At 43.7% G+C, this 72,089-nt stretch overlaps 1 protein-coding gene across 1 annotated transcript; it reads left to right on the top strand.

Annotated features, from left to right (window-relative positions):
* The first annotated feature begins 13,172 nt into the window (after positions 1-13,172).
* LOC148778206 (SLAM family member 5-like) lies at positions 13,173-35,167 on the top strand. The gene is made up of 6 exons (XM_088835903.1): positions 13,173-13,278; positions 25,962-26,342; positions 28,346-28,642; positions 30,427-30,549; positions 30,748-30,839; positions 31,083-35,167. Exons 1-6 carry the CDS (start codon positions 13,206-13,208, stop codon positions 31,161-31,163), a joined length of 1,047 nt encoding a protein of 348 aa, XP_088692029.1. The 5' UTR covers positions 13,173-13,205; the 3' UTR covers positions 31,164-35,167.
* Positions 35,168-72,089: the final 36,922 nt, after the last annotated feature.

The following is a 72,089-nucleotide window of genomic DNA, read 5'->3' on the forward strand; positions in this document are numbered from 1 at the left end:
TCGCACAGAGTCGGACACGACTGAAGTGACTTGGCAGCAGCACCCACCAGAGAGGTTTCTCTCAGGCTGTTCAGGTTCCCAAAATGGAGATATTTTCCAATTGTCTCATGCAGAACCATGCTGCTGTTTTTCTTTTCTTTTTTTTTAATTCTACGTACAGCAAATCACATTACAGAGTTTAAAAAAAGTTCTCAACGAGCAAGACATAAAAAATTTAAGTGCTATAGAACGGATTCTTCAGTGACTATCCTGAGTCATTTTATCTCTCCTCTATAAGTGTGTGTGGAGTTGAAGAGACAGAAGTCACCCTGAGAAGTGTCCCCAGCTTCCCAGCTGCTCTGCATCACCCTGACCCTTTTGGGGGCCTGTGAAGGGAAGCTCTGAGCCCAGGCCACAGAAGGAGGTCATGTTTCCTTGAGAATGAGATCTGTCCTGGGGTCTTTCTCTGGAAGGGCTGGAGTTGTCCTGGCTCTTCAGGTCAGCCTTGGGCCGTGGCCTTGCAAACGTGCTCTTAGCATCAGTGATGGAGCTGGAGAGTGGAGAGGGTGCAGAAAGAGGCTGCTTGGATGGCCTGAGTGTGACTCCGATAGCCGGTCCCACATCACATGCAGCTGTGGCTGTGCTCCTGACACAGGACACTCCTTGGTGTTTGTGAGTGATGGCTGTTCCTACCTTTGGGTCACTCCCTCACTGATTCCTGCCTCTCCTAACCCAGGTGGTCCATAGGCCCCTTACACTCGGGTCCCCAGACTGCGCTCCCCTTCCTGCCCTGAGTCTCCAAAGGCCCAGCACCCTCTCCCCGGATACCTGGGCACTTTCTTGCCGTCACCCCTCACACCCGGTCCTTTGCCGATGATTCTGCGGCAGTCTTGTCCCTCCACCCTGTCGTCCCTGCCCTCCATCACGCCCTGCCCTAGCCCCCCTCTCTTGCCTGGATTCTACAATGTCTCCTGTCTGGCCCTGTGCCCCCAGGGTCTTGCAATAGGTGATGCTGCCCTGGTCAGCCCTCCAACAGCATCCTCTGATCCTGTCTCATCTCTGTTCAAAGATCTTCCCTGATTTCCAGTTATCCACAGAATTTGTTTCAGATGCCTCAGCCTGGCTTTACATCATCTGCAGCCCTGCTACTCAGAGTGTGGTCCTCAGACCAGCAACTTTGGCATTGCCCAGGAGCTTGTAGGAAATGCAGAGTCTCAGGTCTCCCAGAGCTACTGAGTCAGAACCTGCTGTTGTGTGCATGCTCAAGTTGGACAAGTGCTGCTTTATGATTTCTTTAAAAAAACATATATACAGGGGCTTCCCAGCTGGCTTAGTGGTAAAGAATATGCCTTCCAGCAGGTGGTGCAAGAGACACAGATTCGATTCCTGGGTTGGGAAGATCCCGTGGCTAAGAAGTGGCAACCCACTCTGGTATTCTTGCCTGGAAAGTCCCATGGACAGAGGAGCCTGGTGGGCTATGGTATATACGGTTTTAAAAACTGTACTGAAACATCTCAGTCTCTTGCTGGCCCCGATTCTTCTCTCCAAAGGCAATCACTTCTATTATTTCTGGTTTTATGCAGAGCACATCATCCAAAATGCCAGGTTGGATAAATCACAAGCCTGAATCAAGATTGCCAGAAGAAATATCAAAAACCTCAGATAGACAGATGATGCCACTCTAATGGCAGAAAGTGAAGAAGAACTTAAAAGTCTTTTGATGGGGCTGAAAGAGGAGAGTGAGAAAGCTGGCTTAAAACTCAACATTCAAAAATATAAATAAATAAAATAAACTCAACATTCAAAAAACTAAGATCATAGCATCCAACCTCATTATTTCATGCAAATAGAAGGGGGAAAAGTGGAAGCAGCGGCAGATTTTCTTTTCTTGGGCTCCAAAATCACCTCAGACAGTAACTGCAGCCATGAAATGGAAAGACACTTGCTCCTTGGATGGAAAGCTATGACAAACCTAGACAGCATGTTAAAAAGCAGAGATGTCGCTTTGCCTGACAAAGGTCTGTACAGTCAAAGCTATGGTTTTTCCAGTAGTCATTCACAGATGCAAGAGTTATGTGGATTTATGCAGACCATAAGAAAAGCTGAGCTTCCACTTTTCCCCCTTCTATTTGCATGAAATAATGAGGTTGGATGCTATGATCTTAGTTTTTTGAATGTTGAGTTTATTTTATTTATTTATATTTTTGAATGTTGAGTTTTAAGCCAGCTTTCTCACTCTCCTCTTTCAGCCCCATCAAAAGACTCTTAAGTTCTTCTTCACTTTCTGCCATTAGAGTGGCATCAATTGTCTATCTGAGGTTTTTGATATTTCTTCTGGCAATCTTGATTCAGGCTTGTGATTTATCCAACCTGGCATTTTGGATGATGTGCTCTGCATAAAAGTTGAATAACCTGGGTGACAATATACAGCCCTGTCATACTTTTCCCAATTTGGAACCAGTCTGTTGTTTCATGTCTGGTTGTAACTCTTGCCTCTTGACCTGCATACAGGTTTCTCAGGAGGCAGGTCAGGTGATCTGATATCCCCATCTCTTGAAGAATTTTCCACAGTTTGTTGTGATCCACACAGTCAAAGCCTTTAGTATAGTCAATGAAGCATATGTTTCTCTGGAATTCCCTTGCTATCTCCATGATCCAACAAATATTGGCAGTTAGATCTCTGGTCCCTAAATCCAGTTTGTACATATGGAAGTTTTCAGTTCACATACTGCTGAAGTCTAGCTTGAAGGATTTTGAGCATAACCTTACTAGCTTGTGAAATGAGCATAGTCGTATGGTAGTCTGAACATTCTTTGACATTGCCCTTCTTTGGGGTTGAAATGAAAACTCAGCAGTCCATTGGCCACTGCTGAGTTTTCCAAATTTGCTGACATATTGAGCAGCACTTTCACAGCATCATCTCTTAGGATTTGAAATAGCTCAGCTGAAATTCCATCACCTCTACAAACTGTTCCTTGTAGTGCTTCCTAAGGCCCTCTGGACTTCATACTGCAGGATGTCTGGCTCTAGGAGATTGACCACACCTTTGTGGTTATCTGGGTCATTAAGACTTTTTTTTTTGTATAGTTTTTCACCTATTCCTAATCTCTTCTGTTTCTGTTGCTGCTGCTCCTGCTAGTCACTTCAGTCATGTCCGACTCTGTGCAACCCCATAGATGGCAGCCCACCAGGCTCCGCCGTCCCTGGGATTCTCCAGGCAAGAACACTGGAGTGGGTGGGTTGCCATTTCCTTCTCCAATGCATGAAAGTGAAGTCTCTCAGTCATGTCCGACTCTTAGTGACCCCATGGACTGCAGCCTACCAGGCTCCTCTGTCCATGGGATTTTCCAGACAAGAGTAGTGGATTGGGTTGCCATTGCCTTCTCCGCTGCTTCTGTTCAGTTCAGTTCAGTCGCTCAGTCGTGTCCGACTCTCTGCGACCCCATGAATCACAGCACGCCAGGTCTCTCTGTCCATCACTCAAACTCATGTCCACAGAGTCGGTGATATCATCCAGCCATCTCATTCTCTGTCGTCCCCTTCTCCTCCTGCCCCCAACCTTTCCCAGCGTCAGAGTCTTTTCCAGTGAGTCAACTCGTCGCATGAGGTGGCCAAAGTATTGCAGTTTCAGCTTTAGCATCAGTCCTTCCAATGAACACCCAGGATTGATCTCCTTTCGAATGGACTGGTTGGATCTCCTTGCAGTACAAGGGACTCTCAAGAGTCTTCTCCAACACGACAGTTCAAAAGCATCAATTCTATGGCAATCAGCTTTCTTCACAGTCCAACTCTCACATCCATACATGACCACGGGAAAAACCATAGCCTTGACTAGATGGACCTTTGTTGGCAAAGTAATGTCTCTGCTTTTTAATATACTATCAAGGTAGGTCATAACTTTCCTTCCAAGGAGTAAGCGTCTTTTAATTTCATGGCTGCAATCAGCATCTGCAGTGATTGTGGAGCCCCCCAAAATAAAGTCTGACACTGTTTCCACTGTTTTTCCATCTATTTCCCATGAAGTGATGGGACCAGATGCCATGATCTTTGTTTTCTGAATGTTGAGCTTCAAGCCAACCTTTTCACTCTCCTCTTTCACTTTCATCAAGAGGCTTTTTAGTTCCTCTTCACTTTCTGCCATAAGGGTAGTGTCATCTGCATATCTGAGGTTATTGATATTTCTCCCAGCAATCTTGATTCCAGCTTGTGCTTCTTCCAGCCCAGCGTTCCTCATGATATACTCTACATATAAGTTAAATAAGCAAAGTTAGGTCCTTACTATTTCTTTATCATATATGTATGGGTATACTATCTTATTAACATTTACAACTTTTCAATAGTGAGCTCAAGTGTATGCTAGTCACATGTTCAGAGTTTTGAAATAAAGATAGAATGGATAGACAGACAGCTTTAAGTGTGCAACATATTTAACACTGTATAATATAGTCAAGGCTATGGTTTTTCCCGTGGTCATGTATGGATGTGAGAGTTGGACTGTGAAGAAAGCTGATCGCCGAAGAATCGATGCTTTTGAACTGTGGTGTTGGAGAAGACTCTTGAGAGTCCCTTATTCTGCAAGGAGATCCAACCAGTCCATTCTGGAGGAGATCAATCCTGGATGTTCATTGGAGGGACTAATGCTAAAGCTGAAGCTGCAATACTTTGGCCACCTCATGCGACGAGTTGACTCACTGGAAAAGACTTTGATGCTGGGAAAGGTTGTGGGTGGGAGGAGAAGGGGACGATGGAGAATGAGATGGCTGGATGGCATCGCCGACTCTGTGGACATGAGTTTGAGTGAACTCCGGGAGTTGGTGATGGACAGGGAGGCCTGGCGTGCTGTGATTCATGGGGTCGTGGAGAGTCGGACACGACTGAGCGACTGAACTGAACTGAACTGAATATATTCAACAGTTAGACAATCTAGGGAGTGGTAGAAGTGTACACTTAGGAAGGAGCACAAGCATAGAGACAACCCCTGAGCTGGAGGAAAAACCCACTACTCAGGACTGAACAGAGGTCCTTAGTTGCTGACAGAATCTCTCCTTGACTTGGGACTTGAGATGAATCGAGGGAGTCTATCAGTACACAAAAAAACAGTTATCAAGATAGATTGGCTAGAGCCAATTTGTATTGCGCGGGCCCATTTGAAATGAGCAGAGTCAGATGGAGGCTGGAAATATTGCAACTGGAGTTCAGGATCTATAAACTGGGATCCTCCAGGCAAGAATACTGCAGTGAGTTGCCCTTTCCTTCTCCAGGCGATCTTCCCAACCCAGGGATCGAACTTGTGTCTCTCATGTCTTCTGCATTGGCAGGTGGGTTCTTTACCACTAGTGCCACCTGGGAAGTCCATGTTAACTAGCATGTTCACAAAAAGGTAGGAGTGAAGGAATTTCACAGAGACCAAAAATTTTATCAGGTGAGTTACAGGATGTTCACACAGTAGTGAAGCTACACATGTATATCTGTGTGGTCTGCAAGTTGTCTGATTCCTGTTCTCTCTCTCTCATATATAAATAAATTTATTCAGCTGTTTCTCATAGATTATGAAAAATACTCTTTATCAAGAACAGAGAGATGGATCCTTAAAAAATCCAGGTCCCTGTTTCAGTCCTTTCCCAACTGCACATCTGGAACCCATAAAGCATACAGGAAAAGGGCCAAATCCAATGATGGCTGAAAAGCTGGGGAAGAGCAGTGCTGGAACCGATGTTCTCATCTCATCTCTACAGACATGTCCTGTGCCTTGAGGAGGAATGCAGACATATGTCCATAAATTTCTCCACTGCAAACTTTTAAGGATAAGATGAAATATGATCACTCAATGCCATATGCTTTAAATGTTTTAAAAGATATTCTTTTAAATAAAGGACAATAGCTCACTAGTTTGGTCAATTTTGGCCTTTAATGCAAATGGGCTAATCAATAACCCAGCCCTGGCTGAATCTGCTTTAATCCAAGATGCATTTAGAGGAAAGAGTTTCATTTCATCACTGTTCAAGGAATGGAAAAGACCTCATGGTTAGAGCCACTGGGACCCACCCGGCTCCCTGCCCTCCCCTCTCCTGTGGGACTATACGCAGCCTTGTTAGTGTTGCTCTCAACCTGCTGCCTGTTTGGGCGAGGCAGAAATAGCTGCACTTTCATTGGGGGGACTTCCAGCCCTCAGTGGTTGTTTGGCAACTAAAAGTGCACAGACAGAGAGCAGATGGGCAGATGGCTTCCTGAGTGCCCCTCACCCTCTCACCTGCACAGCTCCCTGAGAACTTTGAAAAGTGCTGTGATGGCAGAACAGTGGAAGTGCTCTGGAAGCACAGAGGGGCCAGCCTAGATGTAACTACATCTCAAAAAAGAAAAAAAACCCATCAGGACAGCCTGCCTGAACTACTCACTAGCCCCACAAACTAGATGACCCCAATGAGGTAATTTAGCATTTGTTAGAAAAAGCAAAGAGAATTCAGATGGTGGAAGCCACTAAGGGAGCAGTTGTTTCCTTGCTGAGAAATGTAAATGGGATCATTTTCCTAGAGGCTGGGGAGGGAAGAAAGGGTCAGAAGTAGTGAGAGGAGAGAAATTTCTTTTAAACTGCAGAGGTTCCCCTATCCCTGAATTAAGAGGTCAGAGTTCTCTGGTCGGGGGGAGTGAGTGAGGGTTAGGACTGTGAGGGCGGTGCAGCCTGCGTCCACCTCTCTGCAGTCTGAGACAGAACATGGTCCTGGAGCTGCTAGATGCCTAGTGATGCTTCTTAGTTCTGAGGCCTCAGGCAAGTTAATTAGCCTCTCTGAGCCTTTGTTTCCACAAATGCACAATGAGGGTATTGTCATCTACTTAATAGGGTTCATGTGTAAAGCCAGATCCTGGACATATGTCACAGTGCCTGGCGCTTAGCAGGGGGTCTTCCATTGTATGACCCTTCCTGCCTCATTAGGAAACCCCACAGGAAGCATGTAGGGTGTGAGGCTGAAATGAGATAACCTATGTAATGCTCCTAGTATAGACCTTGCATATGGTAGAAGTGCAACATATACTTGTTCTTTTTTCCTTCCTTCTAAAACAAGTCCTTTTTATCTTCTCACTCACCCAGCTGACACTGTTTACCTACAGTGGTCATTGTCACACCTTCATGTTGTAACTTTTGATCTTAAGTAATTTACCCTCTTGTTGGGTTCCAAAGTTTTCATTATTATGGGTGGTGGTAGGGATGGTTTCTAAGAGCTGGACACGACTGAGTGCCTTCACTTTCACTTTTCAGTTTCATGTATTGGAGAAGGAAATGGCAACCCACTCCAGTGTTCTTGCCTGGAGAATCCCGGGGACGGGGGAGCCTGGTGGGCTGCCGTCTATGGGGTCGCACGGAGTCGGACACGACTGAAGTGACTTAGCAGAAGCAGCAGCAGCAGTGATGGTTTAGTTGCTAAGTTGTCTCTGACTCTTGCAACCCCATGGACTATAGCCTCCCAGGCTCCTCTGTCCATGGGATTTCCCAGGCAAGAATACCGGAGTGGGTTGCCACTTCCTTCTCCAGGGGATCTTCCCGACCCAGGGATTGAATCTGGTTTCCATAGTTGCATGCAGATTCTTTACCTCTGAATTGCCAGGGACGCCCTTTCATTATTATAAGTAAACCAAAAGGAATGCCTTTGTGCATACCTGCTTCTGCAGGATGGGGTCTTCTTTGGGGTTAAATCCCAGAAGTTGAGTTACCAAGGAAAAAGTATGAACATTTATTTGTTTAAATGTTTCTGACACATCAAATGAACTACCAAGAAGATTTTTACTCATTTAAAAACTGAATGTGATATATGAGAGCACCTGCCACACTGTCCCATCACCACCGGCGTGCTCTCATGAAAGAAAAATGCCTGTTACTTCGATGGGCAAAAACATGACATCCAGTTTTCTTACTCTGCTTTTGTTTGTTTACATGTGCTGATAACTATCTTTTATGCTTTTTGTATCTGTTTTTTCTTTATGTTTTATCTGTTCATATCCTTTGTTTACTTACCAACAATAACGGCAGTATTTCTCTGACTGATTTGTAAGAAGGAACTGAATTTTTTAAAGGTTTTTTCGAGGATGTTCACCGTGTGTAAGAGGTGGAGGGGAACAAGGGAGCATAGGAAAGCGTGTAGTCTGTATGTGACCACAACTACCTTGGATCCCAGGAAAACGTTGTCTCTAAATTGTTGGATCATGATAAAGCTGTCAATTATGAATCAAGGAAACAATACCGTCTTTTATCTTTCCCAGTGTCTATTTGCAAATTCTTCCTCAAGAGAGAAAAGTGTAATATGCATGAGTAACCTATGTCCCTGTGTCAGACACTGGTCAGAACGTGTTCGACTTCATTTAATCTCCCACATTAATGCCTCAAGGTCAGGTCTTTCCCATTTTACAGGGGAGGACATTGAAGCTCAGACAGGTAAAGCCACTTGTCCCAGGATATAAGTCTTTTGCTCAAGACTTCATGGCCATTATGTGGCAGAACCAGAATTTGGGAGCTGGTGGGTCTGACTATAGAGCTCAGCCTCTCTTTCCATCACAAGGAGGTTTTGGGGTCAAGGGCAGAGGCCAAGTTGTTAAATTGGAGCCTGGATCACTCAAGATTATGCAGCCTTTGCATCATAACCACCACTGGCTCCTCCATATACCCAGCCCTGAAGAGCTTGGAAACAGCTTGTGACCACAGTAAAGTTCACCAGCAGAAGAGAGGCCAGGGTTCTACTTTCCCCGCACCTCCCCCGTCTCTGCAGGTGATGTCACAGGTCAGCTGTCCCTGAATGATAGGGCAATGGGAGGCTGTCCTGGCCCCTCGCTCACCCCACATGCCCCCCTCAGCCTGGGAGGAGAGGAAGGAAACAGGCTGGTGTTTGGGTAGCGGATGGAGAGAGGGCTTGAGATTTTGAACATTATTCTCTCAAGACACAGGAACACAGGACTCTGGAAGATAAGACATAGCCCTTAATGTGGCAGAGGCAGCAGCCAAACAGAGCAAGGGAAACAATGCCTTTTGAAGTAGAGGTTTCATGGTGATTTTGCCGGGGCCCGTGTTCTCAGAAAGAAACACACCAGCCACATAGCAGAGGCTGTGGGGATTGTCATGCTCAGGAAGGTCCTCTTTGGGAAGTTTCAGGAGAAGGGTCAGGAGCTGAGTCAATGATGGAAGAAGAGCTCTCATCCTGCAGGGTGGGGATCCTGAGTGGGAGGGCAGCTTGGGGAGGTGTCAGAGGTCATGACAAGACCATGTGTGCATGGGGACGTGAGGGCAGGAGGGTCACGGTAATGTAGACTAGGGGCAGTTCAGTTCAGTTCAGTCGCTCAGTCGTGTCTGACTCTTTGTGACCCCATGGACTGCAGCACACCAGGCCTCCCTGTCCATCACCAACTCCCGGAGCTTGCTCAAATTCATATCCACCGAGTCAGTGATGCCATCCAACCATCTCATCCTCTGTTGTCCCCTTCTCCTCCTGCCTTCAACCTTTCCCAGCATCAGGATCTTTTCCTGATAAGTCGGTTCTTCGCATCAGGTGGCCAAAGTATTGGAGCTTCAGCTTCAGCATCAGTCCTTTCAATGAATATTCAGGACTGATTTCCTTTAGGATGGACTGGTTGAATCTCCTTGTAGTCCAAGGGACTCTCAAGAGTCTTCTCCAACACCACAGATCAACAGCATCAATTCTTCGGCGTTCAGCTTTCTTTATAGTCCAACTCTCACATCCATACATGACTACTTTTTCCCACATAGCTTTTATTGGATGGACCTTTGTTGGCAAAGTAATGTCTCTGCTTTTTAATATGTTGTCTAGGTTGGTCATAGCTTTTCTTCCAAGGAGCAAGTGTCTTTTAATTTCATGGCTGTAGTCACCATCTGCAGTGATTTTGGAGCCCAGAAAAATAAAGTCTCTCACTGTTTCCATTGTTTCCCCATCTATTTGCGATGAAGAGATGGGACCAGATGCCATGATCTTAGTTTTCTGAATGTTGAGTTTTAATCATTTCTTTTTTATGGTGACAATATGCAAGATCTAGTCTCTTAGCATTTTTGAAGTATATAATGCAGCATTACTGACTGTAATCACCATGCTGTGCATTGAAAGTGAAAGTGAAGGCGCTCAGTCGTGTCCGACTCTTTCGGACCCCATGGCCTGTAGCCTACCAGGCTCCTCCGTCCATGGGATTTTCCAGGCAAGAGGACTGGAGTGGGTTATTAGACCTCCAGAATTTATTCATCCTCCGGTTGCAATTTCATACCCATTAACAATATCCCCCCACCCCCACCCCAGCCTCTGAAAATCGCCATTCCACTATCTGTTTCTATGAGTTTGACTTTTTTCAGTTCAGTTCAGTTCAGTTGCTCAGTCATGTCCGACTCTTTGTGACCCCATGAATCACAGCACGCCAGGCCTCCCTGTCCATCACCAACTCCCAGAGTTCACTCAAACTCATGTCCATCGAGTCGGTGATGCCATCCAGCCATCTCATTCTTTGTCGTCCCCGTCTCCTCCCGCCCCCAATCCTTTCCAGCATCAGAGTCTTTTCCAGTGAGTCAACTCTTTGCATGAAGTGGCTAAAGTATTGGAGTTTCAGCTTTATCATCAGTCCTTTCAATGAACACCCAGGATTGATCTCCTTTAGAATGGACTGGTTGGATCTCCTTGCAGTCCAAGGGACTCTCAAGAGTCTTCTCCAGCACCACGGGTGACTTTTTTAGATTCCACATATAAGTGATATAAATGATATCATACAATATTTGTCTTTCTCTGTGGGCTTATTTTACTGAGTATCGTGTCCTCAAGGTCCATCCATGTCACAAAGGGCAGAAAAAATTTTCTTTTTCTCACGGCTGAGTAATATTTCACTGTGTATATACAAGTCACAGCTTCTTTACTTATTCATCTATTTGTGGATATTCAAGTAGTTTCCATATCTTGGCACTGTGAAAAATGCTGCAATACACAGAGGAGTACAGGTACCTTTTTGGTATCTGATTTTCATTTCCTTTGGATAGCAAATAGGATTGCTGGACCATATAGTAGTAGTAGTAGTATATAGTTGCTGAATTTTTAATTTAAAAAACTCTTTTGAGGTGCCTTCATACTGTTTTTTATTGTGACTGAACAAATTATACATGTTGAATTATTAATTATTTCCTAATTACAGCTAAAGTTTTAAAATATTTGTGTACTTCTTCTTGAACGACCCCCTGAACCCACCCTTCATTGTGTTGTTACTTTCTAAAACTTTAGCTGTATCTGCTTTAATAAGCTGGAGAAGACTCTTGAGAGTCCCTTGGACTGCAAGGACATCCAACCAGTCCATTCTAAAGGAGATCAATCCTGGATGTTCATTGGAGGGACTGATGCTAAAGCTGAAACTCCAATACTTTGGCCACCTCATGCAAAGAGCTGACTCACTGGAAAAGACTCTGATGCTGGGAGGGATTGGGGGAGGGAGGAGAAGGGGACGACAGAGAATGAGATGGCTGGATGGCATCACCGACTTGATGGACATGAGTTTGAGTGAACTTCGGGAGTTGGTGATGGACAGGGAAGCCTGGTGTGCTGTGATTCATGGGGTCGCAAAGAGTCGGACACGACTGAGCGACTGAACTGATCTGAAATATAACTTTAAAAAATTTTTAAAAAATTTGATTTTTAATTGAAGGATAATTGCTTTACAGAATTTTGTTGTTTTCTGTCAAACAAGCATAACTTAAAAAAAAGCGAATAGTTGTTTGGTTGTAGAGGAGGAGGGATGGAGGAAAGAATGGGTAGTGAGGGCCAGCAGACTGTCACTCTGCATGTGCTGCTGTCTGCTTTGAGGGAGCACAGACTGGAGTCCAGATACCTTGCTTGAAGCCACGCGGTGGGCTGGGAAAGGAGCCATGATGTTGGGAGGTTTTTTCAGAGCTCGTTGTCAGGAATTCAGACTCTGGAACTTGGTTGGCTGTGTGACCTTTATAGGTCACTTAATGACTCTAGATTCAGGCTTCACATCTGAAAAATGCATTTGATAGGCAGTGCCCTTGACTGCATTGAGTGTATGGTCTTAGAGGAAGTCCTGCAGAACCAGCGTTTGGGTCAAAATAGGTAAGGGGGAAGCCTCAATAGGGAGGAGAAGAAGACACTGTCTGAACGTTAGGTAGATGCCGCTGCTCCCCTAGGGCTTTCCTAGTGGCTCACATGGTAAAGAGTCTGTCTGCAATTTTGGGAGACTGGGGTCTGATCCCCGGGTCGGGATGATCCCCTGAGAAGGGAATGGCAACCCACTCCAGTATACTTCCCTGGAGCATTCCATGGACAGAGGAGCCTGGTGGGCTACAGTCCAGCTAGGGTGTGGGATGTGATAGTTCTCTGATGTTGTCGGGTATTCAGTCTGGGAAGAAGAAATTGGAGCCTGAGCCTCAGCGAGTGGGGGTGAGTCTGAGGCAGCTGAGGTTGTGCCCAGGAGGGGAATGACATCTCTCCCTGTCCCTCTGTGAAAGCAGAAGCAGGGCAGGCAGAGGCTTTAGGGAAAATGGTGGGTGTGATGCAGACAAGAGCCCATTGGATCCTGTGGGGTCTGGCTTTGTCCCGTGTGTAGGGAGCATGCCTAGCACCAGTGGCAGCAGGAAAGCCATCAGGGTGTGAGCAATACGTAAATGCCTACATTTGCACTGGGGATGTGGAGAGTTGGCACTTCTCCCAAAGAGCTTTGCCCTTTTGTTCACAGCTTCTTTCATATACCACTGAGAGTTGAAGTTTATGGAAAATCCAAAAGGAAACTGGACTCATTAAACTGTGTAGACAGAGGGGTGCCCAAAGCAGGAGAGGCCTAACCGACCCTGGCTGTCATTGGGTGACTTCTGTGTTTGACCATAGGCTGACACTGATGAGCAGGACTGTCTGGGCTGAATTGTTACTCCAGGAAAGCAAGGAAGGGTATTTGCGCCTCTATGCAGTGGGATCTGCACAGTTCCTTGTCAGGCACATGTTTATACATCCATCCTAAAATGATTTATCGACTGTGTAACTGTGCTGGGGATAAGGTAAAAGGGTTCTCTCTAGACCGACAGGCCTGTCTTCCCAGAACTAACCTGCTGAGCAGTGGTCAAGGAGGAAATACTTTGTAAACCCCACCCTGGGGTGAGAAGAGTTGTATAAAGAGCTCCTAGGGCTTTTTCTCTCTTTCTGCTCCTTCTAGATATTTACTCTGCAACTGCACAGGCTGGCAGGCAGCCTGTGATGGAGCTCTGCTCAGAAGAAATCCACCGATGCTGGGCCTCCAGGCTCCTGGGATTCGCCACCCTCCTCCTCAGTGAGTTGTTGGGGCTCTGGGAAGGGAAGGCCTCTGGGTGGAGCATGAGGCAGGGTCTCCTTTCCACACATCTTGTCTTAGGTGAACATAAAGACAAAAGAGCTCTGTAATTATTTAGCAAATGCAGTGCATTTGGTTTCGAGTCTCAGGAGAGACTGGTGAGCCTGGGACCCCTGAGCTCAAGCAGCCTTGACTGCATCAGGGAACCATTTCTAGGGAGGTGAGGCTGCTCCTGCTGCAGTAACCCAGAAGCCAGGAGAGCCTCCCTGGGGTCCTGGGGTGAGGGAGGGAGATAAAGAGCATGACTCCTCGGGGCAAAGGGCAAGGGAAAAAGCTCTCCCTGGTTTGGACTCAGGGGGACTGACAGCCTGTGCAGCTGTCCTTTGGAGGAGGGGGCTGACTAGAGCCCCCAGTCTGAGCTGGAGGAAGCAATTCTAGACAAGTTTCTTGGGACTTTTCCATTAAAAAGGAGGGTGACCACACACTTCCCACCCAGGTTAAGGGCTCTCTCTTAGCAGATCTTCACAAAGTAGAGGGTCCTTGAAGGTCTCTCTTTTATCTTAAAAGAGCTTATGAAAGTTGCCTTCCACCTCAGTGTCAGCTTTCATGAAAATTAAAAAAAAATATTACCTTTAGGAAAAACAAATACTCTAGGAAGACGCCCTCTATAGATGTTTTAGGACAAAACTCTGAAAATAAAGGACATGCCTATCATTCAGAAATGACTGAACCAGATGGACAGTATCTATACTGTGGAGCATTATAAAACCTTAAAAAATGCATGTACCAGTTGGTTGGAAGGTATTTCTAATTTCCTTATGGTCAGATGCACATATCTACATCAGTAAGATACAGAGAGTTGTATTTAGTAAAATCCTAAGCTTGTAAAGGAAACAGCAGTCCTCAATATTTAAGGGTGTCTGTATGGATGTGAGAGTGGGACTGTGAAGAAAGCTGAGTGCCGAAGAATTGATGCTTTTGAACTGTGGTGCTAGAGAAGACTCTTGAGAGTCCCTTGGACTGCAAGGAGATCCAACCAGTCCATTCTAAAGGAGATCAATCCTGGGTGTTCATTGGAAGGACTGATGCTAAAGCTGAAACTCCAATACTTTGGCCACCTCATGTGAAGAGATGACTCACTGGAAAAGACTCTGATGCTGGGAGGGATTGGGGGCAGGAGGAAAAGGGGATGACAGAGAATGAGATGGCTGGATGGCATCACCAACTCGATGGACATGAGTTTGAGTGAACTCCGGGAGTTGGTGATGGACAGGGAGGCCTGGCGTGCTGTGATTCATGGGGTCGCAAAGAGTCGGACACGGCTGAGCAACTGAACTGAACTGAACTGATACACCCACATGTTTATAAGAGTGTGAAGAAAATGCAGAAGGAAACATTGCAGATTGCTAATGGGGATTAAAATGGAGAAAAAGATGGGAGGTGGTGGATAGAAATTAGAGACGATGAGGAATTAAGCGAAAAGGGAACTGAAACAAAAACAATGTCCCCCAAAAGAATGTGTAAATGCCTGTGAATTTATGAAAAGTTATATGTTTGTAACAGATAAAGAAATTAAGCAAAAATTAACAAAGAAAGGAAGGAGGTATAGTAAATTAAAGGAGGTATAGTAAATTAAAGGGCTTCCCTATAGCTCAAATGGTAAAGAATCTGCCTGCAATGCAGGAAACCAAGGTTTGATCCCTGAGTTGGAAAGGTCCTCAGGAGAAGGTTATGGCAATCCACTCCAGTATTCTTGCCTGGAGCATCCCATGGACAGAGGAGCCTGGCGGGCTACAGTCTGTGGGGTCGCAAAGAGTCAGACATGACTGAGCGACTAACACACACACATAGTAAATTAAGAATTCTGACAAAAGTTTTGAAAGCTTTTATTGTTATAATTCTTTGTTTCATTAATTCTTGTCATTAAGTGAACTATCAGGAAATTAAATGAAATTTCATGAATTAGAGAGTATTTGTAACTATTTGATTCAACACTGAGACTTGTAGTAAAGACTAGATTCCTTTTAATGAATAAAGTGTAGCTTTCTTCTCCAGTGCTATTTAACTGGAAAAATATTTATATTCAATATTACAGTTTTCTCCATAGGCCCTGGAAAATTAACAAATTAGAAAGAGAGGGAAACAGAAATTGAGACAAAGGGAGAGAGAGAGAGAGAAACAGTTTTAATTTCTTATTTTAAAGATGAGACTATTTGCACTCAGAGAAGGAAAGTGACTTTCTCAAGGTCACACAGGATCTGGGGAGGAGTGGAATTTGTTGCCACCTTAGCCTCAGCCTTCTTGGTACCTAGTGAGATGGACACCTCCCACTGGAGGTTGGGCAGCCTGGGTGGACTGGAAGAGGCATCCCTGGAAGGAACGTCCTTGCTGAATTGCTTTACACATTATTACCAAAAGGCACGTGGGGATTGGCGGCTCACTTGCTGCCCCAAAGCCAACAAAACAGGCCAGGTTGGTGGAAAGGAAAGTTTGCTTTACTTCAGATACTGGCAACTGGGGTGGGGGTGGACATTTGTCCAAAGGCTGACTCCCCACCCTGCCTGGCAACCAGTGGGGCAAGAGCTTTTATAGAGAGAAGGAGGGGGCTACATGTAGAAACAGCACAGTGAGGTCTGACAGTTGTCTTCAAATCAGTCATCGGTGGTCTGACCAGCCATCATCTTGATGGTTTTAGGTACGATTACTCTTCAGTTGCAGGGTCGGTTTGTTTCCATTTCTTTGAGGCCAGTTCTCAGAACTGTGGCGGCTCATGTCCTGGGTACAGTCTGGTCATCATGTAGTTAACTTCCCCATCTGGGGTTTCAGTGTCTATAAGACAGCTCGCAGGATATGGCTTAAAATATGATCTATAGTCCTTGAGAAGGAACTAAAGGTCCTTGACTATGCTTGATGACTACATTATTATTACTTGGTCTCCTTTGACTATTTCCCTTTGTTTCTGCATTTCTCATTTCTCTGATTAAACATTCTTTGTCTACAGTTTCCCACAGGCAGGCAGAGGACATGGTGGGGGCGGGGGTCAAGGACCATAGGGTTCTGTTCCATTTCAACATCAGTTGGGGCGGGTGGGGAGGGAGTGATTCTGTGGGTGAAGGGTTTGTCTTTATCATTCTTAAAATCTTTAACCGTTTCCTGGGCAGAGGTTTGGAAGGAGAAATGGGAAAGGAAGCTTGAATGTGGGTTCAATTCACTCTGTCATTTCCCAGAGATACCGAAGCTGCTGGGTAGGACAGTCCTTGTACTAGGGGATCCACTCATCATAGCATTTGGAGCATTTACTCAACGTGTTCCTGTGTCTGCTGACAGGACCTGGAGATCACATGGCCCGTGCCATCATGTGCTCTAGACAGACACACAGTAGACAGTACAGAAATGCAGTTGGATTTGATCACTAGTTGAGAGGGAACCATTGTTTCTTAGTGTGATGATGTGGGAAGAGTCAGAAAATGTACACAGTTTTATGTTGATTGTTGAATTTTTAATTTTACATTATTGAAATATATTTTTAAACTCACCTTACTTACAACCACACCCTCTCTGGCTTTATTTTCTTCTGCAGGATTAGATCTTTTGTAAATGACAGAGCTCTTGCTGCCTTCCTTCTCTTTCTAAGTCTTCTTCCATCTTTACCACAACTGGTGCTCAGAATCAGCTTCTGGGTGGCTCCTTCCTGTAGCCTGAGGGCTGAGCCTCCTCTCTCCCTGGTTCCCTTCTTTTCTGGCTGGACTGCTGTTTAACTCTCTGCTGGCCAGAGTCCCTGCTCTGCTAACCACTTCTAAGTTCTTGCTTCCCCTTTCTCAGGAGAGGAATGTTGGAGGATGAGCCTCCACGAGCTGCTTAGATCCTGGTGATGAGACAGTGGTGCTGGGAGGGGAGCCCCTGGGGAGGTCAGAAACAGGGTGGGGAGCTGGTGGGAGCTCCTGCAGGGGAGAAACACTGGGCTGGGAGAGGGGAACCCTGGTGCCAGGTGTGGCTCTGCCCTGTGTGACCCAGGACAAGTTCACCCCCTGGGGAGTCTCCTGCTCTGTGACAGGAGGGGCCTGGGCAAATCCTTTCTAAGGTCCCTCTAACGGTGATGTTCTGGGATTCAGTGTCTCCCCCTGACAGGCCTCTCCTGTGGGGACTTCAAGGCCTCTGCTCTGACTCTTCATCCTGTCCTGTCCTATTCTTGTGTCCTGACAGGGACTGAGAACAGGTGAGCCTGTTTAGGGCACCTTCAAAGAGTAGACCCCCAGCGGTCCTGTGGTCACTTCTCAGCCTTTCAAGGAGTGAGGGGTGCTCCTCTTCAAGCCCCCCTTGGGAATCCGGCCCAGCCCTCTGTTTCCTCTGCCTCTGCTCCTGGGAGGCGCCTCAGGACCCAGTGTGCTCAGACCACCTGCTGAAGGGCATCACCTCCTTCACAGTGTGCGAAAACTTGATCTACAAACCGCCCTCAGGAAAGCAAGCTATAGCTGTGCTTTTAGAAACCGCCAATTAATGGCCTTGGCCAGACTCTTTCCGTTCCTGTCTGTTCAGCAGAAAATACCAGCTTCTTTTTCCTTGTTTCCCTGGTGCTGACTCCCACTTAAAGCTTGAGGGGAAGTAAGACAAACACTGCTTGGTTACAGTTCCTGGTGAAAATCCCTCAGGAGTGAGGCACACTGGAGACTGAAATGCTATGTCCAAGCCCTATTGCACATACGTATGCTTATGGAACAAGGACTGTTTCTTTGAGCTCCGGATTAAACGGATACTTTTGGGGAGAGCCCAAGGTGGTACCAAAATTGTGTATTTTAAATGGGAGATTAATTCTAAATGTCTGACCGACTGTGTTAATAAAGAATACTTCTATTTCTCTTATTAAAGAAGAGTAGAATAAAAAATCACATCAGGAATGCTGAAATGAATTTAAAGACAGATATCCTGTGTTCACGCGGGTTTACAGAATTCATGGCAAGATAAAGGTCTGGAAGGATACATATCATTAACAGTGCTTACTTTTGGGAAGAGGCACACTTAGAACTTTTACTCAACTCCATATTCCATGTAATAGGTTTTTATGAACACATGAAGTTTTTATAAGTACAAAGGAAAGGAAGGGATAATGCCCAAACCAAATAGAGTCAATAATATAAAAATTTTCAGCCCAAGCTTGGAGTAACATGTAGCCTGTCCTTCCCTCTGTCTTTCCCACTGTCCCTGGCAGCAGATATACTGAGGTACTTGGTGACGTGGGAGTCGACAGCGGCTGTGGATTCCAGCTGCTGTGGACACAGAATGAATTTCCTTTCAGTCTCTCGGCTTTGGTAAAGAAGGAGGCCCTCGCTGGACTCTGTCTCCCTATGGCTTCCAGTGGGACTCACCCATGGGTGTCTGACTCTATGGAGCCCATCCCTGTACCCAGGAGGAGACCCCTGAGAGGGTCAGCTGGTGCAGAGGGAAGGGCTTCATCTGGTTCTGACCCCAGGTGTGCTTGCTCAGGATTCATCATCATAAAAATGGGAGCAGCTCACATGTATGGAGCAATTATCAAACACTATGGTGTAAGCTCTCCTCTTGTTTTGTTTTTTCTTTTTTTTTAAATTGAAGTACAGTTGATTTACATTGTATTAATTTCTGCTGTACAGCAAAGTGATTAAGTTTTATAAATACATATTCCTTGTGGTTCAGCTGGTAAAGAATCCACCTGCAATGCGGGAGACCTGGTTTCAATCCCCGGGTTGGGAAGATCCCCTGGAGAAGGAAAAGGCTACCCACTCCACTATTCTGGCCTGGAGAATTCCATGGGGTCTCAAAGAGTAGGACACGACTGAGTGACTTTCACTTCACATACATATATATATATACACATATACATTCTTTTTTGTATTTTTTTTCATTATGGTTTATCACAGGATATTGAATATGGTTCCTGTGTTACACAATAGGACCTTGCTGTTTATCCATTCTATAGACATCAGTTCTATATATATATCCGTTCAGTATAATAGTTTGCATCTGCAAATGCCAAACACCCATTTCGTCTCTCCTCATTCTCCCTCTTAGCAACCACAGATCTGTTCTCGGTGTGTCTGCTTCTGTTTGTAGATAAGTTCATTTGTGTCATATTTTAGATTTCACTTATAAGTGATATCATGGTATTTGTCTTTCTCTTTCTAACTTAATTAGTAATTAAGTAATTAGTAACATAATCTCTGTGTCCATCCATGTAGCTGCAAATGGCATTATTTCATTCTTTTTATGGCTGAGTAGTATTCCATTGTATATATGTACCACAGATTCTTTACCCATTCCTCTATGGATGGACGTTTAGGTTGTTTCCATGTTTTGGCTATTGTGAATAGTGCTGTTATGAATATAGGGGTGCATGTATCTTGGACAAAACCATAATTAAAAAACTTTCCTCTTCTTAAATTCTAGTAATAATTCTATGACGGAAGTGCTGTTACTATTCCCATTTCACAGATGAGAAAGCTGAAGGCAAATAGGTTATATTTCTGTTCAATTCCACACAGGATGGTCTTGACTCAAGCCTTGATGACTTTAATGTTAAAGCTTTGGATGCTCTGATATCCTAGTCACCTAGTCTCACACCCAAATAAATTTCCAGTGGATCAAAGATGTAAACATAAATATTAAATCATAAAAGTACTAGAAGAAAAGAAGAGAGAATTAAGAACAATTTTTTGCAATATTTTTATGCAAGATAGTAAAACAATAAGCCATAAAAGATTGATATATTTGATTTCATGAAAATAGCAATTCACATGACAAATAGCCATAGAAAAAGCTGAAAAACAAACTGGAAAAAAAATTGTACCATTTATATTGGCAATGAATTAATTTTCTTAAAATATATCTGACTTCTACAAACTAATAGAAGAAAAGTAAGTGTGGTTAAAGGACATTAGCAGACTGTTTACAGTTCACAGAAAAGGGCATAAAATGACTTAAACATCTGAAATAATGAACTATACCATATATGTATAAAATGCTCATTAAAACTGTAATGACATATAACTTTCCCTATTAATGGCAAATGGCAACATGTTTCATCATTATACGTTGTCTGTTGGTGGGAAACCTAAGTGTTATTGGTAGAAGTGTAGATAGGAACACTCTTTGGAGGGTGATTTAACAGTATCCATCAAAAGATGCACATGATTCAACCTATTCAGTTCAGTTCAGTTGCTCAGTCGTGTCCGACTCTTTGCGACCCCATGAATCACAGCACGCCAGGCCTCCCCTGTCCATCACCAACTCCCGGAGTTCACTCAAACTCATGTCCATCGAGTCGGTGATGCCATCCAGCCATCTCATTCTCTATCGTCCCCTTCTCCTCCCGCCCCCAATCCTTCCCTGCATCAGAGTCTTTTCCAGTGAGTCAACTCGTCACATGAGGTGGCCAAAGTATTGGAGTTTCAGCTTTATCATCAGTCCTTCCAATGAACACCCAGGATCGATCTCCTTTAGGATGGACTGGTTGGATCTCCTTGCAGTCCAAGGGACTCTCAAGAGTCTTCTCTAGCACCACAGTTCAAAAGCATCAATTCTTTGGTGATCAGCTTTCTTCACAGTCCAACTCTCACATCCATACATGACCACGGGAAAAACCATAGCCTTGACTAGACGGACCTTGGTTGGCAAAGTAATGTCCCTGCTTTTTAATATGCTATCTAGGTTGGTCATAACTTTCCTTCCAAGGAGTAAGCGTCTTTTAATTTCATGGCTGCAATCAACATCTGCAGTGATTTTGGAGCCCCCAAAAATAAAGTCTGACACTGTTTACACTCTTTCCCCATCTATTTCCCATGAAGTGATGGGACCAGATGCCATGATCTTCGTTTTCTGAATGTTGAGCTTCAAGCCAACCTTTTTACTCTCCTCTTTCACTTTCATCAAGAGGCCTTTGAGTTCCTCTTCACTTTCTGCCATAAGGGTGGTGTCATCTGCATATCTGAGGTTATTGATATTTCTCCCGGCAATCTTGATTCCAGCTTGTGCTTCTTCCAGCCCAGCGTTCCTCATGATGTACTCTGCATATAAGTTAAATAAGCAGGGTGACAATATACAACCTTGATGTACTCCTTTTCCTATTTGGAACCAGTCTGTTGTTCCATGTCCAGTTCTAACTGTTGCTTCCTGACCTGCATACAGGTTTCTCAAGAGGCAGGTCAGGTGGTCTGGTATTCCCACCTCTTTCAGAATGTTCCACAGTTTATTGTGATCCACATAGTCAAAGGCTTTGGCATAGTCAATGAAGCAGAAATAGATATTTTTCTGGAACTCTCTTGCTTTCTCCATGATCCAGCGGATGTTGGCAATTTGATCTCTGGTGCCTCTGCCTTTTCTAAAACCTGCTTGAACATCTGGAAATTCACGGTTCACATATTGCTGAAGCCTGGATTGGAGAATTTTGAGCATGACTTTACTAGCGTGTGAGATGAGTGCAATTGTGCGGTAGTTTGAGCATTCTTTGGCATTCCCTTTCTTTGGGATTGGAATGAAGACTGACCTTTTCCAGTCCTGTGGCCACTGCTGAGTTTTCCAAATCTGCTGGCATATTGAGTGCAGCACTTTCACAGCATCATCTTTCAGGATTTGAAACAGCTCAACTGGAATTCCATCACCTCCACTAGCTTTGTTCGTAGTGATGCTCTCTAAGGCCCACTTGACTTCACATTCCAAGATGTCTGGTTCCAGGTGAGTGATCACGCCATTGTGATTATCTTCGTCGTGAGGATCTTTTTTGTACAGTTCTTCTGTGTATTCTTGCCACCTCTTCTTAATATCTTCTGCTTCTGTCAGGTCCATACCATTTCTATCCTTTATCGAGCCCATCTTTGCATGAAATGTTCCCTTGATATCTCTAATTTTCTTGAAAAGATCTCTTGTTTTTCCTACTCTGTTGTTTTCCTCTATTTCTTTGCATTGATCACTGAGGAAGGCTTTCTTATCTCTCCTTGCTATTCTTTGGAACTCTGCATTCAGATGCTTATATCTTTCCTTTTCTCCTTTGCTTTTCACTTCTCTTCTTTTCTTAGCTATTTGTAAGGCCTCCTCAGACAACCATTTTGCTTTTTTGCATTTCTTTTCCATGAGGATGGTCTTGGTCCCTGTCTCCTGTACAATGTTACGAACCTCCGTCCAGAGTTCATCAGGCACTCTATCTATCAGATCTAGATCCTTAAATCTATTTCTCACTTCCACTGTATAATCATAAGGGATTTGATTTAGGTCATATGCTGAAGAAGCCGAAGTTGAATGGTTCTATGAAGACCTACAAGACCTTTTAGAACTAACACACAAAAAAGATTTCCATTTCATTACAGGGGACTGGAATGCAAAAGTAGGAAGTCAAGAAACACCTGGAGTAACAGGCAAATTTGGCCTTGGAGCATGAAATGAAGCAGGGCAAAGGCTAATAGAGTTTTGCCAAGAGAACGCACTGGTCATAGCAAACACCCTCTTCCAACAACACAAGAGAAGACTCTACACATGGACATCACCAGATGGTCAACACCGAAATCAGATTGATTATATTCTTTGCAGCCAAAGATGGAGAAGCTCTATACAGTTAGCAAAAACAAGACCAGGAGCTGACTGTGGCTCAGATCATGAACTCCTTATTGCCAAATTCAACCTATTAGTAACACCAAAATCTTTTTAACAACTAAAAGATTAGTAACACCAAAATAACTCACACCATGTGGGCAGAGACCCAAAGCCAAGGATGTTCACTGAAGCACTGTTTGCAGTGGAAAGAAACGACTTTCTCCATGAGAAGCAGTCCAGAACATCTGCAGCCGTTAAATGACTTGCTTCTAAGTGTAGAGGCCCAGAGTGGGCTCTTGCATGTGCTATTATGAGAAAAAGTGAGGAGCAGAACAGCATGTGCTGAGTGTGTTCATGTATGCGCAGATACACACATGTGTTTGTAAATGCATAGACTGTCTTTGGATGGTACACAAAGAATAGGCAATAGTGCCAAACTGTGGGAAAGACAACTGGGCAGTAAGAATCAGAGATGGGGGAGAAACTTCATTTTCAGTCTCTCCATCTTCTCCTTTTCTAACCATACTAAGTTATAATCTGCTTAAAATAAAAGAAAATTAAAAAACCACTCAGTGTATCTGAAATGAAATTTCCTTATCCTTCAAATGGCGATAATCATCTGTAACTGCCAGTTTTGATGGTTGTCTTGTGGATAACTAGATACTTAGTACCTGATGGGGCTCCTGAAATGTGGTGACTGGAATCATGTTCATGGAGGAATGGGCTACCTCTTGTTCCAAGCAGTGAAAGCATCAAAATCCATCTAACTGTAATCCTGATGTAATGAAAACAACAACTAAATACTTACTCCTGGGTGTTTTTTATGTATAATCTTATTTAACCTCCCGGGAACTCCAAGAATACCTTTTATTCTCACCCCACCATTCAGATGTAGGAACTCAAGGCTTAAATAGTTTAGGAAATTGCCAAAATCACTCAGCAGTAATGGGTGGGTCTGGGATTTGAACCCAGGTCTGTTTCACTCCTGATTTGCTGGTCAAGAGCCCAGCCCTGGCTCCCAGGAAGCCCTCATAGTGTCAACATGTAGTTCCTGGGTGCCACCTTTCCAGGGGGGCTGCAATAACAAAATATCAAACACTGGGTGACAAACAACAGAAACATATTTTCTCACATTTCTGGAGGCTACGATGTCCTTGAGCAAGTTTTTGGCCAGTCTGATATATGATGAGAACTATCTTTTCAGCTTGTAGATAGGTGCCTTCTTGCTGTGCTGACGTGACTTTGCTTAGTGTGGAGACACACACACACACACACAGCGAGAGAGAGGGAGAGAGAGGGAGACGGCTTTTTGGTGTTTCTTCTGATAAATGCACTTTCCCTATCAGATCAGGGCCCCACTCTTATGACTAAATTTAACCTTAATTACTTCCTTAGAGGTTCCAGCTCCAAAGACAGTTACACTGGTGGTTAGGGCTTCAATATGTGAATTCGGGGGGCATGCAAACATTTAGTTCATAACAAAGGGAACTGTTTTTTTTTGGCTGCCTCTAGCTTCTAGTGTTTGCTGGCAATCTTTGGCATTCTTTGGTTTGTAGACACATCACAGCAATTGTCCATCTTCACGTGCCATTTTCCCCAAGTCTCTTCACATTGGCTTCCTTCTAAAACTGTTTGTATCTGTGTCCAGATTTCCTTTTTTCCTTTTTTAAAATAAGGAAGCCAATTATATTAGATAAGGGTCCATGGTAATGACTTCATCTAAACTTGATTACATGTACAGGTTGTTGTTGCTGTTTAATTGGTAAATCGTGTCTGACCCTATGGACTGTAGCCTACCAGGCTCCTCTGTCCATGGGATTTCCCAGGCAAGAATGCTGGAGTGGGTTGCCATTTCCTTCCAGGGGATCTTCCTGACCCTAGAGTTGAACCCACATCTGCATAGCAGATGGATTCTTTATCACTGAGCCACCTGGGAAGCCCTTATGTACAAGTACCCTATTTCTAAATAAGAGCACATTCTGAGGACCTGGAGGTTAGGACCTAAATATATCATTTCTGGGGGACAGAATTCAATGCATAAAAGCTTCCCCCATTTGTCCCATGAAAAGTTGCCCTCCTGACTGAGGGACACTGGATTCTAGTTAATTTGTCTGTAAACTCACCCCCATATAGCTAGGGTGTCCTGCTAGAGACAACATTTGTGTTTTCTTCTTCTTTTTAAATTAATACAGCATTTGTGTTTTCTTCTTTTTAAATTAATACATGTTTTCAGATACATCTTTAAATAACCTAGCACAAATCACTGTGAATCACCTGTGAAAGAGGGCATCAAAAAAAGATTTCCTTGTGAGTTCTCACTTAGTTACAAAGATGTTGTGTGAGTAGTTTCCATTTTTTAGGAGAAGAAAGAGAAACAGATCTTTAGTGTTTTGAGACACAGAAGTGTGCCTTCTTGGTGAGTAAAATTGTGGATGGTGCCTGTGCTGAACCTTGGGGAGCAGTTTGGGAGTTTGTTGTTGAGGAAGATGGGCTGGTCCAAGGTTCAGGGTGTGATCTGATGCCCAAGGGAGAGACCAGGTGTGAAGAGAAAGGAGGGTTTCTTCTATAGTCACTTCGGTTTTGCTAAGGATGACCTTTTCTCTACAACTTCGACTGCCACCCTCAAGACCAACTCTTCACAGATACTATCACTCTTGCGATGGAAGTCACAGTTTTATACAACCTAGTATCACTGAGTAACATCATCACGTCTGCTGCGTTCTGTTCCTTAGAAGCCAGTCACTAGGTGTGGCCCACAGTCCAGGGGGTGAGGTTAAACAGGGATGTACACACAAGGAAGGAGGGACTTCAGAAGCTGCCTCTCATGGTGATACACTGTATGTGCTTGGAAATGTGCTGAGTGACATTTGATCTGTTATTTAATTCACACCATCATGATGAGGCAGATAAGGAAACAGACGGTTAGTAAGTTTAAGTAACATGTTCAATGTTACAATTCTCTAGAATCAGGACTTGATTCCAGAATTGCTTTAAAATCATTTTATTAATTGATTTCCAAGAATCAAGAGAGGATATTGGGTAGATTTCATTAGAAAGATGGCTTTCTATGGCTTTCTCATTTGTTCTTGCTTTGAAAATACTCATGTTTCCTGTTCTAAATGCCCTAGGTGTCTTCAGCACTGTGGCAAAGAGTTCCGGAGCACATGGCTCTGGAGTTACAGATTCTGGAGCCCACGTTCCTCTGCAGGGGATCCGAGGAGGTTCTGTGTTGATTCATGTGATCAAGAAGCAAGAAGCTGAACCAGAGGAGGTCTCATGGGGCTTTGGCTATAAGTCAAGCTACAGAGTCCTGCTGCAAATACGTCGTGGGGCAGATACTCTTACCTGGGTCAACCTCCAGGACAAGTACCAGCGGAGGGTCCATGTGCTCAATGTAACGTCCCTGAGGATTGAGAACCTGACCTCTGAGGACAGTGGGCAGTACCAGGCTCGAGTCAGCTTCCCTGGAGGATTCGAACTTACCCAGGTTTTCCTCCTCACTGTCTATGGTGAGTGACACCTCCTAACCATGGCTTCCCTCCTGCTTTTGTCCTAGGAGGGTCACATTGGCCCCATTTTTCAGAATCCCTTCCAGACACCAGCTTTCATATCCTATTTTCTCTTCAGAATTAGGGTAAGTAGGTTCTCCACAAGTGGAGAGCATAGCTGAGATTCATACCAAGGATAAAATCACTTCAGTGTCTTGGGAAAGGAGAATGAAAATTTGGAGGAAATGTATTTTTCATAATAATTATTGTTCTTTGTTAGGACTTAGTTTACTTGATTTGTATATTAATTTTCTATTGCTGCTATCATAAATTACTATAAACTAGTGGCATAAAATAACACAAATGTAGGGCTTCCCTGGTGGCTCAGACGGTAAAGAATCTGTCTGCAATGCAGGAGACCCCGTTCAATCCCTGGGTTGGGAAGATTCCCTGGAGAAGGAAATGGCAACCCACTCCAGTATTCTTGCCTGGGAAATCCCATGGAGAGAGGAGCCTGGAAGGCTACAGCTCATGGGGTCACAAAGAGTTGGACATGACTGAGACCAACAGAGGCGTAAAACGAAAATGTTTTATCTTTCCCGGCTGTAGGTCAGAAGTCGGACACAGTCTCACAGAGCTTCTAAAGACAGGGTGTTAGTACATCTGTGTTCCTTCCTGGAGGCTTCAGGGCAGAAATGTTTCCTTGTTTTTCCACTTTCTAGTGGTTGCCTACATTCCTTGGCTCGAGACAACCTTCCTCCACCTTCGAGTGGCAATAGTGGGCCCAGTTCTTTTCACATTGTACCGCTCTGAACTACTCTTTCCATCTTCCATTTTTAAGGATTTTTGTGTTACATTGGGCCCATCCAGATAATTCAGAATAATCTCTATTTGAAGGTCAGCTGATTAACAACCTAAATTCTGTTATCTCATTCCCTTTCTGCCATCCTTACAGATTTTGAGATGGATGATGGAAGGGCGAGGACACTATTTTGCTGACCACAGATTGGAAATTCATGTGTACCTAGACCTTCCTGCTCTCTCTCTTACTGAGCACCAGCCTGAGGCCAGCTTCACCCACAAAGACGCCACAAGCCCAGCTCGAAAAGCCTTGATAGAGGAGAAAGCTTATTTAAGTTTACTTAAATTCAGTTGATCAAGACTTTCTTTCCATAAAGTTCTTATTGCACAGGGAAATATCTGTTATGAAAGTGCTTTTGCAGCTTTAGGTCATCATGTAATTTCTTTTTTTTTTGTTTTAATATTTATTTATTTGGCTGTGGCGGGTCTTACTTGTATGGGATCTTTGATCTTCATTGCAGCGAGATCTTTAGTTGTAGTGTGTGAACTCTTAGTTGCTGCATGTGGGATCTATTTCCTGACCAGGGATGGAAACCCGGCCCCTTGCACTGAGAACGTAGAGACTTAGCCACTGGGCCCCCAGGGAGGTCCCCTCATTTGATTTCTAAGGCTGACTTGTCAACCAGTGACTTCTCTGCCTGTGTGGACCTCAAATTTAATGGCATGTTCTGACCACATTTGCAGCTGTCATTTGTGGTCACTGCCACTTCATCTCTCAGAAATGCCTCTACTTCTGGCATCCCAGCACAAATGTCAGTACTCCACAAGGGCTGTGCAGTCCCAGGCATCATCTGAGCAAGAGAAGCAGGGCAATGGTCCTGGACTAGGACAAACCCTTTGTTCCCAAACCTTTCCTTTCTAGGAAACATCCCAGTTTCTATAAACAATGGGTTCTAGAAGGTAAGGTCCAACATTTAGTTTTCTTATGGAAGAATTTTAAGGTTTTAGTCCAATGAGGTCACATAGGGCATACTTCAGTGGTTCCCTTCCTATGGTCATTGCTATATATTTGGGGTGTGAACAAACTGTGTTTTATCTGGAAAATGCAATCATCATTTTGACAGGGAAGATTGCAACGCTTCAAGGAGATAATGGATGAGAAAGAGAGAACTGGAATATTTTCCACTCATGTGAGCTCCATTCTTTTGTCCCTCCTGTCCCAGAACCTGCGCCCCTTCCCCACATCCTGCTGGAGTCACCATCCATCACACCGGGCTGGTGCAATGTCACCCTGGAGTGCAGGGCCCCAGGGAACAGAGAGGACCTGACTGTGGCCTGGGAGAGTGAGGGTCTTCCCAGGGAGCTGGAGTGGAGTGGAACACCAGGAGCAGCCCGCAACTCCTGGAGCCTGCATGTGAACCTGTCCCTGAGCCAGCCCAGTGCCATCCTCACCTGTGTGGTCAGCAACCAGGTGGACCAGAAAACTGCCACCTTAGACCTGGGGGAAGTCTGTTTCCCTGGTGAGTGCACCTCCCAGAGGGGACGGGCACCTGGGAGCTCAGGTGCACTGGGGTGAGGGCTCTGGGCTTTTGTTCCCACTGTATTATTAGCACTACATCCACTGGGTCACCCCATACAGGAGCCTGGGAAGCACAACCAATCTGCTTCTGCATTTAAATGTTCCTCACACCCGTGTTGTCCACCCGTTACCCCTGTTGGTCCAGGCAGCAGCCTTCCAGTACTTTTCCTCACCCCTGTGCATCGTCTCCTGTGTGCCTGGAGGGGTCTTTGGAAGAGAAATCAGACTGTGTCATTGTTCTGTGTTGCCTGTGTGATCTGACCCGGTGCCTGCCTGTAGGAGTCAGGGCTCAGAAGCTCCTCTGCCCAGGTTTCTGGCCTCACTTACACACTTCACACTGAGCTGCCTGCTTGGAGTTCTGGAGCGTGTCCTGCTGTTGCCGGCTTCTGAGCTCTGGAAATGCTGTTTCCTCTTCCATTAGCTCTTCTACCCTTGTCCTTCACTCCTAACTTTTTCCTATTGAAGGATCCTCCTCAGGCACTGCTACTTCCTGGGCATGTGACCTGTGTTGTCACAGGATCTTGGACTTAGAAGGGTCCCTCTTTGGTTTAAAGCTATGCGGTTGTCATCATAAAATTTTAAGTAATTTTTAAGCCAGAGGTCCCGCATTTTCATTTTCACAGGAGCCTGCAGGTGGTATGACCATGAAAGTGTTAGTCACTCAGTCCTGTCCGACTCTTTTCGACCCCATGGACTGTAGCCCTCTAGGCTCCTCTGTCCATAGAATTCTCCAGGCAAGAATACTGGAGTGGGTTGCCATTCCCTTCTCCTGGTGATCTTCCCGAACCAGGGATTGTACTTGGGTCTCCTGCATTGCGGGCAGATTCTTTACTGTCTGAGCCACCAGGGAAGCCCCTCAGCTCTCAGGCATTCCCTTTTTAAAAAAGAATGTTCCATGGCCACCCCACACAGAGTAACAGTGCTCTGCGCTCTGTTTATAGATTTGTCTCCTCCGTAGCCTGGAACTTCGCATGGGCCATGCATAGTTTTATTTTGAATCCCTTTGCCAAGAAGAGCATGTGACAAATTGGTTCACAGTATCTCACTGAAAGAATGAATGGCCTGGGATCCTGTGTGCAGTCTCGCCCCTCTAACCTATTCTCCATGAGCTGCTGGGAGGGGGAGGTGACGTGTCAGCCTCACTTAAAACCCCCTGTTAGCCTACACTCAGCCCCATCCTGGAGTCAGATAAAATTCAGCTCAGCATGACCCACAAGACCCTCTGGAAAGAGACTCTTTCTCCCTCTGACCCTCCTTGCTTGCCTCCTCCCTGCCCTGTTCCTCTCTTGCCTGCAGCAGTGGGGTGATGGCAACCCCCCAGGGCCGATGATCTGACAGACATTCCAAGAACATGATGCTCCTCCTTCCTGGAATGCTGTTCCCACCCTGAATAACTAACAAACTCCTACTCCTCCCTCAAGACTCAGTTTATGCATCACCTCCTCTGGGATGCCCTTCATGAAGACCTGTGTCCAAGGTGTAAACCTCCATTGCACGGTAGCCCCTCTGGCTGGCAGACTTTGGTGATTTTTGGTCTTCCCCCATCTTGTTCATCTCAGTAGCCCTTGCATGAGGCAGGAGTTGAATGAATGATACTGCCAGGCTTCTTCCTCTTTCGTTTCTGGACCAGGACCCTGCAGACCTCTCCGCCTGCTCTCTGGCAGTGGGTGTCTCGTGTTTCCTCTTACCTTAACGTTCTTCACTCCCTCTCTGTGATGGAAACAGGTTCGTCCATCACTCCAGTGGGAGGCATCCTAGGTGCTGTCATGGTTATGCTGCTGATCCTCCCAGGTGGACTGTATGCTTGGAAGACACGTGAGAAGAAGGAGAGGATGGAGACTGGAAGAGGCAGGTTGCACTTCTCGCTCGTGGCCCAGATCCCTCCCCTCCCCCCTGAGCCCTTCCCTTCCTTCTGCATCTTGCTGCTCAATGAATTTCTCTGCAGAGGGGGTGATGGGTGCTGTCATATCATTGGAGTTCCTAGCAGTGTGGGAGGGTGTAGGTTTTCCAGGCTGGGATTCAGGCTCCACTCTCTGAATGACTTAGGAACAGGACTGCAGGACGACGCCAGGAACCACGGCTGTGGGGTCCGCTGTGCAGGGCCGAGCCAGCCCGAGTCTCGAGTGGACGCGCCCAAGGTGAGAGCTGGGAGCTGTGTCTGGCCTGTGCTTTCCTGGGTCCCTCACTGTCTGGGCTTGGGTTTGCAAACTCCGGCCCCACTGCTTCTCTTTCTGGACAATACAGTGTTAACTAGGAAAGGTTAAAACTGGGATCAGTGTGGTGCTGGGCGCATTGTATTCAGCAGCACTGGGTCTATGCTGGCTCCTCTGGGCCCTTCTGTCGCTCAGCTGTTCCGGGAACCCTTTGTCTTGCATTTCCAGGGTATCAGTGAGCAACATCTGAAAGAAACGGGGCTTCTGACTACTATCTACAGTGAGGTCCGTAAGCCACGCAGGCCATGAAGATAACATCACTGGGAGACGCAGAAGAATCAGCACTCCTAGGTGCTGCAATCTGCGCCCGATGCCTGCAGCTCTGGGCCAGCTCTTCTGGCTCTGCCCCTCCCAGCTCTAGTCCAGCTCCAGCTGCCCCTGGTCTGTGTTCCTCTGACCTTCATGCCCCCAACTCTCTGGACACATGTGACTGAGTCAGAGGAAGTTTCCCTATGCTGCCGTCCTGCTCAGGATCTTCACACTTGAGCGATGAGCACTCTTCTTCTGCCATTGACTCAGCTCCTGACCCTTCTTTTCCTGAAGCTTCCCAAGGGGGACCTTCCTGACTGTGTTAATCCCCACAGCATCTGCTGTGTGACTGATGTGTGCCTTTCTGTGAACACGAGCCCAGGTATGGGGACCGTGTAGAGGTGTTGACTACACCCCAGCAGAGGGAGGTAGGGCCTGGATGCAGAGTTGGGAGTCCACGGAGGAAGCATGGGTAGGTGGGAGCCCATAAAGGACTGGGCTGAGGCTTCCACTGTGCCTTGTGTAGGGCTTCCTTGCAGGTGCTGGACAGTGTGTGTGAGTGTGTGTGAGTGTCTGTGTGAGTGTGTGTGAGTGTGTGTGTGTGAGTGTGTGTGTGAGTGTGTGTGTGTGAGTGTGTGTGTGTGAGTGTGTGTGTGTGAGTGTGTGTTTGTGTGTTTCTGTGTGGGTGCCCGTGTGTGAGTTTATTGCACATTGTACACTGGGTAGGGGCCTTTATTCCAGGCCACCTGTGATAACCTGGACCCCAGCTTTAGCCTCAGCCTATGGGCCCCCAAACCACCTTCCTGCAGAACGGTGGAGGAATTGGTATTACTTCAGGCCAGAGAATGACCTTGGTTGGACAAAGTTGTGAATTTTCTTAGAAAAGAATCCTCAGCCTTCCTGTCTGGGACTGGGGCACTGGAGGTTAGAATGAAGTGTATGTCCTCTCACCCTCCTATCGTGGGGTGTGAGGGGTGTGAGAGGTGGGGCTTATGGCATGGTCTGAACCTGCCTCTTTCATTGGCCCGTCAGTCCTGCCGGCACAGTTCCTAGGTCAGCCTCTCCTTACTCACTCACACCCCTCTGCCTGGAATGATGGCTTCCTCTCCCTTTCACTTGCCTCCAACCCTGCTTGTTGAAATTCTACTACTTGTTCACAAAGTATGTCTGGATCCCAAATGTTTGGAAATGGTCTCTCCCACATCTGACTCTATCAAACACCTTGGACCTAACTAAATCCCCTGACACAGTCTGCCCTGGGTTGGTCATGAGTCTTTCCTGCTGGACTCATCTGGGGCTCCCTTAGGAGGCTCATGGGCTGTGGGAGCCAGAGACAAGGAGATAAGCACCCAGCACTCTTCCTCCTACTCCTTTGGGGGTTCAGCAGACTGAAGACGCAGAGCACTGAGGCTGCTGAAGGTTCCTGGTGGTGAGTCCACATGGAAGGAAGGCTGGATGAGATGACCTCCCATGACCTTGCCTGGTTCAGAGGTCTGAGGTGGGGGCTTCCCACCCCACCTTCAGCCTCACTGTGTCTGAGGTCCTGAGGCAGGCTACACTGTGGTGTATGGGAGCTTTTCCCTTCCTTGCGGGTCCTTACCTTCTGGAAGCCCCTGCTTCCTGCCTTAGGTCTCAGATTTTGTGTCAGAGGTGGACTCACTCTGGTGCCATGAGGTGCCGTGGCTTGTTTCCTGGGTCTTGGTTCCCTTCACAGCTCAGTTAAGCCACCTTACCTCTGACCTCAGATAGTAAAGGGCTGGACAGAGTCCCTGTGAGCACTGAGTATTATGAATCAGTGCCAAGAGACTGTTGGGCGGGTGGCTGGGTGAGAGAGGAACAGGAGGGATGACATCTTCCCCCACTGGCTGAGCATAACGCAGAGGGCATGAGAGACGTCATCCTCACACTGGCTTCCCTGGTAACTGGTCATGGCTGGACATCAGTGCCCAAAAGCCCAGGGGCAGGGTAAGATTCTACCACTCAGTGTCTCTTCTCGCTTCACCTGAAGCAGGAAACAAAAAACAATAACAACAACAACAACAACAACAAAAAAAAACAAGGGAAGGAAACTGGGCTTCCAAGCCTGTATTGGACCAGGTTTTGTCCTGGGCACTTTAGAGATATTTTCTTCTAATTCTTACATGAATCCTCTAGGGTAGGTATTGTTATCCCATTTTTGCAGGACAGGTAATTGGCACCCCAAACTAATTGGTGACAGAGCAAAGCCTTAAATCCAACACTGGATAATTCCATATTCTTATTTATCCCTTCACCATAGTCATTAAAGGGGTTTCCAGGTGGCTCAGTGGTAAAGAATCCATCTGCCAATGCAAGAGATGAAAGGGACGCGGGTTCGATCCCTGGGTTGGAAAGATCCCTGAGACAGAATGTGGCAATCCACTCCAGTGTTCTTGCCTGGAAAATTCCATGGACAGAGAAGTCTGGTGTTCTACAGTCCATGGGGTTGCCAAGAGTCAGACATGACTGAGCACAGCACAGCACATGGTCACTGAAGACCTTGGATTTCTGGAATATTTAGAAACCTTCCATTAGTTTCTCTGCCAAGGATCCTGGTTTTCTGACTCAGGTGCTCCGACTCAAAATGAGCTCATCCTAATGATAGCTTGAGCAGCAGCTGGTTGAAAGAGGAATTTTCTCTTAAATGGACAATGGGGGCTTGGTGGTCAGGAGAGGGGGAATGAGAAACCTTGTGTTCTGGTGCAGACAAGACATTCAGAGATGAGATACTTCTCCCTCTTGGGTCTTATCTGAGTTCATTACTCTTATGAAAGGAATGTGTAAGTACCAGCATCCTGCCATCAAATTAGTTCCCTCTTTGTATTACTATTCATAAATTTATTTAATAGGTTTTACAGAAGCCTTTCATTTAGACTTTTAAGAATACTCTGAGGTAGAAATCCACATTGTACAGATGAAGAAATAAAGTTCAGAGATGTTAAATATGTCATGCAATTTCTCCCAAATATAAGCGGTGGAAGCATGATTGGATCTACAGGGATCATAATTTCACTCCTTTTGACTCCTTCTTCTTCCTCATGCAAGACACCCAATTAGCTACCATGGTCCACTGGGTTATCCTTCATAAAGCTTCTTGTATTCCATCCTTTTCTCATCTATTTTTATTCCTGTTTTCCAGCTCCACCTGAGCTGCTGTTACATCCCCCCTAGCGATGTATATACCTCCACACCCTCCCACTCTTGTGCTGTTCACTTTCTCATCAGAGCCACCCTAGTACTGTACTTGTAGAGTGGTATCTTATTGTGGTTTTGAGTTGCATTTCCCTAATGAGTAATGAAGCTGAACATTATTTCGTGGGCATACTGAATATTTATATATCTTATATGGATTAATGGATTTCTCTAATTCTCTGTCATCATGAATTGTTCTCACCATTCACTGAAACTGCTCATGTCCACGTCACCAGCGAACTCCATGCTGTTAAATCCAATGACAAATTCTTAGTTGTCATTGTCCTTGAATCTCAGCAGGAATTGGCCTATCCTTGATGCTAAAGCTGAAACTGCAATACTTTGGCCACCTCATGCAACGAGTTGACTCACTGGAAAAGACTCTGATGCTGGGAAAGGTTGGGGGCGGGAGGAGAAGGGGACGACCGAGAATGAGATGGCTGGATGGCATCACCGACTCTGTGGACATGAGTTTGAGTGTACTCCGGGAGTTGGTGATGGACAAGGAGGCCTGGCGTGCTGTGGTTCATGGGGTCGCAGAGAGTCGAACACGACTGAGAGACTGAACTGAACTGAACTGAACTGTTTAAACCACTATTTTCACTTTGCATTGACCATTAATCAATTTTTAGTATTATGAAAATATATTTTTTCTTTTAATTTTTAAATTGAAATGTAGTTGACATACAGTTTATATTAATTTCAAGTGTGCAACATAGAGATTTTGTGTTTTTACATTATGAAATTGATCACCCCAATAAGTCTAGTAACCATCTGACATCATATAAAGTTATTGCAAGATTATTGCAATGTTCTGATTTTATTCAATAGAACTTTCTATTCTTAGTGAGTCAGCTAACAGTTTGCAAATTTTGTTTGTCTTTTCAAAGAACCAACTTTTAGTTTCACTGATCTTTTTTTATTGTCTTTTTGGTCTTTATTTCATTTATCCTCTCTGATCCTCCTTCTATTAACTTTGTTCTTTTCTAATTTTTTTAGGTGTAAGTCTAAATTGTTTGAGATTTTTCTGTTTCTTGAGGTAGGTCTGTATTGCTATAAACTTCTCTCTTAGTACTATTTTTTGCTGAATCACACAGATTTTGGTGAATCAGAAATCAAAAATCAGACTGTGGTGAATCAATCAAGAAATCAAAAAGGAAATTAAAAATGAAAATACATTATTTCATGTGCATATTATATTTTCATTTTTATTTCCTTTTTGATTCAATAGTTATTCAGTAGCACTTTGTTTTTCTCCACATATTTGTGATTTTCCATCTTTCTTCTTAGAGTTGACCTCTAGTTTCTTACTATTGTGATCAGAAAAGAAGTTTGATGTGAATTCAATTTTCTTAAATTTATTGAGAATTTTTTTATGTTCCAAAATATGGTCTATCCTTGAGAATGTTTCATGTGCACTTGCAAAGAATGTGTATCCTGCTGTGTTTGAATGGAACGTTCTGTACAAACCCATGAAGTCCATCTGATCCAATGTTTCGGTTAGGGCTGCGGTTCCTGCTGACTCTCTGAAGACCCACCCACTGGTGCGAGTGGACTGTTACAGTCCCCTGCTGCTGTCGTGTTGCTGCCAGTCTCTCCCTTTGTTGCTGCTGTTTGGTCACTGAGTCGTGTCCGACTCGTTGCGACCCCATGGGCTGCAGCATGCCGGGCTTCCCTGTCTTTCACTGTCTTCCAGAGTGTGCTCAAACTCAAGTCCACTGAGTTGGTGATGCCATCCAACCGTCTCATCCTCTGTTGCCCTCTTCTCTTCCTGCCCTTAATCTTTCCCAGCATCAGGATCTTTTCCAGTGAGTTGGCTGTTTGCATCAGGTGGCCAAAATGCTTCAATATCAGCCCTTCTAATGAATATTCAGGGTTGATTTCCTTTAGGATTGACTGGTTTGATTTCCTTGCATTCCAAGTGACTCTCAAGACTCTTCTCCAAGACCACAGTTTGAAAGCATCAGTTCTTTGGCTCTCAGTCTTCTTTATGGCCCAACTCTCACATCCACACATGACCAATGGAAAAACCATAGCTTTGACTGTACAGACTTTTGTCAGCAAAATTAATGTCTCTGCTTTTTAATATGCTGTCTATGTTAGTCACAGCTTTCCTTCCAAAGAGCAAGTGTCTTATAATTTCACGGCTACAGTCGTTGTCCACTTGGATTTTGGAGCCCAAGAAAATAAAGTCTGTCACTGTTTCCATTTTTACCCCATCTATTTCCTATGAAGTGATGGGACCAGATGCCAAGAGCTTTATTTTTGAATGTTGAGTTTTAAGCCAGCTTTTTCTCTCTCCTCTTTCACTTTCATCAAGAGGCTCTTTAGTTTCTTTTCACTTTCTGCCATTAGGGTGGTATTGTCTGCATATCGGAGGTTGTTGATATTCCTCCTGGCGATCTTGATTCCAGCTTGTGATTTATCCAGCCTGGCATTTCACATGATGTACTCTGCATGTAAGTTAAATAAGCTGTCTGATGACTTATCCATTGATGTGAATGGTCGTTACAGTCCCCTACTTCTATTGTGTTGCTGTCTATTGTTTAGGTCTGTAAATAATTGCTTTATATATTTTGTCTTCCTTTGTTAAGTGTATATATAATAATAGCTGTATGTTTTCTTGATAAGTTGTTCCCTTTATCATTATAGAATGTCCACCTTTGTGACCTTTCATGGCCTGAATTTTCTTTTGTGTGGTATGAATATGGCCACGGCCACACCTGCTTTCTTTTGGTTGCTGTTTGTTTGGAGTATCATTTTTTGTATCTTCACTTTGAGCGTACATTTGTCTTTTGAGTTGAGATGAGTCTCCTGGCAGCAGCATATAGTTGAGTCTTTTTTTAAAAATCATTCCAGCCACTCTGGGTCTTTGATTGGTCAGTTCAACACATTTACATTTAGGGTTATTCCTGATATCTGAGAACTTAGTGCTGCCGTTTTGTCTTTTGTTTTCTGGTTGTTCTATATCTCTGTTGTTTCTTTTTTACTGGTGTTTCTGCCTACCATTTTAGTTTGGTGCTTTATTATTAGGCTTTATTCAGTTTCCTCTTTTTTAGTGTTTCATGTCTCTGCTCTCAATTTATACTTTATGGGTACCATGAGGTTTGTATGAAATGTCTCGTAGATAAATTGGTCCTTTCTCTGATGATATCATCTTAGCTTCATTTCCTTGTGTAGATTTCATTCTTTTCCTCTTCCCCTTTTATTTTTTGCTGTTTCAAATTATCTTTTTTTTATGTTGTGAGTTTGTTACCAAATTTAAGTAGCTATAATTATTCCTACTGCTTATCCTCATTTAACCTTTATGCTATAATTGTTTAACAACAATCCATTCTGACATGGAATGGCAATTTCCTGATTCTGTCTTTCTATTTATAACTTTCTTAAAGTTTTGTGTATTTTTGTTTTTTCATTTAAGGTAGAAAAGTACCTTTCAATATTTGTTATAAGACAGATCTAGAATTGGTGAGCACCATCAGCTTTTGCTTGTCTGGGAAAGTCTTTTATATCTTCTTCATGTCTGAAGGATAAATAGCGGATGGATTATTCTTGGCTGAGAGTTTTTAGTTTTCAATATTTTGAGTATGTTATTTCATTCTCTCCTGGCCTATAGAATGTCTGCTGAGAAATCTGCTGATAGTCTAATTGAGGTTTCTTTGTAGGTTACAATCCTTTTTTCCTGGTTGACTTTAAAATTGTTTCTTTGTCATCGACTTTTGACAGTTTAGTATAATGTGTCTTGGAGAAGGTCTTTTTGCATTGAGGTGATAAGTTCTCTAAGCCACATGGACTTGAAAATTCTGTTGTTCTCCAGGTTGGGAAGCTTTCAGCGGTTATTTCCTCAAGTAAGTTCTTTGCTCCTTTCTTTCTCTCTTTTCTTTTTGGGACACTCTTTATCCCAATGCTGCCCTTCCTAATAGAGTCCGATAGTTCTTGCAGAATTTCTCCCCATTCTTAGGTCTTAATTCTCTCTCCTCTTCTACCTGAAAGATTTATATCTTTGAGCTTGTTAATTCTCCCTTCCATATGGTTTGCTCTGTTTCCAGTGAGCTTTCTAATGAATTCTTTATCTTGTCTATTGAGTTATTCAGCTCTGGAATTTGATTCCTTTTTAGAATATCAGTCTCTTTGATAAAGTATGCCTTCTATTTTTCATTTATTTTTTTCCTCAGCTTAATCAATTGCCTTTCTCAATTTTCTTGTAGCTTGTTGAGTATCTTCATGAGAGAGGTTAATATTCTGTAACTTTAAGTTTGGTTTCTGGAGAACGCTCATTTTATTTTTGTGATGCTGTGTTCCTGTAGTTCTGTATGGTGCCTCATCTGTTGTTCCTCTGCTGGTGCATTTAACCAGCCGAGGGGAGCACTCTCCTCCTTAGGTAACGCTTTTCTTTTATCCCCTTCTGTTGGTCTCTTGCTCTTCTCCTGTGCTTGTGTGTTGCCATTTTTCTTCCCAACTTTTGTGTTCTATCTTGTTTTATTTTCCCCCCTCCTGTTTCTATTTCAATTCACCGTTAGTAACTAGAGGCCTTTCTCTTTTTTCCCAGTAGGTGGTGCTATTGCACGCTTTTGGTTTCTCCTTGTTCAGTCACTCAGTCCTGTCCCACTCTTAGCGACCCCATGGACTGAGGCATGCCAGGCTTCCCTGTCCTTCACTATCTCCCAGAGTTTGCTCAGTCTCATGTCCATTGAGTCAGTGATGCCATCCAGCCTTTCGTCCTCTGTCGTCCCTTTCTCCTCCTGCCTTCAATCTTTCCTAGCATCAGGGTCTTTTCTAAGGAGTCGGCTGCTGGCATCAGGTGGCCAAAGTACTGGAGCTTCAGCTTCAGCATCAGTCCTTCCAATGGATATTCAGGATTGAATTCCTTTAGGATTGACTGGTTTGATTTCCTTGAGTTCCAAGGGACTCTCAAGAGTCTTCTCCAACACCACAGTTTAAAAGCATCAATTCTTTGGTGTTCAACCTTCTTTACGGTTCAACTCTCATAACCATACATGACTACTGGAAAGACTATAGCTTTGACTGTATTGACCTTTGTTGACAGAGTAATGTCTCTGATTTTTAATATGCTGTTGAGGTTGGCCATAGCTTTTTTCTAAGGAGCAAGCGTTTTTAAATTTCATGGCTGCAGTCACCATCTGAAGTGATTTTGGAGCCTCCCAAAATAAAGTTTCTCACTGTTTCCATTGCTTCCCATATATTTGCCATGAAGTGATGACACCAGATGCCATGATCTTCGTTTTCTGAATGTTGAGCTTCAAGTCAACCTTTTCACTCTCCTCTTTCACTTTCATCAAGAAACTCTTTAGTTCCTTTTCACTTTCTGCCACAAGGGTGGTGTCATCTGCATATCTGAGGTTACTGATATTTCTCCTGGCAATCTTGATTCTAGCTTGTGCTTCACCCAGCCCAGCATTTCTCATGATTTACTCTCCATATAGTTAAATAAGCAGGGTGACAATATACATCCTTGACATACTCCTTTCCCAATTTGAAACCAGTCTGTTGTTCCATGTCTGGTTCTAACTGTTGCTGTTTGACCTGCATACAGGAGGCAGGTAAGGTGTTGTGGTGTTCCCATCTCTTGAGGAACTTTTCACAGTTTGTTGTGATCCACACAGTCAGAGGCTTTGGTGTAGTCAATGAAGCAGATGTTTTTCTGGAACTCTTTTGCTTTTTTATGATCCAATGGATTTTGGCAATTTGATCCCTGGCTCCTCTGCTTTTTCTAAATCCAGCTTGAACATCTGGAGGTTCTCAGTTCACATAGCATTGAAGCCTAGCTTGGAGAATTTTGAGCATTACTGTGGTTTCTCCTATTCTGGTTATATTTGAGATTTGGCACTTTCTACCCTCTACTGCCTCCCTTAGAGGTGCTGCCTGCTGCCCTTGTGGTCACTGCTTGTGCCTCTGGAGTCCTTGGTGCTTCACTGCTGAGGGTGTCCTTGGCATTGCTGCCTGCATAACTGGGATGGTGTGAGCCTTCACCCCATCCAAGGTCTCTTGGATGGCAGGCTCTGGGTCTTTGCAGAATGGGAAACAATGAGGTGGGAATTGGGGTCTGGTGTCTCTGCTGTTGCTGGTTTGTCAGGTTCATAGGTGCTGCAGTTGGGGGCCTGAATTTTGGGTGTCTTCATGGCAGGAGGGACAAGGCCATAGGTCATGCTGCAGGTGTTCAGTTTCTGTGGCCAAGGACACCACTGAAGCTGGGAGGCTTGTGTTGTGTGAGCTGCCTCCTCTGAAGCTACTGGAATTCTTGGGGCTGTGGGTAAATCTGCTGCAACTGAAGGTCTGGGATTGCAGGCACCTCCTCTTCTGTTCCCCCCATCTGCCTCCTCTGAGTGTCTCAGTCCACCCACCTTCAAGTGTGCAGACTTGTGGAATTCTCCAGCATCCTGGAGTGCTGGGCAGAATCATCTTTGTCGAGTTGTGGATATTTTACTGGTTGCAGATGGAAGAGGAGAGCCGTCATTATTCTGACGTCAGTCTCCAGTTTTCAAGTCTGCTTTCATGGGCTGCCAGGGTTTAATTTGAGAACAAGTGTTCCTCTGTATGTAGTGGAAGAGAGCCGCACACAGATCTTGTTGGCCTTTGTGGAAATGGTGATATTCATTCCTGAATATCTTTCATGAGCTGTTGTAACTAGAAAGGATATGAGTTCAGGGAGGTTAGCACTTTTTGTTTTAATAAAATTTATTTTTTGCAACAGTTTTAGATTTATAGAAAATTGGGAAAATAGAAGAGTTTCCAAATACTTTTCTCATAGCTTCCCCTATTAGCAACATTTGCACCAATTAACATTTGTCACCATTAATGAACTAATATTGACACATTTATAGTTCATAGTTACTCAGATGTCCTTAGTTTGTCTTGATCTGCTCTTTCTGTTCCAGGATCCTACCCAGGACATAACCTTATGTGTAGTCATTCTGTCTTTTTTGACTGTTCTAGGCTGGGACAGGGTCTCAGATTTCTTTTTTTTTTTTGATGATTGTTTTAAACAGTGGCCAGATATTTGGAAAATGTCCTTCAATTGAGATTTGGCTGATATTTCTTTCATGATTAGACTGGGTTTTTGGGAAGAAGACCACAGAGATAAAGTGCCATTTTTACCACATATCAAAGGTATGTATTGTCAACATGACTTTCCACTGTTGAGCTTGAGTTTCATCACCTGAACAAAGGCAGTGTTTGTCAGGCTCATCCACTGTGAAGTTACATTTCCCTCTGCTTTCCGTACCATCCTCATTGGAAGGAGGTCATTATGTGCAGTTCACACTTAAGTGCGGGATCATACTTCACTCCTTTAGGGTGGAGCATTTACATACATTGTTAGAATTCTTCTGCAGGGGAGACTGTCTCATTACCATTTATTTATTTACATAATCGTTAATTTGTATCAGTCAGCAATCACTGACATTTACTTTATACTTTGGGTTATAATCCAAATTTCCTTTTATAAATTTTGTTGCTCAGATTATTCTTTATTTTGGCCATTGGATGCTCTTTTGCTGCTCCTGTGACCATCGGACATGCCTCTGTCATTTCTTTTTCAAGAATTTCCTTTCTTTGTGGCACTATAAGAACTTCAGACTCATCTTGTGTATTTATTGCTTCAGTCCGAGGACCAGCCTTTTCTCCAAGGATCTCTAGTTCCCTTGGGGAATGATACTGCATCTAGATACTAGGTATGCTTCTTGTGATGGGAGGCGATAGAACTTTTTTAAGCACTGGGGATTCAGAGGGGCATTTCTTCTCTACAGGTATAGATTCTACCTAAGTCTGTAAGACCTTATTATTTTCCTCTTTTGTTAGACGAGGATGTAGATGTGACAGAAATGAATCACTGGCATCTTTGGAAGGGAATCGGATTGGCTAAAATAATGGTCACTGAAGGAGTATCACTGGGCCCCCCTCAAATATGAAACATGAAATATGAAGCATCAGGCAGGGAAAGCATAAACGGGGCTGTTGCTCTGTTACTGGCTGGCTCACTAACAGTTATCATAGCACAGATGTTATTGTAAAGGTCTGCGGATCAAAGAAATCAGGCTTTTACTGGAAACACAGGACAAGAACGATGCTTTGGGGTTGGACTGATGTGGATTTAAACCTTTTGTTACAGATCAGCCTTCGATCTTGGATCTGCTCCTCTAAGCCTCATTTTTCTCACCTGCAAAAGGAATGTAATGATCATACCTGTTTCAAGGAGCTGTTTGAGGATTAATGAGATATTGCATATCAAGTGCTTAGTCTCAGTGTCTGTATAGCAAGCACTCAATAGATGCAGTTCTTCCTGAAATATGCCAGGGAGCACCTGGATCAGGGGAAAATATGTAAAGCAGACGTCAGGGTATAAAAGACCTACTCAGACACCTGAAGACAAGTTTTATTATAACAGCAGATTTTCACCTTTGGTGTGGCCAGCTTTAGGAATGGGTCAAAACTATTTCAAGGCCCAAAGTATAGCAACACCCAGGCACAGCCGTTAGTGGTAGATATTTTTTCCATGTAAGGGTGGAGGCACTGCTCTATTGCTCAGATTCTGACTAGTTTTCCTTGATCTGCCAACCCTACAGAGACTGGGGAGTGGACTTGCCTTCTCTCCTCCACAAATTCCCCAGGCAGATGGCCCAGGGGAAAGAAAAGGTGAACAGAGCAGTGGAATAGTTGCATTATTCTGATGGCCAGAGGCCAGCTCTCACTCCAGACCTTGATTTGGGTCAGAAGCAGATCTAAATAGATGGATAGGATTAGCCCCTGGGAGAGCCATCTCTGGGAGGGAGAGCTTGTTCTACCACCCTTGCTGGGAAGTTATGAAGAGTTTGGCAACAGCTATCAGAATCACTTGTGGGGTCCCAAGGACTGTGATGCCTGTGGGCATCTTGATGGAGATGGTATCTCAAATAAAGGTCATGGTAAGAACAGAGCTGCTCTCTCTCAATGAATCTCCCAATGGGATAGAGTGGCCTCCGTCTCATTATTACACTGGTCTTATCTCTGATTGCTGTTTGGGTTGGTGAGGTCACTAGTGAGGATATCATACATTCAAAATTCTACCCCAGGGACAGCAACCCCAGGGGCAAACATTTCTTGATTGCCTCATGTTATGGGCTGAACGGTCTTCCCCAAATTCATATATTGAAGCCTTGATCCCCAATGTAAATGCATGTACAGCAAAGACCTTTGGGGAGATAATTCAGGTTTTCTGAAATCAAAAGAGCCAAATGAAACAGACTCATAGATATTGAGGACAAGCTAGTGGTTACCAGTGCCAGCCAGTATTTTATAATAGCTATAGATAGAATATAACTTTTAAGAATTGTGAGTATTTTGTATACCTGAAACTTATATAATATTACACATCAATTATACCTCCATAAAGTACTTCCCAGGTGATGCAGTGGTAAAGAATCTGCCTACAAATGCTGGAGACAGGAGACATGGGTTTGATCCCTGGGTCAGAAAGATTCCCTGAAGTAGGAAATGGCAACCCACTCCAGTATTCTTGCATGTGGAATCCCATGGACAGAGGAGCCTGGCGGGCTATAGTCCAAGGGGTCGCAGAGAGTTGGACTGAGCGACTGAGCATGTGTATGTCCATAAAAAGTCAAATAACATTATTATGAAAGAAACTACTGAATTTTCATGTAGAAACAGAGTCCCCAAGGGACAAAAAGTAGAGCTTGCTGTTTCTGTCCGTCTGTCTCTCTGTCCCTGTCTCCCTCTCGCTCTGCGCATGAATGGGGAAGAAGTTATGTCAGGACGCATTGGGAAGGTGTCCATCTAGAAACTAGGAAGAGAGGACTTACAGAAACCAACCCGGACGGTACCTTTATTTTGAAATTCTGGCCTCCTCAGTGTGAGAAAATAGATTTCTGTTGTTTTAACCACCCTGTCTGTGGTTATTTTTTAATGGCAGTCTGAGTTGACTAATAAACCTCATGTTTTTTCCTATTGCATGTGTGAAATAATTTCTTTTCTTGTTTTGTGATGTTTTTTCCTGTACTCTAGCCACATAATAAAATGTACTCCATTTATGCATTTGCTTACGTTTAATGGCATTTCTTTCTGGTGAGTGAAGAATCCAGCATTTGTTCAGGCAGGTGCACTATTGAAGAATGTTCACATTTTTGTTTCACTGTAAACAAGTTTCCGTGCGTGCGTGATAAGTTGCTTCCGTTGTGTCCGACTCTGTGCGACCCTGTGGATTGTAGCCTGTCAGACTCCTCTGTCCAAAGTGGCTCAAGTTTAAAATCCAGAAATGAATTGGTAAAGTAATTAGTGAGTATCTATCCGTAACTGCTTCATATCCCTGAGGACGGTCTTACTTTTTAAAAGGAAATTAGGAAAACACGGTGCCACAAGGGGGCACTGCTGTAAACCTGCTCTAGTGGTTCCGTTCCGCTCCGCTCCGCCGCTCAGTCGTGTCCGACTCTTTGCGACCCCGTGGACTGCCTACCAGGCTTCTCCGTCCATGGGATTCTCCAGGCAAGAATACTGGAGTGGGTTACCGTTTTCTTCTCCAGGGGATCTTCCCGACCCAGGGATCAAACCCGGGTCTCCCGCATTGGAGGCAGACGCTTTAACCTCTGAGCCACCAGGGAAGCCCACTCTAGTGGAAGAGCCAACCATTCATAAAAGAAGCATCTCCTGGAGAATCGGTTCAGGAGAACAGGTGTGTTTGTGGAGAATTTGTGGCCTCACTGGACACATGCACAGGCCCCCACTTACTAAACCCAGAGACTCCTGAAGTGGGGACACATCCCCAGAGCTGTGACAGCTCACAGGCTCAGATAAGTTCAGATGTTTGTCCAGAGTCACTCAGGTAAACAAGATGAGATTCAGACCTAATGAGTAAATAAGATGTGGCACTGGCCTATAGGGAGGATTTATAATCTCAAGGACCCCGGTCAGCACTGAAACAATGCTGCTCACTGTGTGTCCTTGAAATCAGAGTCGCCAGCCAGGTGTTAGCATCTGGGTCAGAAAGTTCCAGGGAGTTCCCTAGTGTGGGAGAAATAGTCCCCACACCGACCACCGTGGAGTCTGTGCCCCAAAAACCCCCTTGGGAAGTGGGTGTGTGGGGTTCCTAGTTTGATACCTCTCCCCAGACTGAGGAATCTTTTTAATTGAAGTGTAGTTGACTTACAATGTTGTGTTAGTTTTAGGTATACAGCGGATTATCAATTGATAATTGACTGTTAATTATTGATAATAATTGATAATTATGAATTGATAATGATCAATTATCAATAATCAATTATCAACGATTCAATTCTCTCTCTGTCTCTTCTTTTTCAGATTATTTTCCACTGTAGATTATTACAAGATGTTGAATATTGTTTCCTGTGTTGCACAGTAAATCCTTGTTGCTTGCCTATTTTATGTGTAGACGTGTATGTCTGTTCGTCCCACGCTTCTAATTTATCCCTCCCACTCTCTTTCTCCTTTGGTAACTATACATTTGTTTTCTGTCTGTGAGTTTGTCTGTTTCTGCTTTGTATATAGATACACTTGTATTATTTTTAGATTCCACATATAAATGATATCATATGATATTTGCCTTCGTATGACTTACCTCACTTAGGATGATATTCCCTAGGTCCATCCATGTTGCTGCAAATGACCATATTTTATTCTTTTTATGACTGAGTAATATTTCATTGTGTATATCTACAACATCTTCTTAAATCATCTCTTGCTGGGCATTTGGGCTGTTACCACATCTTGGCTATGTACATAGTGCTGCTGTGAACACTGGGGCACATGTTTCTTTTCAAATTAGAGTTTTAATATTTTCTGCCCAGGAGTGGGATTGCTGGATCATATGGTAACTCTATTTTTAGTTTTTAGAGAAACCTCTACACTATTCTCTGTAGTGGCTTTACCAGTTTACATCTCCATCAACAATGCAAGACAGTTCCCTTTTCTCTACCTCCTCTCCAGCATTTGTTATTTGTAGCCATTTTGATGATGGTCATTCTGACTGGTGAGATGTGATACCTCATTGAAGTTTTGACTTGCATTTCTCTAAATATCAGCAATGTTGAATATCGTTTCATGTACCTGTTGGCCATCTGTATGTCTTATTTGTAGTAATGTCAATTTAGGTCTTCTGCCCATTAAAAATATTTTTTTTTGATATTTATATATATGAGTTTTGTATAGTTGGGAAATTAACCTATGGTCAGCCACATTTTTTCAAATATTTTCTGGGGAGTTTTTTTTCTTTTCTTTCGTTTTCCTCTTCTTCTCTTCCTGCTTCTTTTTAAACAAATAAATTACTTGAGTTTTACTTTACCTACCATCCTTGATATATTTTTACAGCAAGCATGTATCACTAAGAGTCTGCCTATTATTGAACTGCTGGAAAGATTTAGAGCTTTGGGACCTTGAAGTACTGTGGGTGACTGTGGACTTTGAGATCGTTCCTCTCGGAGTGAAGAGAACCCTGAACAGGATTGAGAAGATGAGGCCAAGAAAGAATTACTAAGGGGACCTGTGGAGGCAGGAGGGCTTCCCTGGTAGCTCAGATGGTAAAGAATTTGCCTGCAATGCAGGACAGGAGACCCTGGTTCGATCCCTGGATCGGGAAGACTCCCTGGAGAAGGAAATGGCACACCACTCCAGCATTCTTGCCTGGAGAATCAGCACACAGAGAGAGGAGACTGGTGGGCTACCGTCCGTGGGGTCCCAAAGAGTCGGACATGACTGAGTGACGAAGCGCAGCATGGCATGGGGAGTCAGGAAATGATATTAGGTTCTGGGAAACGGGGCTGGGAAGAGGGGCCAAGAGCAAGCAGAAGGGCAACACTTACTGAGTGTGTTTGTTTATCTAATAACACAGAACTCACGTCCGTTTTATGGATGAGGAAACTAAGGCAAATGACAGCTGATACCCGGGAGAACTGTCACCTGAACCTGAAGCCAGTGCCCCACGGCCTTCCGTGGCATCTGCGGCCTCTCAGAAACCACGATCTTGATTCTCACCAGACCCCCACCACTTCTCTTCTCTAAACAGTTTCCCTCGAATTCAGGAACAGGCGTGTGCCTTTTGGGCAATTCTGAAATCAGCCATCGGATGGGGATACTATCTGACTGGCTCAGACTGCCTCTCCTGGGAGGATGGGAGTGGTGAAGTCTTTTGGGATTGCCCTGTGCTGGGTGCTTTTCACCATATTTACTTAGTTCTTCCAACAATTCTGGGAAATAGATATCATCTTATTTTCTAGAGAAGGATGTTGAGGATCTGCCCACAATTGTCCAGCTTGTGGTAGAAGTAGGAATGGGATCAATATGTGTCTGTCTGTAAAGGCCTGCCTCCCAGTAGGCTGGGCTCCCAAAGTCAAAGTTGTTCTGTGCTCTCAGGATACAAAGTCTTGTGGGCAGGTAGACAAGGAGGAGTACCCCACTCGAGCCTGGGCTGGGGTTGTCTAGTGAAGGAGAAGGGTGGATGAGGTCACTTTGGTTACTAAAGGGAGAGTTAGGTGAAATAGAGTTAAAAATCACTCCTGTAAAAGTCATATGCACCAAATGTTCATTGCAGCACTGTTTACAATAGGCAAGCCAAGGGGAAGGGATAGTTAGGGACTTTGGGAAGGTCATGTACACACTGCAATATTTTAAATGGATAATTAGCAAAGACCTATTGTATAGCACAGGGAACTCTGCTCAATATTACGTGCCAGCCTGGGGTTTGGGGGAGAATGGATACATATATGTGTATGGTTGAGTCCCTTTGCTGTTTTAGTACAAAACTTTGCTGAAACTACCACAACATTGTTAATCAGCTACACCCCAATACAAAATGTTTTTGGTGTTAAAAAAATTAAAAATTAAAAAAGAGCAAGAGAAGACCTCTTCTGTAGATCCCTAGGATGCTGCTGCGGTGCAGACCCATGGACCACCCTTGGAAAGTCATCCTGCTGCCTTGGGAGAGCCTATCTTTTCCTCCTGGTAAACAGTTGTCTGTGTTTTTGGGCAATGCTGCATGAAAATGTGTCTGTAGACTGAAATGTTAGATTCCCCCAAGACAGTGATGTGCTAGAAACACCAGGAGCTGGCTTGTGAGAGCTGATTTTATGCGTCTTTTCCTGAGTCTGTGCTCAGTGTCAGCATGCTGGTGGTTTGGAATGAGCCACAGAGGAGGGTATCCAGACCACTGGGATTGGCAAATGCTAGAGACCAGGGCCTTCTCCTCCTGAAGAGCCAGCTGTTAAACAGTTCCTGGCACAGCCCTGCTGCTGGGGGAGATGGGTGGGAGCCAAGAGATGGACCGCTGGACCCACGGGAACCCGTGGATTTACAACTTCCATCTCAAGCTCACGCCAAGCCTTCAGTTTTTGAAGAGAGTAGGTTCTCCTAGAGTGGAATTGCTGCACAATTGAATTTGCTATTCTCCTGTCTCTGTTGCACTGTTCCTGAGGGCGAATAACTGAGTATGGAACATGCATAAGCTGTGTCTCCACTGGAAGCAAGGCGGTGGACACGGACTGGAAACATTTGCTGAGTGGAAGCTGATCAAAGCTGCCAGGTGCTGCTTAGCTGAAAGCTGCTGTTTTACTGAAGAGCATGTGTGACACCCCAGCTTCATGGGAGGGATGGGGCAGGGGTGAGTCAACAGGACCCCACTCTCAGTGCCAGCCTTGACGCACAGCAGCCTGAGAGCTGGCTGACTTCTTTGCTCGTGTAGTTCACATGAAGTCCTCCCCCCACCCCCGGCCCCAGTTCCTCAGAACGTGACTGCATTTGGAGACGGGCCTTCAGCAGAGCAATTAAGATAAAATGAAGCATGGATGTGAGAGTTGGACTATAAAGAAAGCTGAGTGCTGAAGAATTGATGCTTTTGCACTGTGTTGTTGGAGAAGACTCTTGAGAGTCCCTTGGACTGCAAGGAGATCCAACCAGTCCATCCTAAAGGAGATCAGTCCTGGGTGTTCGTTGGAAGGACTGATGCTAAAGCTGAAACTCCAATACTTTGGCCACCTGATGCGAAGAACTGACTTATTGGAAAAGACCCTGATGCTGAGAGGGATTGTGGGCAGGAGGAGAAGGGGACAACAGAGGATGGGATGGTTGGATGGCATCACTGACTCAATAGAGATGAGTTTGAGTAATATCCGGGAGTTGGTGATGGACAGGGAAGCCTGGCGTGCTGCAGTCCATGGGGTTGCAAAGAGTTGGACATGACTGAACAACTGAACTGAACTGAACTGAGGTCATAAGAATGGGCCCTAATACAATATGATATTGGACACAGACATTTACAGTGGAAGACTGTGGAAAGATACACGGAGAAGAAGCCCATCAACCAGACAAGGAAAGAGTCCTCAGAAGACATGAACCCTGCAGACACCTCATCTCAGACTCCCAGAATCCGGAACTGTGTGAGAGACATCTGCAGCTAGGGGAGCCTCCCAGCCTGGGCACTTTGTTAGGGCAGTGCTAGAAAGTGATTATACCGAGAGTGGGGCCTGCTTGCCCCTCCTGTTCACAGGCCTGGGCATAAGAAGAGGATGGGTGGACAAGATCCACTGATGCTTGGTTATATCACAGATGACCAACAACTTGCTCAAGTGCTGTGAGAGCACCTAATTCATCTGGGGCAGGATGGGGCAGGGTTCCAGGGTGCCATCTGAGTTGCATCTGGGAGGGTTGGTGGGAGTTTGGCAGGGGTGGAAGGGAAGGATCTTACTCCAGGGAAGGGGTGCAGGTCTGCACTCTGGAGGCTGATGATGGGGGTTCTTTCTTAGGGCCATAAGAAATGTGGTGTGACCTCAAAAATGGGGAGGTTTTCCCATTACCAGCTCATGCTGGGGCTCTCCCTCCTCTCTGTGCCCGCAATGGGAGGGTCTCAAAGTTCTGTGGGCATAGTTTCAGGGACTGTGAATTGGAGATCTGCAGAGCCCATCTGCTTCCCTGTGGGGTGTTTGGTGTGATATGAGCCCCTGGGGTGGGAGGAAGGTTGTGCTGGCTGGTGTGGTCTGTCCTCCCCTCGGTGGATGGAAGAGAGATGCTGAGAACATGTCCAGCCGAGAATCAGGAGGAAAATCTTGTAATAAAGGAAGCCCAGAAGAAGGGGCCCAGGTTTGTGGTTGGGGTGAGGTTAGATGGGAGTGGTGCATGGGAGCTGGACACAGGCACGGGGTGAGTGCAGTTTCTCCATGGGGGTGGAGGGACTTCTCCAGGCTTAGAAGGTGATGTAGTTGGTGTGACTGATGGGATGGATGTTAAGACTAAGATGAAGAGACCTTGTGAAAGCTGGATCATGAGACTCTCTAGGAGGACAGTTCACTGCCCCAAGGTGTAGGGCAGGTCCACCAGCCCGCAGCTCACAGTGAGGGCCCCTGGGCCCTGCTGGGAGACCAACCCGCTGAGGCTTCTCAGGCCAGCAGGCTCTGCAGGTCTGGTTGTGGCTGGAGGTGCTGGCCTGTTTGTGACTCACTGAGTGCACGGGGAGGTGACTGCGGTTGGATGAGGGCTGCGCTGGGGACCCAGAGAATGTTGACTGCAGCCGCAGGCCTTAGCTTTTCCGCCTGTGGTGGTGTGACGGAGGCCAGAGGCTGCCTGGGACAGGCCTGGCCTTCCTACCCCTCGTGTGGCTTCTCAAGGTCTGAAACCCTCTTGTGGGGGAGCTTCACTGCACCGAGAAGGACCTGAATCTGAAAAGGCTGTTGTTGAAAGGGCAGGGATCTGGTCTGAGGCCTGGTTTTGGCATATGCTGACTTTCTACACCTTGGGTTAACAAATAAGCTATATGCATCCTTAGTTTCCTCATCTGTTTAATGGGAAGGCAATCATGGTACACACTGGCCTCTCGCAGGTGAAAGTGCTTTTGCACTGGAAAGTACTAGACAAGTGGGGGCTGCTGGTGATGGTTTAGCTCTCTGGGTGCCCCTGATGGACTGGGCACCAGGGGAAATGTCTGTCGTGTAGATTCAGCAAGAACAGGTGAAGTTGTGCCCCATTTATCAAGGGTCAGACTTCTCCCCTCCTTAACTCTTTAAAATTAATGCAGGCCAGGGGTCCAATGTCATTGCCATGGGCACACGGACCTTTCATGCACTAGAATGGTTTCTGGTAGGGTGCTCAGCCTTTCAAAAAGAGATATTTCTTTTTTTTTTTTTCGACTGGAACTAACATTTTATTTTTAATTTTTAAAACTTTTTATTTTGTACTGGGGTTCAGTTCAGTTCAGTCGCTCAGTCGTGTCCGACTCTCTGCGACCCCATGAATCACAGCACACCAGGCCTCCTTGTCCATCACCAACTCCCGGAGTTCACTCAAACTCATGTCCATCGAGTCGGTGATGCCATCCAGCCATCTCATTCTCTGTCGTCCCTGTCTCCTCCCATCCCCAATCCCTCCCAGCATCTGGGGTATAAACTTTTAACAATGTTGTGATAGTTTCAGGTGAATAGCAAAGGCACTCAGTCATACACATAAATGTATCCATTCTCTCCCAAACTCCCCTCCCATCCAGGCTGCCACATAACATTGAGCAGAGTTCCCTGTGCTCCACAGTAGGTACTTGTTGGTTATCCATTTTAAATATAGCAGAGTGTATAGTTCCATCCCAAACTCCCTAACTATTCCTTCCTGCCATCCCTCCCACTGGCAGCCATAAGTTTGTTTTCTAAGTCCATGAGTCTCTATTTTGTAAGTTCATCTGTATCATTTTATTTTTAAGAATCCACATATAAGGAATGTCCTACGATATTTCTCCTTCTGTGTCTGACTTACTTCACCCAGAAGAGAGATACTTCTTAACTGTCTCATACAGAGCCAAGCAATTGCTTCACTTTTTTTGGTAGCACAGTAAACCATATTCCAGATTTATTTTAAAAAGTACCTTACGAGAAAGACATGGAAAAAGTTAAACTAAAGTACCATATATAGCGGATTCTTCAGTGACCATCCTGAGACCATGAATATACTTAGCATTTTATCTTTGCTCTATAAGTGTGTGTGGAGTTGAAGAGGCAGAAGTCACTGTAAGGAGTGTCCCCAGCTTCCCAGCTGCTCTGTGTCACCCTGACCCTTTTGGGGGCCTGTGAAGGGAAGCTCTGAGCCCAGGCCACAGAGAGAGATCATGTTTCCTTGAGAATGAGCTTTGTCCTGGGGTCTTTCTCTGGAAGGGCCAGAGTTGTCCTGGCTTTTCAGGTCCGCCTTGAGCCTGGGTCCTGATGCTCTCAGCATCAGAGATTGAGCTGGAGAGTGGAGAGGGTGCGGGAAAGAGGCTGCCTGAATGGCCCGAGTGTGACCCCAACAGTCGGAACCTACGTTGCATGCAGCTGTGGCTGTGTTCCTGACACAGGACAGTCCTTGGTGTTTGTGAATGATGGGTGTTCCTACTTTTGGGTCACTTCCTCACTGATTTCTGCCTCTCCCGAGCTCCTGGTCTGCATTACCACCCCCTGGTGGACATGTAGGTCCCTTTTGCTCAGGTCCACAGACTGCGCTCCCCTTCCTGCCCAGAGTCTCTGAGGCCCAGAACACTCTCCTTGGACACTGGGTACCTTCTTGCCTTAACCTCTCACACCCGGTCCTTTGCCGAGTGATTCTACTGGCACCGTGTCTCTCTATCCTGTCATCTCTGCCCTCCATCACTGCCCTGCCCTAGCCCCCCTCTCTTGCCTGGATTTTACAATGTCTCCTGTCTGGCCCTGTGCCCCCAGGGTCTCGCAATAGGTCATGCTGCCTTGATCAGTCCTCCTAAAGCATCCTCTGATCCTGTCTCGTCTCTGTTCAAAGATCTTCCTTGATTTCCAGTTATCCACAGAATTTATTTCAGATGCCTCAGCCTGGCTTTCATCTGCAGCTCTACTACCTACAGTGTGGTCCTCAGACCTGCAGCTTCAGCATCACCCAGGATCTTGTGAGAAATGCAGAGTCTCAGGCCCCCTAGAGTTACTAAGTCAGAATCTGCTCTTTAACAAGATTGCCAGGTGAATTGTGTGCACATTCAAGTTGGACAAGTGCTGCTTTATAGTTTGATTATTTTCTTTTTAATACTGGGTTGATTACAATGTTCATTTGGGTTTTTCCATACCATCTTACCTTTGGGCCAACCTTCTTGGGATTCCCAGGTGGTGCTAATGGTAAATAACCTGCCTGCTAATGCAGGAGACAAAAGAGACATGGGTTTGATCCCTGGTTTGGGAAGATCCTCTGGAGAAGGAAATGGCAACCAACTCCAGTATTCTTGCCTGGAGAATCCCATGGACAGAGGAGCCTGGTGGGCTGTAGTCCAAGGGGTTGCAAAGAGTTGGACACGACTGAAGTGACTTAGCTCTAGTATATATAATCAGATACTATATATATCTATATACACACACACACACATATATATATATACACACATAGCATACATACATGTGTGATCAAGTTACTCATGCATATGGTTTTCAAAAGCATACTGAAAAGTCTCAGCACCATCCTGGCCCCAATTCCTTTCCCCAGAGGCAACCAATTCTATTATTTCTGGTTTTAGTTTTTCTCTGATTACCTCTGTGTCTCTAGGTAATACTTCTAAGGGTATTTCTGGAATTTTCAAACCAAAGTATTGCCTAATGACTTCGTGTTAATCTATGGGAGATTTACCCACTGATTCCCCCTCCTTTCCAACCTGCCTCCTGTTCTGCCTATCAGTGGTTGGAACTGATCTTTGTGCTGCCAGCTTTCATCATGTGTCTGGTGGATCCTTTGTTTTCCTCTTAAGTTTGAAAAGGAACCAGGCAGCTCTGTGAGCATTCAGACTCCACCTTAGGGTAGTGACAGGGACTGACTTTTATGCTGGGGAACCCATAAATGTTAGAATGAGGAGGCTTTCCTGAGATCCAGTACCCACAGTTCTCTCCATGCCATGCATTCTGGGTTTCTGGATTTTGTTTTAGAAGATTTTTGTTGTTGTTGTTGTATGAGAATGTAATGCCTGGCTCCTGGATAGTCATGCCGGGGTTGGGGGAAGGTTGTGGGGTGACTATTTCATTCTCAGACCACCCAGTAGGTTGATCCCCTGTTTCAGCCCCATTCTTACCCCACCCTCCTTCCTGAGCTTGAGTCCTTGTGGTTCCTCTGGGCAGACGACTCCATCCTCTGCTGTGTCCCTGCATGTGTGCTTTAGCTTCAATTCAGTTCAGTCGCTCAGTCGTGTCCGACTCTTTGTGACCCCATGAATCACAGCATATGCAGTGATTTTGCAGTGCTGTAGCTTAGTGGTTCTTAAACTTGGCTGCACACTTGGGCTCATCTATTAACAAAGCCTTGTCCCCTGGTCATGATCCCAGAGAATCTGATGTCCTGGGTCTGGCTCTTCCTTACTAGGCAACTGTTTTCCTTGTCTCTCAGATTCCAGGCATCTCTGGTCTTGTTGAGCAGTTGCTTCCCTGTCTCTCTTTGTATGACTGGTACTCCTAAAATACATTTACTATAGTTTTACCTTTCCAGGAAAGGAGAGAACACACATACATTTACTTGGTTCATGAATATCTTGAACAAGAAGTCCAAAACCTAATTTCTGTCTACATGTCCAACACCATCTGCAGTCACTCCTTTACGCTCTGTAATTTAGCAAATATGAACTCCAAAACTGGTCCCTTGCACCCATCTTCACATTGTTCTTTCCCTACATCTGTGGCATCGCTCTTGCCGCTCCCTTGGTAACTCCTAAGCCCAGAGAAGAGCTATGGCTCAGCCTCTGCATCCCCTGACCTTCCTTCTGCTCTGAAACGGCTCCAACAGATTCAAGCTCCTCACTCTCACACAGCCACAGTTCAGTTCAGTCGCTCAGTCGTGTCTGACTCTTTGCTACCCCATGAATTGCAGCACACCTGGCCTCCCTGTCCATCACCAACTCCTGGAGTTCACTCAAACTCATGTCCATTGAGTTGGTGATGCCATCCAGCCATCTCATTCTCTGTCGTCCCCATCTCCTCCTGCCCCCAATCCCTCCCAGCATCAGTCTTTTCCAGTGAGTCAACTCATCACATGAGGTGGCCAAAGTATTGGAGTTTCAGCTTTAGTATCAGTCCTTCCAATGAACACCCAGGACTGATCTCCTTTACAATGGACTGGTTGGATCTCCTTGCAGTCCAAGGGACTCTCAAGAGTCTTCTCCAGCACCACAGCTCAAAAACATCAATTCTTCGGCAATCAGCTTTCTTCACAGTCCAACTCTCACATCCATACATGACCACTGGAAAAACCATAGCCTTGACTAGACACACACAGCCACAGTCAGAGGCAAAAGTCAGTTGGCAACTCGGGGCAGGAGTTTCTCCTATCCCTCCTTCCTCTTGTCAGAATGAAAGTCATTCTCAGAAGCTCCCAGAAAACTTTTCTTAATTATCATTGGCCAGAACAGGGTCACCTGCCCATCACTCACAAGATCAGGTGAATACCCCACCAGTGTCCCAGATACCAGGTACCTCATCATGGCAGTAGGACCAGTCAGGGCTCTGTTAGTAAGAAGAGGGGAGGCTCTGAGGGAGGAAGTGGATAGTGTTGATCACAGTGTTTTATTTCTCCATTCCTCTGTGTCTTCCTTGGGGAACTAGTTATCTACATGTCTGATTCCGATGGTCAGTCCATTTTGCTCAATTGTTTCCCTCTTGTTTTCCATGTGATTTTCTCATTCTGTTTTTCACATCACTGATATTTTTGTATTTTTAGATTCTGTTGTGTTTGTATTTTTAGATTCTGCAAAAGAATTAATTCTCTCCTCAATTATTTTCTGAGCTGCTGGATCCTCCAACCCTCTTCATATTCTGATATTTTAGTTCATCTTTCATCTTTTGTTTCATTAGGCTTTTGCAAACTTTTGTTTTTTCTTTTACTTTGTAGGATCAAATATTTGTGTAGGTCTCTGCTAGCTTTTTTTTTTCCCCTGCTTTTTCATCTTTGATTGGAGTCTTTCTGTTCTGCTGTTTGCCTCGACAAACCTGTGTATTTGGATTCTTTTTGATTTTGCCTTCTGTTTGGACCCTGAAGTCTGAGCACATGAGTTAGAGATCTATATGTAATGGCTTGTATTCTTTGTTTGGTCTCACAGCTGCCTGGTGAAGGTGGGAGGAGAGCATGGGCTCTGGGCAATGGGAGTTGGAGAACCCTGCCTGCTCCACTTGCTCCAGTTCTATGAAAACCACAGAGAAACAGTCTCCTCTGGGTGGGGTCTTCCTGTTTCACGAGGAGTGCCTGTGTGATTGTTCCCTTTCCCCTCCTCCCCATCAGACTGGGCCGGCTGTGTGATGTGGCATCCTTGTGGTTCACGGGCTTTCTGTCTCCTCACCCCTCTGCTCTGTGTTTGCTGCCTTTCCCATCTGGGTCTCTTGCTCCTGGAATGGTGTTTCTCAAGCTGGTGTGTTTTATAGTCTTGGGATCCTGAAAGAGCTATGTTAGAGAGTTTATATTTTATGCTTTCATTTTGATAATAATCTGGTGGTTAGTGTGTGTATATTTGGGTCCTGCAGGTGCCCACCGTATAACAAAGGCATTTTCAGGGCTGTGTTTGCTTTTGTGTTAAGGCATCTTCATGGGGGACCAGATAATGGCACAGAGCATCATCCTGATGGGGACCACCTGGTGCATGGTTCACAGAGAGGAGACAGGTGGGAGGACTGGCCCTGAGGTGGGGCAGGGCAGAGTGACAATAATAACCTGTGGTTTTGATGCCAGCACCACTCTTTATGCTGTGAGTGTGTTGACTCAGTGACTCTGCCGACAGCTCTATGAGGGAAGGCCTGATGACTCTCCTCTCACAGCTGAGGAGATGGAGTCACTGGGAGGTCAAGGCCCTGCTCAAGAGTGTGCAGCCAGTAAGTGTTGTGAGGGTGTGACCCAGGCAGATGGGCCCCAAAGCCTAATTTCTTACCCATTATGTTGTAAGCCTCAAGTACATTTGCTCAAGGGTTAATTCAGCAAAAACCAGTTTGCTGAAAAACAGTTCATAGAAAAGTCCATTTTCTAAATGGCTAAATCACAGGATGAGCAATTTGATGAATTTGACAAATTTATAAAATATTTATTTCTATAAGTTATTGATACATTTACAATGATTTGAATCAGATGGATGGCCAGAGCCCATGAGAACTTTGGGGAGCAAAGACCCCAGGTATCTGGCTTCAGATTGCCTCCCTGGCCTCAGATGCCCAGGCTCTCTGCCTGTCAGTCTCATCTCTCTGCCCTGCAATCTTCCCTCTCAGACTGTCTTGTGAACTGACTTCTGTTTCTGTCTCCTGCAGGGAGCTGGGTAGAGAGACATGAAACATTGCTTTAGGTACTCTTAGGAAGAAATAATGAAACTTGCCGGCTAAAATACCAGAAATCTTTGAAAGCTGTTAACCATTTCATCCAATATGAATTGCTTTAAGTTTTACATATAGTTTGAAAATAAAAAAGTTTGTTATAAATGGATACTTTGATAATTTCAATGACTTTATGAATCATTCATCAAATTGGCATCTGGCAAACTGGCCTTCTTCTGCCCCCAAGCACCTCTCCAATAGGCACATTATGTTCAAAAATTCCTGCTCTGCAGCTGTCAGGGACATGTCTGACTTGTATGCAGAAGTATGGTATTCTATCTTTCTGGCAGCAACTTATAAAAGTTCATTAGTAATAATGTAGTAAATATCCACTATGGGTGCAAATACCCAATGAACAACTTTCTTGTTCTATAATTCCAGTAATAAGTAGATCAATATTTATTCAATAGAGATTTTAATAATGGTGCATTGTTACTTTTTTCAGGTCAATAAAGCAATTTACAGATATATCAATTGCTACCTGGTTGAGTTTTGGTTAAGATGAAGTTGTCTATTTTGAATTAGTGAAGAAAAACTTTAATCAAATGTTGTACAACAAATGCAAGTGAAGTGGCATTCTTTGCGTTAAAGTTAAAAAGTAAATTAACCATATAATCTGATGTGAAACTACAGTTTTTTCCTCCTGATACTAGCATGAATGATTTAGTTTCACCACCCACCTCATCACACTAGAGTTGTGCTTGCCTTTTCTCCCTCAGACTCCCGTAAGAGAAATACATTCCAAGACGGAGAAGGTAAGGAAGACTCTGGGATCACCAGACTTCAGAGCGTGTTCATGCTCTATGAAGTAGATACGATTCTTATCCATACTATAGAAAGGCTATAAAAATTGCATAACCTGTCCAGGGTCACACAACCCGTGTGTGGTGAAGCCCTGCACTGTAAGTTCCTTGAGGACAGGGGTTTACCTTCGTTTTCACTGAACTTTCCCCTTACCAGCACCTAGTGGGCACTCTGTCTGAATGCGAGGCGTAAGTGAGGAAATGAAAAGGAAGAGGCTGTTCAGAAGAGAGCCCCATGTATGCAAGCAGGGGTCAAGAGGGCAGTGGTGGAGTGGGGCAGCTGAACTGACATTACACCTCCTTTTTTATTTTAAATTTTTACTGGAATATATTTGATTTACAGAGTTTATTAGTTTCAGGTGTAGAGCAAAGTGGATCAGTTATACATACACATATATCCACTCTTTTTTAGATTATTTCCCATGTAGGCTATTACAGAGCGTTGAATAAAGCTCTCTGTGCTACACAATAGGTCCTCATTAGTTATGTGTTTTATATATAGTGGAGCTTCCCAGGCAGCTCAGTGGTAAAGAATCCACCTGCCAATGTAGGAGATGCGGGTTCAATCCCTGGGTCAGGAAGATCCCCTTGAAAAGGAAATGGCAACCCACTCCAGTATTCTTGCCTGGAAAATCCCATGGACAGAGGAGCCTGGTAGATTACAGTCCACGGGGTCACAAAAAGAGTTGGACATGACTTAGTGACTAAACAACAACAATTTTATGTATAGTAGTGTATATGTTAATCCTGATCTCCCAACTAATCCCACCTTCTCTCCTCTTCAACAGGTAAGCATAAGTTTGTTTTCTGCATCTGTGTCTCTATTTCTGTTTTGCAAATAAGTTCATTTGTACCACGCTTTTAGATTCTACATATAAGCACTATCATATGATGTCTTTCTCTGTTTGACTGCACCTCCTTTTTAACATTAGTTGTTTCTAGTTTGTAGCCCTCAGGAAAGTAGGGGACTTGGTATTTTATGATGCCATGGCTTAAAGCTCCTGTAAGGCCTCCCATCCCCTGACCTACCCTGTTTATTTCCTCTATGTAATCAAGGTGATGTTCTAGGCTGATGGGGGAAGGGTGGTAATGGGTTGTACTGACCACAGGCTCTCACACTGCTCAGAGGAGGTTTGAACTGTGGTTTATGTACTCAGAGGTGGTAACCAGCCTTTGAAAGGGCAAGTCTGGAATGCAGCAAAAAATGGACATCGATCAGCCTCAACAAGTGATTAAGTCCCACTCAATCCAGGGTGAGGGCCAGAGTCTGGAGGGCACGAGCTTACCAGGACTGGGCCCAGGTACCCTGAGTTCCTTAGTCCTTATCCCTCAGATCCTTCTCCTCTCCTGCTTGTATCTGATGTCTAATTCAGCCTACTAGGCTCAATGATGTTGGGAAATGGGTGATGCATTAGCCTCCATATATTGCTCCAATTTCTGGACTTGCAGGTTTGAAGACTATAACCTATAATGAGGCTGTGCACATTCACTGAGGTGGTGACCTTTTGGTTACATCACAGAAACTATTTTAAAATATTTCTCAGTTCCCCTATTTTCCCTGAGTCTTCCCAGCCTTGCCCTCCCCTAGTCTTCACTGGCTCATTTTCATCACCTTTCTAGCAGATCAACTCACATCTCCATGGACAAATGTCCTCCGGGTATAAGGTTGCTTCCTTTTCATCTGCAGGGTTATACTGTCCACACAGGTGAGGTGGCTGTTCCTCAGGCTTAGGTTCTCGGAGCTGGGGGCTGGCCCCAGTGTTCTTCCCTGCTCCAGCTCCCTGGGGAGACCCTTGTTCAGCCAGGTCACTGTCAGGTTTCTTGTGTTTCCTGGGGTCTCACATCCTAGACTGATATTGCACCAGCCTACCGTGTTAGTAGATGAATGAATCTGGATCTGAGAATGGGCTCTTGGGTGAGAGGGGACAAAAGAGAAACTGGGTTTCAGGGTTGGAGACACGTCCAAGTATTAAGTTATATACTGCCACTTTCACCCATGTGATGCAGCTATGGGAGTTTTCTTTTTTCTTTGTTTTGTTTTTTTTTTTTTTGAGAATTGGGAGTTTTCTAATTACAGACCTGGGGAAAAAATCTACTCACCCTGGCAAAATGGGTTCTGACTCTCAGCCCTGGGGTAAATGGTTTACTTCTTTCTGTGCTTAGTTAAGCCTAGATAATTAAATAATCATGATTTATATATAAAATTTTATAATTTTACATATACATGAAAATGGTATATGACAATTACATATATATAATAACCATGACATGGGATGGATTGAGAATATAGTAGAAAAATATTTTTAAGTTCTTGTTTTGTACAAAGGGAAAGCATAATACTGATTATCTTTAAATGTTGAAGTAAAAACTGAAGTTTAGTAACCAGTAAGATCTCCAGTAGCATACTGGGCCCCTACCGACCTGGGGATTTCCTCATTCAGTATCCTATCATTTTGCCTTTTGATACTGTTCATTTAGCCTTTTGATGCCTTAGAAAGCATCACTATGAACAAAGTTTGTGGAGGTGATGGAATTCCAGTTGAGCTCTTTCAAATCCTGAAAGATGATGCTGTGAAAGTGCTGCACTCAATATGCCAGCAAATTTGGAAAACTCAGCACTGGCCCCAGGACTGGAAAAGGTCAGTCTTCATTCCAATTCCAAAAAAAGGCAATGCCAAAGAATGTTCAAACTACCACACAATTGCACTCATCTCACACTCTCATGCTCAAAATTCTCCAAGCCAGGCTTCAGCAATATGTGAACTGTGAACTTCCAGATGTTCAGCAGGTTTTAGAAAAGGCAGAGGCACCAGAGATCAAATTGCCAACATCCACTGGATCATAGAGAAAGCAAGAAGGTTCCAGAAAAACATCTATTTCTGCTTCATTGACTATGCCAAAGCCTTTGACTGTGTGGATCACAATAAACTGTGGAAAATTCTGAAAGAGATGGGAATACCAGACCACTTGACCTGCCTCTTGAGAAACCTGTATGCAGGTCATGAAGCAACAGTTAGAACTGGACATGGAACAACAGACTGGTTCCAAATAGGAAAAGGAGTACATCAAGGTTGTATATTGTCACCCTGCTTATTTAACTTTTATGCAGAGTACATCATGAGGAACGCTGGGCTGGAAGAAGCACCAGCTGGAATCAAGATTGCTGGGAGAAATATCAATAACCTCAGATACGCAGATGGCACCACCCTTATGGCAGAAAGTGAAAAGGAACTCAAAAGCTTCTTGATGAAAGTGAAAGAGGAGAGTGAAAAAGTTGGCTTGAAGCGCAACATTTAGAAAACGAAGATCATGGCATCTGGTCCCATCACTTCATGGGAAATAGATGGGGAAACAGTGGAAACAGTGTCAGATTTTATTTTTTGGGGCTCCAAAATCACTGCGGATGCTGATTGCAGCCATGAAATTAAAAGATGCTTACTCCTTGGAAGGAAAGTTATGACCAACCTAGATAGCATATTAAAAAGCAGAGACATTACTTTGTCAACAAAGGTCCGTCTAGTCAAGGCTATGTTTTTTCCAGTGGTCATGTATGGATGTGAGAGTTGGACTGTGAAGAAAGCTGATCGCCGAAGAATTGATGCTTTTGAACTGTGGTGCTGGAGAAGACTCTTGAGAGTCCCTTGGACTGCAAGGAGATCCAACCTGTCCATTCTAAAGGAGATCAATCCTGGGTGTTCATTGGAAGGACTGATGATAAAGCTGAAACTGCAATACTTTGGCCACCTCATGTGATGAGTTGACTCACTGGAAAAGACTCTGATGCTGGGAGGGATTGGGGGCAGGAGGAGAAGGGGACGACAGAATGAGATGGCTGGATGGCATCACCGACTCTATGGACATGAGTTTGAGTGAACTCTGGGAGTTGGTGATGGACAGGGAGGACTTTCGTGCAGTGATTCATGGGGTCGCAAGGAGTCGGACATGACTGAGCGACTGAACTGAACTGAACCAGTAAGATAAAAATACAAGGTGGTATAGTTTATAAACTACTAAAGATGTCTGTGTCAAAGATAGATTCAGTGCAATCCTTATCAAGCTGCCAATGGTATTTTTCATAGAACTAGAACAAATAATTTAACAATTTGTGTGGAAACACATAAAAACCTCATCAAGACAGTATGGTACTGGCACAAGGACAGAAACATAGATCAATGGAACAAAATAGAAAGCCCAGAGATAAATCCATGCACCTATGGACACCTTATCTTTGACAAAGGAGGCAAAAATATACAATGAAGGAAAGACAATCTTTTTAACAAGTGGTGCTGGGAAAATGGGTCAACCACATGTAAAAGAATGAAACTAGAACACTTTCTAACACCATACACAAAGTAAACTCAAATGGATTAAAGATCTAAATGTAAGACCAGAAACTATAAAACTCTTAGAGAAAAATATAGGCAGAACACTAGCTGACATAAATCACAGCAAGATCCTCTATGACCCACCTCCCAGAGTAATGGAAATAAAAACAAACAAATGGGACCTAATTAAACTTAACATCTCTTGCACAACAAAGGAAACTTTAAGTGAGATGAAGAGGCAGCCTTCAGAATGGGAGAAAATAATAGCAAATGAAACAACTGACAAAGAAAATTAATCTGCAAAATATATAAGCAGCTCATGCAGCTCAATACCAGAAAATGAACAATCCAATCAAAAACTTGGCCAAAGAACTAAACAGACATTTCTCCAAAGAAAACATGCAGATGGCTAATAAACACATGAAAAGATGCTCATTACTAGAGAAATGCAAATCAAAACCACAATGAGGTATCATCTCATGCTGGTCAGAATCAGTACAGTCCCGTTCAGTCACTCAGTTGTTTGCCTGACTCTTTGTGACCCCATGAACCGCAGTACACCAGGCTTCCCTGTCCTTCAGTATCTCCTGAAGTTTGCCCAAATTCATATATATTGAGTTGGTGATGCTATCCAACCATCTCATTCTCTGCCACCCCCTTATCCTTTTGCCTTCAATCTTTCCCTGCATCAGGTCTTTTCCAATGAGTCAGCTCTTTGCAGCAGGTGGCCTTGGAGCTTCAGATTCAGCATCAGTCCTTCCAATGAATATTCAGGGTTGATTTCCTTTAGGATTGACTTTGATCTCCTTGCAGCCCAAGGGACTCTCAAGAGTCTTCTCTGGCACCACAATTTGGAAGCACAGATTCTTCATCACTCAGCCTTCTTTAAGGTTCAACTCACATTTCTACCTGACTCCTGGAAAAATCATAGCTTTGACTCTATGGACTATTGTTGGCAAAGTAATGTCTTTCCTTTTTAACATGTTGTCTAGGTTTATCATATCTTTCCCTCCAAGGAGCAAGTATCTTTCAATGTCATGACTGGCAGTCACTGTCCACTGTGATTTTGGAGCCCAAGATAATAAAATCTGTCACCGTTTCCACTTTTTCTCCATTTTCCATGAAGTGATAGAACTGGATGCCATGATGTTAGTTTTTGAATGTTGAATTTCAATCCAGTTTTTCATTTCCTCTTTCACTCTCATCGATAGGCTCTTTAGTTCCTTTTCACTTTATGCCACTAGAGAGGTACAATCTGAGTATCTGAGGTTGTTGATATTTCTCCCAGCAACCTTAATTTCAGCTTGTGATTCCTCTAGTAGGTACCTACATGTAAAAAAAGGAATGCATTTGAATGGATTGCATCCCTTTATTAAAAGGCCAAGATTCTAGATTAGGTAAAGTCAGCTGGATGCTATTTACATGATAGAATGACACAGAACGATTAAAAGAAAGATAGAGGGAAAAGATAGACTGGAAAATTATCTGTTATACCCCCTTATCCTTGATTTGGATACCCATCTCAGAAAAATACAATTCTCCTAGTTAGCTTCTTTTTCTCCTTTGCCTTTAGCTTCTCCTCTTTTCTCAGGTATTTGTGAGGCCTCCTCAGACAACCATTTGCTTTTTTGCATTTCTTTTTCTTGGGGATGGTTAGAGCCCTGTGTCCTGTACAATGTCATGAACCTCCATCCATAGTTCTTCAGGCACTCTATCAGATCTAATCCCTTAAATCTATTTGCCACTTCCACTGTATAATCATAATGGATTTGATTTAGGTCATACCTGAATGGCTTAGTGATTCCCCTATTTTCTTCAACTTAAGTCTGAATTTGACAATAAAAAGTTCATGATCTGAGCCACAGTCAGCTTCCAGTCTTGTTTTTGTTGACTGTGTAGAGATTCTCCACCTTTGGCCGCAAAGAATATAATCAATCTGATTTCGGTATTGACCATCTGGTGATGTCCATGTGTAGAGTCTTCTCTTGTGTTGTTGGAAGAGGGTGTTTGCAATGACCAGTGTGTTCTCTTGGCAAAACTCTGTTAGCCTTTGATCTGCTTCATTTTGTACTCCAAGGTCAAATTTGCCTGTTGCTCCAGGTGTTTCTTGACTTCCTACTTTTGCATTCCAGTCCCCTATAATGAAAAGGACATTTTTTTTGGGTGTTAATTCTAGAAGGTCTTGTAGGTCTTCATAGAACCATTCAACTTCAGCTTCTTCAGCATTACTGGTCGGGGCATCGACTCAGATTACTGTGATATTGAATGACTTGCCTTGGAAATGAACAGAGATCATTCTGTTGTTTTTGAGACCGCATCAAAGTACTGCATTTCAGACTCCTTTGTTGACTATGATGTCTACTCCATTTCTTCTAAGGGATTCTTGCCCACAGTAGTAGATATAATGGTCACCTGAGTTAAATTCATCCATTCCAGTTCATTTTAGTTTGCTGATTCCTAAAATGTCAAGGTTCACTCTTGCCATCTCCTGTTTGACCACTTCCAATTTGCCTTGATTCATGGACTTAATATTTCAGGTTCCTATGCAATATTGTTATTTACAACATCAAACTTTACTTCCATCACCAATCACATCCACAACTGGGTGTTGTTTTTGCTTTGGTTTTGTCTGTTCATTTATTCTGGAGTTATTTCTACACTGATCTCCCATAGCATATTGGAAAAGATATACCCATTTGAATGCACAGTTCTAAAGAATAGCAAGGAGAGACAAGAAATCCTTCTTCAGTGATCAATGCAAAGAAATAGAGGAAAATAACAGAATGGAAAAGACTAGAGATCTCTTCAAGAAAATTAGAGATACCAAGGGAATATTTCATGCAAAGATGGGCACAATAAAGGACAGAAATGGTATGGACCTAACAGAAGCCGAAGATATTAAGAAGAGGTTACAAGAATACACAGAAGAACTGTACAAAAAAGATCTTCACAACCAAGATAACCACGATGGTGTGATCACTGACCCAGAGCCAGACATCTTGGAATGTGAAGTCAAGTGGGCCTTAGAGAGCATCACTAGGAACAAAGCTAGTGGAGGTGAAGGAATTCCAACTGAGCTATTTCAAATCCTGAAAGATGATGATGTGAAAGTGCTGCATCTAAATGCCAGCAAATTTGGAAAACTCGGCAGTGGCCATAGGACTGGAAAAGGTCAGTTTTCAGTCTACCCCAAAGAAAGGCAATGCCAAAGAATGTTTAAACTACTGCACAATTGCACTCATCTCACATGCTAGCAAAGTATTGCTCAAAATCCTCCAAGCCAGACTTCAACAGTATGTGAACTGTGAACTTCCAGATGTTCAAACTAGATTTAGAAAAGGCAGAGGAACCAGATATCAAATTGCCAACATCGTTTGGATCATCGACAAGGCATGAGAGTTCCAGAAAAACATCTATTTCTGTTTTATTGACTAGACCAAAGCTTTTGACTGTGTGGATCATTGTCACAAACTGTGGAAAATTCTGAAAGAGATGGGAATACCAGACCACCTGACCTGCCTTCTGAGAAATCTGTATGCAGGTTAAGAAGCAACAGTTAAAACTGGACAAGGAACAATGGACTGTTCCAAATCAGGAAAGGAGTACGTCAAGGCTGTGTATTGTCACCCTGCTTATTTAACTTATTTGCAGAGTATATCATGTGTAATGCTGAGCTGGAATCAAGCTTTGGGAGAAATATTAATAACCTCAGACATGCAGATGACACCACCCTTATGGCAGAAAGTAAAGAGAACTAAAGAGCCCCTTGATGAAAGTGAAAGAGGAGAGTGAAAAAGTTGGCTTAAAACTCAACATTCAGAAAACTAAGATCATGGCATCTGGTCCCATTACTTCATGGCAAGTAGATGGGGAAACAATGGAAAGAGTTATTTTGGGGGCTCCAAAATCACTGCAGATGGTGACTGCAGCCGTGAAATTAAAAGACGCTTGCTCCTTGAAAGACAAGCTATGAGCAACCTAGAGAGCATATGAAAAAGCAGAGACATTACTTTGCCAGCAAAGGTCCGTCTAGTCAAAGCTATAGTTTTTTCAGTACTCATGAATGGATGTGAGAGTCGAACTATAAAAAAAGCTGAGCACTGGTGAGGGTGGGATGGTTTGGGAGAATGGCATTGAAACATGTATATTATCATATGTGAAATGAATCGCCAGTTCAGGGTCGATGCATGTTACAGGATGCTCAGGGCTGGTATGCAGGGATGACCCAGAGGGAGGATAAGGGGAGGAGGGAGGTGGGAGGGGGGTTCGGGAGGGGGAACTCATGTACACCCGGGGTGGATTCATGTCAATGTATGGCAAAACCAACCAATATAATATTGTAAAATAATTAGCCTCCAATAAAAATTAAAAAAAAAAAAAGCTGAGCACTGAAGAATTGGTGTTTTTGAACTGCGGTGCTGGAGAAGACTCTTGATAGTCTCTTGGACTGCAAGCAGATACAACCAGTGAATCCTAAAGCAAATCAGTCCTGAATATTCTTTGGAAGGACTGATGCTGAAAACTGAAGCTCCAATACATTGGTCACCTGGTGCAAAGAACTGACTCATTGGAAAAGACCCTGATGCTGGGAAAGACTGAAGGCAGGAGGAGAAGGGGATGACAGAGGATGAGATCGTTGGATGGCATCACTGACTTGATGGACGTTAGTTTGAGTAAGCTCTGGGAGTTGGTGATGGACAGGGAAGACTGGTGTGCTGCAGTCCATGGGGTCTCAAAGAGTTGGACATGACTGAGTTACTGAACTGAACTGAAGGTAGCCTCTTAGCGATTGGCAAAGTTAAAATTTGGATGAACAGCTAAATAAAGACCTTTTCTGCCTCTGGAGGGTACTAAGGTCATTTCTCTACACACAGGTACATGTGACCGGAAGAAGCAATGTAACACTTATTTTACTAACTCATATTGGGGAGGGGTTAGGGTTAGGGTTAGGGTTAAGGCCTTGAGGTGGACTTTGAACTGGTTTTTGAGAGAGGTTTTTGCACTTTGGGTTCTCACTCACTTGCAGGGCAAGTTTTAGTTAAAAGTCTCAGTCACTTGTAACAGAGATTTTGCATAAGTCATTAGCAACAGTATTGAAAGCAGGGTTTCTGCTAAATTTTTGAAATGAACATAAAACCCTTGAAGCCAAAGCTATTGGATAAATACAAAAATAAACAGTCAATAGATCTTAATGAGTGCAGTGAAAGAACCTGGTCTCACGTGACATTTTGTTTGTAAATGAGAAAGTGTAGGAATGGTACATGTTGTCTAAAATACTTAAATCACCTTCACAGTGTAATACACTTCACCAAATCAAAAGTAAAATACATTTCCCCCCTTTACTGTCTTGATATAAAACTCTCAACGGTGGGCTCATAAAAATCATAGGTTTAAATTTTGTTTTAGAGGGAATATTCCATTCTCTCTTCAGAAACAACTTTCAGGTTTGTAGAACAATTGAATTTATGCCAGTAGTTTGGAGCATCTATGTCTGTAATAGAAAGATAACACTGTTTTTGCTTGAGCCAGAGAAGGAAATGGCAACCCACTCCAGTGTTCTTGCCTGGAGAATCCCAGGGACTGGGGAGCCTGGTGGGCTTCTGTCTATGGGGTCACACAGAGTCGGACATGACTGAAGTGACTTAGCAGCAGCAGCATCTGTATTTCCATCAACAAGTCAACTTAAAAAAAAAATATATGTACTAGAAAAATGTCAGCAAAATGATTGCAGTAGTGGCAATAGTGACTACAGGCCAATAAAATGCAGGAATCTTGTCCCTTTGTGTTATTTGTTTTCTAAGTCTTATATCTTTTTTCCCCTCAGTCAGTTCCTTCAATATAGGTTTCTTTCATGTTTGGCTAATTTTTTTTTTTTTCTAGTGTACCATTTTGATTTCATTTAACTGCCTTTTCTGTATAGTTTCAGTTATTCTCCAAGTGCTTGCTACAGGGAAAAAGTAAACATTTTACATATTAGCATCCTTAATTTATAAAAATGTAGCTTGCTAGATTGATACCGTTTTAGCTTCAATAGCCTGCTTTAATTCTGCTCCTGTCCAGTTCCATCAGCTACTTTATTTTGTTACTGTCATGAATTACAGCTTTATACACTGTGTGCTCATTAACATAGATATAGTTATTGTTTAAGCATTTTCCCTTTATATTGCATAGGAAGCAAAAAGAGGAGCTACATATAAAAAATACAATAACTCTATCTTCTATGTTTAACAATGCTACTTTTACAGGTGATCTTTATTTCCTTCTATGGTTTCTAGTGTCCTATTGTTTCAGCCTGAAGGGCTATCTATTCAGCCTGAAGGACTATCTGAAGGCAGATCTATTAGCATTGAATTCTCTTAGCTTTTGTTTTTCTGGGAAATTCTTAATTTCTGCTTCAGTTTTGGATAGTTTTGTATATAACAGAATTCTTATTTGACTATATTTTTACTTTCAGAACTTTAACTATATGATCCCACTATCTTTTGGCCTACATGGTTTTTTATGACAAATAAGCTGTTCATCTTATTGAGCAGCCTTGTATATGTATGTGACAAGTCAGTTCTTGCTGCTTTCAAGATTTCAGTTATTTCATAAAATCATATAAAGAGCTGCCTTAATATTTTTTATGGTTACATGGAATTCTACTATGTATCAATAACATATTGATCCTCCTTTGTCTCCAAATAATGAACATTTAAGTACTTTTCATATTTTTTTGGTATTTTTATATGAGTTTCAATATCTGTCCTAATTTCTGATTTTTTAAAATATATAGCTAGTTTTACTATGAAAAAAATTTTTATGTTGCTAACTATATCAACCTTTTCTGGTTTCAGAGGTTTTTGATTATTTGTGATTTTGTCATACTTAAGTTTTTTCTACTCTTGGATATTAAAAAAAATCATTCCAATATTTTTTCATTTTTTACATTAATTTTTTTGTGTGTGGTGTATTTTTTATTGTGGAAAAGTAAATGTAACATAAAATTTATCATCTTAATCAATTTAGGTGTACAGTTCAGTGTCATTAAGTATACTCATAACGTGCAGTCGTAGCACTATCCATTTCCAGACACATTCAAGTCTTCGTGAAATTTATTTTTGTATGAAGCATGTTGTGTGACTTCAATATTTTTTCCTGGTGGCTACCCAATTGTCTCAAAACATTTTTGTGTCTTATCCTGATTTTTTTTATGCCTATTTAGGTGCTGATACCATGCTGCTTTAATAATGGTATCTCCATGGTATGTTTTAATTTCTTTGGAGTAATCTCTTTTTTGTGCTTATTTTATAGAATGTCTTTGAATGCTCTTGCTTCTTATATTTTCATATAAAATACCCTGCTTGTCTGGATTTAAGCAAAAATCCTGTTGGTGTTTTTTAAAATTAAGATCATATTAAATTTGTAGATTAATTCAAGATAACTGATTATTTATATTTTAATTTTCCTGTTGAAGAACTTGCTTTGTTTTCCCTTTGTTCAGGAATTATTTTGTAATCTTCATTGGAACATAAAGAAGGCTGAGAGCCAAAAAACTGATGCTTTCGAATTGTGGAGAAGACTCTTGAGAGTCCTTTGGACTGCAAGGAGATCAAACCAGTCCATCCAAAAGGAAATCAATCTTGAATTTTCATTGGAAGGACTGATACTGAAGCTGATACTGATAATGGTACTTTGGCCACCTAATGCGAAGAGCTGACTCAGTGGAGAAGACTTTGATGCTGGGAAGGACTGAAGGCAAAGGAGAAAGGAGAGGCAGGGGATGACATGGCTAGACAGTATCACTGACTCAATGGACATGAATGTGAGCAAACTCCGGGAGATAGTGAAGGACAGGGAAGCCTGGCATGCTGCAGTCCATGGGGTCACAAAGTCAGCCAATACTGAGTGACTGAACAACAACATCATTTGAATTTTATATTTTTTGTCATAAATCTTTCACACATTTTCTGTTATATTTTAACATAGGCATTTTATTTATGTGGTGCCAAAACATCCCATTCGGTTTATTAGTATCATGGACGAGGGCAGTGGAGGATGAGATGGTTAGATAGCATCACTGACTCAATGGACATGAATTTGAATGAACTCTGGGAGATAGTGAAGGACAGGGAAGCTTGGTATGTTGCAGTCCATGGGGTTTCAAAGAATTGAACATGATCTAGCAACTGAACAATAATAACATTAATAACAAATCTATTTATTTTGCTATATTAATTTTGCATCCATCTCTTTTCCTGAGTTATTCATATCACATGCAATAATTTTCATATGGGTTCTTTTGGAGTTTTCAAGTAAAAAAGTTAAGAATCTATAAATATTATAAACTCCATTTAAAAAAATTTTATATTTCATTTCTTTCCCTGGTCTAATTGTGTTAACTAGTATGTCTAACACTGTAAAATTATACAATAGAATGGTAGAATTATCTGTTCTCTAAACTTTGGTTATAATTAACCTGTGAAATTGCCTATGTCAGCTACTTTCTTAGGAGTACTATTTGATGGTAAAAATTTTAAAAATAAGGTAATTTATCTGGCCATATTTTCTTTTTATTTTGGAGTTTGTTGTTGTTGTTTAGTAGCTAAGTTGTGTCCAACTCTATGCAACCCAATGATCTGTGGCCCACCTGGCTCCTCTGCCCATGGGATTTCCCAGGCAAGAATACTGGATTGGGTTGCCATTTCCTTCTCCAGGGGATCTTCCTGATGCAGGGGTCAAACCTGCATCTCCTGCTTTGGCAGCTGGGTTCTTTACTGCTGAGTATCAGGGAAGCCCTCTTGTGGAGTTACTATTAGCAAATTATTTCTTCCCAGAAAATTATTCTTTTTATCTAGATTTTAAATAAATTTGTATGATATTAGGCAAAGTATTTTGCTTAACTTCCTTTGTATGTGGTTATTTTCTGATTTTTAATTTCTTTCTTTGGTTATTTAGGCTTTAAAATGAAAGTTTTTGAAATATTGGAGGCATTAAATCATGCTTGTCAGTGGCAACGATTCAGGGGCTTGTTCTCCACTTGTTTTAGGGTTCCCCAAGATTTTATTCCTATGTTCTCTAACCCCTTCCACCTCCTCTACAATAGTGAACATTGTGGGAACTTCTAAAAAGTCAGTTCTCCCTCACAAATCAGTAACATTTATCAGGAGAGGAATCTGAAGTTCAGAGAGGTAAAATCACTTGCTTTATGGTTCCCCAAGATTTTCTAGCCAGTAATGGAAGAACCAGAAATTGAGACCCATTGTCTGACTGCAGAGTTCAGTCCTTCTTTCTAACATA

The sequence above is a fragment of the Moschus berezovskii genome, chromosome 4 (genome assembly GCF_049115385.1).
Source record: "Moschus berezovskii isolate FMDL1 chromosome 4, NW_MosBer_1.0, whole genome shotgun sequence".
Classification (NCBI taxonomy): Eukaryota; Metazoa; Chordata; class Mammalia; order Artiodactyla; family Moschidae; genus Moschus; species Moschus berezovskii.

Bases quoted from the DNA above. Each gene is read 5' to 3' on its own strand.
- LOC148778206 (XM_088835903.1), top strand. From the start codon at position 13,206: ATGGAGCTCTGCTCAGAAGAAATCCACCGATGCTGGGCCTCCAGGCTC. The intron at 13,279-25,961 runs GTGAGTTGTTGG...TAAATGCCCTAG, and splicing joins ATTCGCCACCCTCCTCCTCA to GTGTCTTCAGCACTGTGGCA. The intron at 30,840-31,082 runs GTGAGAGCTGGG...TTGCATTTCCAG, and splicing joins CTCGAGTGGACGCGCCCAAG to GGTATCAGTGAGCAACATCT.